This window comes from Triturus cristatus, chromosome 2_1 (assembly GCF_964204655.1).
Source record: "Triturus cristatus chromosome 2_1, aTriCri1.1, whole genome shotgun sequence".
Taxonomy (NCBI): Eukaryota; Metazoa; Chordata; class Amphibia; order Caudata; family Salamandridae; genus Triturus; species Triturus cristatus.
In genome coordinates, this window is record NC_140581.1 from 978,713,311 (window position 1) to 978,785,399 (window position 72,089).

The following is a 72,089-nucleotide window of genomic DNA, read 5'->3' on the forward strand; positions in this document are numbered from 1 at the left end:
TACTTGGCAGGGATTCAACACCAAACTGCAACGTGCCACAAGGTCTCTCAGAAGCTGAAATATTACAACAAAAATTTTAAAACCAGGAGGGGGGCCAGCCCAGCCTCCTCCTGGCTCTGACAGGGGTGGATGGGCCCGCCCTTGGCCCGGGATTTGCTCGGGTGCGACCCGGGCATGCCCGTGCACATCCCACGCCGCGGGAGCACTGAGGAATTTTTATGGCGCCTCCTGGCGCGTCAGAGCACTGAAGCGGGTTCTGCTGTGTGGTTAGATGGGGGATGGAGTACCCATGCCAGCAGGCAAAGTACGTTGATGGTCGGTGATGGGCTCCCATGCCGCGGGAGCCCAGAGCTATTTTTAAAATGTCTTCTGGCACATCAGAGCACTGGCGTGGCTCCTGCTGTGTGGTTAGATGGGGAATGGAGTCCCCGTGTCAGCCGGCAAAGTACGGTGATGGGCGGTGATGGGCTTCCGCGCCGCAGGTGCCATGAGCAATTTTTATGGCACCTCCTGGCGCGTAAGAGCACTGGTGCTGCTCCTGCCACATGGTCAGATGGGGGATGGAGTCCCCGTGTCAGCAGGCAAAGTACGGTGATGGGCTCCCACGCCGCGGGAGCCCTGAGCAATTTTTATGGCGCCTCCTGGCGCTTCAGAGCACTGGCACGTCTCCTGCTGCGTGGTTAGATGGGGGATGGAGACCCCGTGTCAGCAGGCAAGGTACGGTGCTGGACGTAAAGTGAGTTAAAATAGTATTTCATAATCAATAGTCAAATCTATATTAATTAACATATAATATGTCTCAATCTATCTTTTCATCTGCATGCTTTTACGATGCAGTTTCTGAATTACAATTGAATGTCTTTTTCAAAAACGTGAAACTCAACACACGTTTGTCATCATTTGTGTACATATTGTCATAATCATTTAGTTTTGTTAGTAAAATTGTTTGATATAATCTCTTCTCTATCAGAGTTCAAGAACCTTCAGGTTTTGGTCAATCCTGGCAATATTAATGTTTCCTTATGTGCATCTAAGCAATTGTCTTTATGAGATAGTGGTGATGGAAAGATTCATATTTAGGTCGAGCCAAGGCAATGCTTGCACTGTCTGCAAGATATGTCCCATCAGATTTCACTCATTGTTCCCTTTTGGTTGTCCATCGCAATGCCTTCACGGTTCCAGCTGATCGTCCATGTTTTCATGCACTCCATTCCTTTTTCCTCAATTTGTTTTGCTTCTCATTTCACATCGACGAACCAAGTTTGCTTCTACACGCATGCATGTTTGGTGACAATGATCTGTATGTACAGTTGCTTCTGTTGCGAACCATGTTTTAGGCTACAAGACTGCTGGGGAAAGGTTTTCATTTCTGGCTTAACAATACTTTGCATTAATCAGGATCTGCATGGGGGGCGTGACTTGACGGCAGAAGAAGATGGGCGTTCTCCGTTAATGCTCTGCGGCATCTCAGGAGGGTTTTTGACATCCGTTCCAGTTACCTGCATATTTGGCGGCTAGCTTGAACTCCTTCAGTCCGTGAAACTTGCCTGACTACAATGGACTGACTTAATTGATCGGTGAGCAGCTTTATGGCTCCTTTCTTCCCTTCAACATGTGCAGCACGTTTTCTTCACAGGGCTCGCGTCCACCGTTTCGAACTTCCTGACGGAGTCTCGGCTCTCACCCCAACATTGTTATTTTTGTCACAAGCTCCATCAAGGTTGTTAAAAGGAGTATTAATTGAATAGAATATTAATGACACAGTCATTGCTGTGGGAAAAGAATACACCACAAAATACTCCTATAGAATTTGAATGCTGCAAACACCAAATGTGACAGTTATTCACATGGAGATTTGAATTTTGAAAATGGTTACGCGCACTACAAACAATATTTTGAGATACTAAGGAAATATTTGGGTCAGGCACTGGTCATGGTTTTTTAATGAAACTGTTGAATATAACACAAATGTATTGACAACATGCTGCACTGTTTCTGTCAAGAATACCACATGTAATTGCATTTTACCAAAAAAGTGGCAAGACAAAGGAACACTTAACTATGAATATTATTCATTGAGGCATGGCTTGAGGCCAGAAGAGGTTTGGCCATTCTCCGTTGAAACTTTGTGGCATAACAGGAAGTTTTTCAACCTCCTTTCCAACTGCCTGCATATTTATCTGCTGGTTTGGGCTCCCTCAGTCGATAAACCTCGCCGAATTGCAGTAGACTGGTTTTCTTTGATTGGTGAGCAGCTTTGTGATTCCTTTTTTCCCTCAGTGTATATGGTGCGTTTTCTTCATAGGTCTCGCGTCCAACATGTTGAATTTCCCGACGGAGTCTTTGCTCTCACCGCAACATTGCTATTTTTGTTAAATACTCTCCTAAAATAATTTCGTCATTTTCTCTGTCAACATGTCGCTTTGACGGAATATCCATGACAAATTTGTATTGACTTTCAATGGCTTACATTATTTGAAGGAGGTGTCCTTTCAAGTTTTTGACTTTTTTGTATAACGTATATCGTACAAAGTACTTTTCTTTCACAATCAATAATAATCTCTTCCAATAATTCTAAACACCCTTGTTGTGTGTAAGTGCTGTATGTTTTATGGGGAGCACAAAACCAGTGAGGCGTTCCACACAATTGTCTGCTTCGTCATCTCCTCTTGAAGACTATAATCCTTTCACTATTCTTCAGCCCAGCATGGAAGAGGGTTCTTGCAATCACGTACCACTTCCAGTGGTTACTTCTTCATCTTCGTCTAATATTCCACTTCCAACTTCGAAGCCTTTGCTCAAATCATCGGTTTCCTCCACTCTCTCATCTGGCAAACATGTTAAAAAATCCCTGGACTTATTTTTGGAAAAAATTTGTGCTCTTCGTCCTCATATGGAAGAAACTAATAATCGCCTACACGCTTTGGAGGATAAGTGGTCACACATGGAAACCAAAGTTGTGCAAGTGGAACAATGTGTTGATTCTATTCAAGTTGTGGTAGACCTGATTCCCGCAATGCAAACGGAAATTACATCTCTTAAAAAACAGATTGAAAACCTTGAAAACCGCAATATACGTAACAATCTGCGTTTATATGGTCGGGTGGAGGGGCAGGAAGGTTCAGATCCTATAACATTTTTCAAATCTTTTCTTCCAAAAATTCTGGAAATTCACATTTCCCTGATCACTGTGGAGGCCAACATTTTGGCTAAGCTGCTGGCCAACCGTCTGCTACCATATCTCACTGCACTGATCCACCCTGATCAGTCGGGGTTCATGCCAGGCCGCAATACGGCACGCAACCTGCGCCGTGTCCACGGAGCACTGGGTCGCGTGGCAACACTCCAAGAGGAAGCAATTGTGCTCGCGCTTGATGCCAAAATGGCATTCGATACGGTGGCCTGGGAGTATCTCTTTGCAGTCCTGGCTCGCGTGGGGTTGGGGCCTAGGCTGATCGGATGGATCAGACTTTTATATAACCTGCCCACGGCCCACGTCTCAGTTAACAACCATTGTTCAGGCTCCTTCCCCCTAGGCCACGGTACAAGACCGGGCTGCCCGTTGTCACCACTTCTCTTCGCTCTGGCCCTTGAGCCGCTAGCGGTCTGGATCAGGGGTGAGCCTGAGATCAGAGGCTTAAATGGACAGACGATCACGAGGACCGCATTTCCTTATATGCGGACGACATTTTGCTGTATCTAGCATCCCCGGCGTGCTCGCTCTGCCGTGTTCTCCATATTTTCCACATCTTTGGGGCCCACTCCGGTTACCAGATCAACTGGTCCAAATCCCAGATGTACCCCCTCTGAGGTGACCCACCGCGCAGTCCCAGGGGATACACCATACCGGTGGCACTACATGGTTTCCAATACCTCGGCATCTTTATTACATTAGACCCAACCCTATTTTATGATCGAAACTTGTCGGGTCCATTACAGATGTTCAAATCAGACGTAGTCCATTGGAAAACGTTGCCCCTTACACTTTTGAGTCGTGCTTCCTTATTCAAGATACTTGCCCTCCCACGCTTTCTTTCCGCCCTGCAGAATACGCCCATCCCGATTCCCGAATCCTACTTTTTGCAGATCGAGGCAGCAATTAGAGACTAGTTATGGGATAGCGGACCGCCTTGTATCACCATGCATAAACTCACCATGGGATGGTATGATGGAGGTATAGGACTGCCGGACATACGCCTCTACTATCAGGCATCACAATTGATCGCAATCAACCGGTGGGTGTTCGGATCCCAGGATGATCCCAATTTCCATACCGATCGATGGCTAATGGGAAAGGGAGGATATAATAGAGCGCTCAAACCCCAAAAAACTAGGCTTGACTGGCCCTACGGCCCAAACGGTAGAAATATGGCACAGGCTCCAGCGGAGCATGGGTTGGCATGGGCGGCTGACTAAGGCCCCCCCCCACTTTGGGAGCCTGATAGCCTGGGACAACTGAGCACCTGCGCAGGGTTCGATAAATGGGACCTTATCGGTATCTCTACGGTAGGGGATGTATGGATCAAGGGCAAAAAGGCGTCCTTAGCAGAACTCCAGCTCAAATACCAGCTCGCACCGTCAGAACATTTCCGATATCTCCAAATTAGCCATGCCATTGATGGCGCTGTCCCCGCAGATGCCCCCCTCCCAGACTCCTCGCCTTTAGAAGATAGGCGACTGCTGGACCCAATGGACCGCAAGGCTATCTCCTTGACGTACAAGAAATGAATTAACAACCGGACCGATCCAATGCAGAAATTAAGGGCTAGCTGGGAGGCGGACTTGGGGGAAATGACTGACGAGGACTGAGCTGAAGCATTAGCCTCCCCTCAGGAGGTAGCAATGCCAATGCGACTCCGTCTCGTTCAGCTTAAAATTCTACATTGTGTATACTTTGATGCAAAACTGTTGTACAAATTGGGGAGACGACTGGACACGCTCTGCCTACGGCACTGTCACCAGATAGGTACATTTATACATATTCTATGGACATTCCCCCACATACAGCAGTACTGGACAGACGTCACCCGACAGATGGCGAGGTCCATTGGTAAGCCCATTCTCCCCTCTCCCCAGCTTTGCCTCCTTAATGTTTGGGAGGCTACGGACCTCACCCAGGCAGAACAAGCATGGTCTGCCATGGGTTGGACTATTGCCAAAAGGAATATTGCCCAGAAATGGGGAGTGGACACTATACCGCAGCTACAAGTTTGGGCCAATGATATGGATCATGCCATGGTAGCGGAGAAAAATGTATATAAAGGCCGAGGCTGCCCGCAGAAATGGGATCAAAAGTGGTGACGATGGAACAAATACCGGGGGGACATCTGTATTTCTCCCACGGTGGAACTTAGACGGGATAGACTGGCTATATTGGAGAAAGCAGGGGCAGGTGCTGTGACTTGACACCTTCAGACCACCGAACACAGGATGGGCACGGGGGGCTCCCCGATCCTAACATGTATATGTTATCCCCTTTGTACTGCTTCACTAATTGCTCTGATTTAATTCTTGCTGCCCTTAATATATTGTCTGTTATCTCCAACGCCCAAATGTATACTTCTCCTGCGGAGGTTACTAATCAAGTGTCATTACTGCTGCTACATTGTGGTTTTTATTTTCAATAAAAATTGTTTTAAAAAAAAAAAAGAATCTGGAAATTCCTGATTCTCCAATTCTCAATATCCAGAGAGCACACCGCTTGGGACACAACCCACGTTCTCCAACTCCTTCTACAAAACCAAGAGGTGTCATTATGTATTTTTTAGAATACACTGACTTGTTGAGAGTATTACAAGCAGCCAAGCTTAAAGGCCGAATAACCTGGCAGGGTTCTAATCTCTTCTTTTCCCAGGACTATACGAAGGAAACAGCAGACAAAGAAAGACATTCTTAGATATGAGAACAGCATTGTGAAATCTTAATGCTAGATTTGGCCTATTTCACCCATATCTGTTCAAAGTAACTTACAAAAACAAAACAACAAATTTTGAAGATCCGGCTTTGCTGCAACTCTTCATTGACAACTGTACAAAGGAGGACATGGACGTTTCCAGAGTTTCCAACATTTGATGCTATGATGCATAATTTCTTTATTTTGCATTGATGCTTATATTGCTTTTCCTCTGAATTGGTGTTAATTGTTTGAGTTTCAAATAGTTTTTCCATGTTTCCTTGTTCTCTCGATATTAGCTGTGGTATCCTGTTTATTTGACCCTTGTGGTTACTGATTTCGTTTGGATGGAGTGTCCTCCCCCCTGGCCTTGCCCTGAGATGTTTGGTCAATTGTGTCATCTTCCTTATGTGGTTTCACCACCCTCGTTTTTGGTATGTCTTTTTTGATGTTTTTGTTTTGTCTTATGTATATTTAGTGTTTGTTTCCTCTCTTCTCCCTCTCTCCTTTACTTTGCTTCTTTCTCTCTTTCTTTTACTTATTCTTCTCTCGACAATCCTTTCATCTTTTATATCATGGGCCGTATTTCTCTCTTTCTCCTTTACATCTCATGTTACTAATTTTCTCTTTTATAATCACATCTTATCTTATATTTCATATATGTTCCAGCTCCCTGTTTCTTTTTCTGAATCTTTGCATTATGTATCTATTCTATTTTATCTTATTATTACTCAATTTTCTTTCTATTTTTCAACTTAATTTGTTTAAGATGTTTATTCTAATTTAGATGACTTTGCGAATTGTATCGTGGAATGTTAAAGGTTTAGGTTCTCCTATAAAACATCAGAGAGTATTTACCTATCTTTCTAATTCAAAATGTGATATTTATTTGCTTCAGGAAATTCATATTGTGGACAAAGAATTTGCAAAACCTAAACAGGAATGGGTAAGCCATTTTTTTGCTTCCCCGGGTAATGGAAAACGTAATGGTGTAGCTATTATGTGTCACAAATGCTTAGATGATCAGGTGCTTTCACAAGACTCTGATGATCTAGGTAGATGGGTGTCTGTTTCCCTTTTAGTTAACAAAACACCCATTACTCTTTCCAATCTTTATGCTCCTACCTCTCCCAATAATGCCTTCTGGCCCGCAATTTTGTCCAAATTGATGACTTATAAGGATGATTATCTATTGGTGGGTGCTGATTGTAACATGGTTATTGATCCTATACTTGACCGTAATTCTAAAACTAAATTTATTCCCTCTCTTATACACACTCAATTTACTTCTACCATTGCACAACGATCTTTAGTGGATGCATGGAGACTTTGCAACCCCACCCATTTAGAATATACTTTCTTCTCCCCGATACACTTCTCTCAATCCAGATTAGACTATTCATTCCTTTCCCACTCCCTTGCAGAAATTGGTCCTATACTTATTTTGGACCATGCTCCAGTATTTTTAAACATAGACCTCCTTCCTCCAACTCATGGTACTAGATGATGGAGATTTATCAATTTCCTTCTATTAGATCATAATTTTACCCCAAATTTTGACTCTCTTGCTAATACCGTTTTATTGAAAATTAACGTTCACATATTTCTCCACAAATATATGGGATGCTTTTAAAGCTGCTTCGAGAGATTTCATCATTTCATATGTATCCCGCAAAAAGAAATCCTCTCTAGATACTTTGAAATCCCTCACTACACGTATTAAACAATTAGAGATTTCCTATTACCGTACACATTCTAAATCCTCTCTGGAAGATCTCATTAAACTAAAATTCACTTTTAATGAATTGTCCACAAATAACGCAAACTAATTTTTACTTAAAGCATCTGCGAAACACTATGGAGGTCAAAATAAATTGGGAAAACTCTTAGTCAATTATCTTAAAATAAAAAAGGAATGCTCCAAATCAATTTGATTCTTACTTCATCTAATCGTATCCTTTATAAGAATGATGACATTCTAGCTGAATTTACCCATTTTTATTTAAAACTTTATACACCCGATTCTTCTACGTCTCAAGATAGTATCCATAAGTATTTATCTTCAATTGATCCTCCTTCTCACCTTAATGAAGACTTTTCTTCATTAGGTAAAGAAATTCAATCACAGGATATCTTAATGCAATCAGTACTATTAAACATAGGAAGGCGTTGGGCCCTGATGGGTTTACCATTGAGTTTTACTCTCACTTTTCTCAGTTACTTTTTCCTAAATTACATCAGCTTTTCCTTTTCTTCATATCCTCTAAATCTTCCGGTGGCTCTTTCCAGGATGCTTTAATTTGTCTCCTTCCCAAAGAAAAAAAAGAACCCCTATTGTGTAAAAATTATAGACCCATTTCAATTTAGATTATAACATTTTTGCAAAAATATTAGCCTTCCGTCTGGAATCCTTGTTACCTCAATTAATTGGAGGGGAACAATCTGGGTTTATTAAGGGTCCTAGTATTGCAGATAATATGAGATTATTTATCAATGTCCTTAGTAATTTCCAATCTTATAAGCATTCTTTAGTGGCTATTTCCCTAGATGCTGGAAAAGCATTCGATCGAGTGAGTTGGCCTTTTATTTTCTCTACTCTTTCCTGGTTTGGTTTTGGTAAAACTTTTATTGATTATATTTCTCTTTTATGTTCGTCTCCCACGTCATCTATTTTAGTCAATGGCCTTCTCTCTTCTTCATTTTCCTTATATCGGGGTGTTAGACAAGGGTGTCCCCTTTCTCCTTTCCTTTTCATTCTTGCTCTTGAGCCATTTCTGATAAAGATTCGTACGAATTCCCAAATTTCTGGCTTTCAATATGGTGAAAATCATCTAAAGGCCTCTGTCTATGCGGACGATATCTTACTTTTTCTTTCGCTTCCACAGGTTTCTCTCCCTGTCTTCCTATCGGAGGTACAACTTTTTGCTTCGGTTTCAGGGTACAAATTAAATTCTGACAAATGTGAAATCCTTCCCCTAAATAAACTATGTTTTCATGCTGATTAAATCTCCTCGGATTTCTGTTGGAAATCTGACAAAATTAAATATCTTGGCTTATGGTTCATTCCTACTATTAAAGAAAATGTATCCTTGAATCTGAAAGAATTGCAATTAACCTTAAACTTCTCCTTTGTTCTAGTCCTGGTGGGCCATTTGGATGTGATAAAAATGAAGCTTGTTCCTGTAATTCTCTTTTATATATCCAATTTTCCTATAAATATTCCTCATTCTCAATATAAATTAATGTATTCCATCTTATTAAAATTTTTATGGAACAATAAAAAACCATGTATGTCTCTTCAGAAATTTAAAAGACCCAAATCTATGGGGGGTGTTAACTTTCCGGACTTTCACTCTTTTCATACTGCATTTTTCCTCAAACAATCTGCCTTCCTCTAACAGGAGGATGATACCTCAGATTTACCTTTATGGGTCAATATTGAAAAGTCCTTTTTACATCTGTTTTCCTTTAGAGAATTCTTATCCTTTACACGTAGGTCTTTATCTTTGTCCCTTCCTATCTTTAAAAATATTTCAAAAATATTTCAACCTATTTTCATTTGTCACAAATCCCCCAGGGATCAATTCATCCATTCCTCCATTTGGTACAACCAACACATTTGAATTAATAATAAAACTATATTTTGGAAGGATTAGCATGCTAAGGGTCTTCATTGGGTTTCTCTACTTTTTCAAGATACTCTCTGCTTCTTGTTTGCTATTGCCCTCTTCCTGGGAAATTAAATTCAACTCTTTAATAACAAAGTTTCAAGATACGTATAATACTCTCATGCCTTCCCAAGTATCTTCTGCTCCCCTATCTAATTTAATTGCACTTTTGGAATCTACCTCTTCTGCTTCTCAATTGCATAAACATTTTCTGCCTCAGCCTTCCACTAGAGAGAAAACAGAAGTAGAATTACTCTGGGAAGCAGATCTCCAAATGACTTTCCCTATCCACATTTGTAACAAGGTTTGGTTGACAATAAGACAATCTTCCAGAGCAGCCAATACTACTCAAACACTATTTTATATATATAATAGACTCATGTTTACTCCTGTTTCATTACACAAGATAAATCAATCTCTTCCCCCTTCCTGTTTGTCTTGTTCTTTTAACAAAGCAGATTTAAAACACATGTTATTTGACTGCCAATATGTTTATACTTTTTGGACACAGGTTTCGCAACATATATTTCATACACACGTCCCCCTTACATTTATTAACATTTTCCTATGGAGTGTCTCTGAAGATAAGGACTTCCAGATAACCAACTTCTCCGTAATAGACCTTCTCCTTGCAGTTGCTTTACAACAAATCACCAGGGAGTGGAAGAATTCTGCAAAGATATCTTATCGTGACTGGTGGTATGCGGTTTGTTACAACCACAGATTAGATAGGGCATATCTCTCTCCCATTTCACTTGCGATTAATCGGACACCCGTTGACAACCTATAACTACCTTTCTAGATACTTCTGCCAAGAATGCTTGCTCTCATAATCCCCGAATTGAGGAAGTTCCTAAACCTCCATGATTTTTTTTTTCATATATTATAACTACAGTGATATATTAATTAATTTTTTCTTTGTTCTTTTACTCTCAACTTTTATGTTATTCCTTGAAATGTGATTCTAAGCATTTTTAGAACTTGATGATTATCTCTCTCTCCTCTCCCTTGCCCCTTTTTTCTTGCATATTTTCTTAATTTGATAACTTATACCTCATACCCATGGTGGATCGAAGGAGAATATTATATGTATGTTTATTAGCACAACCACCTAATGCTCAATAACTTTATATTGTACAATGTCCTGCTGGTTACGGGTCACCTATGTTATCCATATACTATATACCTCTTTTGTACGTAATGACAATTTTCAAATGCTTGTATACTACCTCATCCTTTTATGTTTTATACTGTATACTGTAAAGCGCTCTGATACCCTTGTGGGTCACGTTCGCGCTATATAAAACTTTATAAACAAATAAATAACATTTTATGTAAGGTTTTATCTTGTTCGTATTATATTGTATTTAATTATTTGCAAATAAAATCTCTTTAAACTAAAAACAAAAATGGATCTGCATGGCAAGCTTCCATCAGTGTGCAATGCAGTCAAACTTTGTAACATTTGCATTAGTTGTTAAAGGAAGTACAATTCAAATTAGAAACTACTACTTGCAGTACCTGCTGATTGCAGCTCGTGCTTCAGTGACCGTTCTTCAAACTGTAACAAACATACCTGAGCACAGCCTTCGAGGTGCTCGCTGCGCCCTGACAGAGAATGACAAACATTCCAAACACAGAAAAAAATCTTCCACCTCCGAACTGGCTTTTGTTAAGAAACTGCCGAATTGTATGCAACAATATGCAATAATAGTACCTTTCATCAACTGGTCTTGAGCGCCCTCGTGTGGTTTTTCTGAGGACTTCTTCAATTTTAAAATTGCTAAAAATCCACTAGTCGGATATATGTATTTTATCAGGTGTTTGCTGCACACTTTTCCCGCACAAATCAGGCCTAACCATACCTGTCTTAAATCTGCACCCTCATCTCTTATCCACCCTCTACTTTTAAGCACCACTCCATTCCGGTCAGTGTGACGTTCAATACTGTTTTTCTTTTCCGTGATTTAGAAGCATGTGATGGGAGCGATTTACAGCATACTCCAAAAGACCATCCGCAAAAGGGACAACTTTACCTTTCCATTTACTGTATTGATTTCTGAGCCCTTTAAAACTTTTGGTCAGGCCTTAAGATTTCCCTTACTGACTGGCTGAAGAACAAGGGACTCTAGGGTGCAAACGCTGCACATCTGACGACTATATTTATGTTTTTTAGGAAACCAGGCTCAACAGATCCGACAAGATAAACTCTTTAGCTGAAAAAAGATGATTACTGTTCTTTGTGGAATTTACATTCCTTAATACAAAATTCAACCCATACTTCACCCCCACCTGACGGCTGTGTACCATCCGCTATATTGTACTACATCATACTGCAGAAAAACAGAGACAGCATAGTAAGGCACTGTGATAACAAGATACTGGATTGCACTATATTAGGTGCACAACCCACAAAATCTATCTATCTATCATTTAGCTATCCGTCTAGTCTGTTATCTGTCTGTTATCTATTTTCCATCTGTTATCTTTCTAACATCTGTCTGTCTGTTACCTATCTGGTTATCCATCTATCGATCTGTTATCTATCTATCTGTTTATCTACTTATCAATCTGTTATCTTCCTGTTATCTATCTATCATCTATCTATCTGTTATCTATCTATATGTTATATGTCTGTTATTTATCTATGCTCCCTCTAAGATTTTTCTTTACCTTACTTGTGCTTTTGCTCTCTCTGTTCAATTGTCATTTCATCCCTTGTCTAACTAACTAGCATTTCCATTTTGTTGTGTTTACCAGAGTCCTTCAAGGTGTAGGTGTTTTCTACATCAATATGATACTTTTTAGCTTAATCTGCAGTTTCAGTGGCAGTGTAAATTAAAAGTTGGCCATTCGACGCCTAAAGCAAGAGACACCACCAACACACCAAATAAAATAGCTGCTTTGTTCTGGATAATATGCTGCGTGCCTAAACACTTACAATGAGTGTAGAGTGTAGGAAAGTAGGATCTGCTTTCATGGTTACCCCCACTTTTTGCTGGTGTAATTCTGTTTTATGACTAGTCTGACTGGGATCCTGCTAATCAGGACTCCAGTCACTATACTTTCTACCTAAATTTGGCAGTGGTAAGTACTTTGGTACCTTCCTAATCAACAACTGGTGTACCCCTGTGAGTCCCTAGTATATAGTTCTAAGGTACCCAGGGCATAGGTACACCACGTGTCTCCCATGGGCTGTAGCATGTATTATGCCACCCATGAGAGACCACTCAATCAATAACTACAGGCCTGCCATTGCAGCATGTGTAAGTTGGTGCTGGCACCACTTATGACAGATACAAGTTTCTTTATATCTGAGGTCACTGCATTTAAAACCTATAAGTCACTCCAAAGGCAGACCTTTCAATACTGAAGGCAGGGTGTTAGGTTACAAGTGTGAGGGTGCCCTGCATTAGCAGGGCACCCTCTACAAACCCTGGAGTTGATTCTCCAGGTTTTGTAAGTGCGCTCAGCCATTTTCATGCATATAGTGGCCATGCGTCATTATGCAATGGCTAACTATATATTGACTGTGCAGAACCTGCGCATGTTTGGTATCAAACATGTTGGAATCATACCAAAACACCATTACCGCTGTTGGAGGTATGATTCCATGCACTGAGGGCCTCCTCCTGGAAGTCCCCAGTACTCCCCGTAACAGCCTTTGGTGCAGTTCGGGTTATTCAATTTCCTCTTACTTCCACGGACAGAATGATTTCTCAGTCACACGCACATGCACACATCATACGCTGGTGGGGCCCATAACACCAACAATCATTCTCTCAAACTATCTGTGCCTACAAAGGGACATCAATTCCGAACGACAACTATTCTCTTTGATAGAGGAAAACCACTTCTTCTGAATCACCCTAACAATTCCTCCATCAGGAGGTCGACTGAATCATTTAGTTGTTTATTAGTTCAATGATACCTTAACACTCTAAATTAATCAATAGACATTTTCAATGAAATAATTACCCGACACAGTAGTTCAAATAATGATTTTCTTTTATCTAATTTAAATGCAGGTTAAATCTTAATAATGCAATATTATCTTTTGTCATATTTACCTATTCTGACTAATTGTCGTTTTCTAAGTCAGAAACTGGTCCTCAGTTAAACATCAGAGTTCTTGGTCTATCATGTAGAGTCACCGTCCTCTCCGTCAGCACAACATCAGGATACTGGAAATGATGTTCAAGAAGTGGAGCTCGTACCTCTCTAGTCTACCAATATTTATACTAAAATTTACATATTATAGTTACATTTTCTCATTTTCCTGGCCAACGATTGGCTGAATTCAAATATATCTCAATACATTAGGAAACATTTTCAAAATCTCTCATGCGGAAAAAGTCTCAAAGCAAACGTATGGGAATGAATGTCCATGGTCCTAAATGTAACAGTTCGTTGAAACAGGTTGGGTTTGATAGTTCATTTTCTTAACTTGCAACATTTGCTTCACGTTCAGGGGCATTGGCACCTCGCCCAGAGTAGTCTTCATGGGCATGATCTGACAGGTCACACAAAGGACACGGATGAAGTCTGTGCAGGCGCCTTCCTCCATTGTTCAAATGATGAAGTAATGTACTTTAGTTAGGTTTCAGTCGGCGGCCATCTTTTGGTAGGCCAGAATAGTCAACTTTAAGCAAAGAAACACAAAATCGTAATTAATACATAGAAATGATTAAAACAGTGTTATTCCCTTGCTAATACCCTTATGTGTATGCATTTATCTAGCCATATGCAACATTCAAAGCCATTAATGCTGGTTTATTTAAGCGCAAATCACAATAACATTACTCAAGCAACGTTTATCATTTTAATATGCATACAGACTTAGTTTACTTAACATTTTAGCCATGCAAATGCATTCCCATGTGTATTCTTCTTGTTAATAAGGTTGGTTTAGTACTTTCACATCTCACTATTAATTATTATAATTATTCATTAGTTATTTTAATATAAACATATAGAAATGGATTGGGTATATAAAAAGAAAACATTTTACCCGCTCCATCAATTCCCCTTTGGTTATTTTAGCACCAGAAAAATCAAAACCCACAAAAATCAATTTATTTTCCCCTTTTATGGAAATTCGAAATGTTTTCTTGCTCAATTATAATTCGGTTTCCCCTTCATCTTCTCTTTTTGTTTTGTCATACATACTCTCCTTCCATCCTACTAATGCTATTTCTTCAAAATCTCTTTCTTGTTTCTTTTCCTTCTTTTTAATAATTTCTCGTCTAATTTTCTTTTTATTTCTTTTATGTTTGCAACACATACATCCTAATCTAAGTATTAATAGTATGAAAATGACACACGTTAATGGAAATAATATTTTCCCTAATATAGTACTACCTAATTTCCCTAGGAAAGTCTTAATAGCAGCCATTTTATTACTAATTTTAGTCCAGATACTTTCAACCTCCAGTGGTTTTATTTCATCATGCAATTCTGTAATATTTTTGATATAGACTTTTAGATCTTTACTTACATCTGGAATGAAAGTGCAACAATGTTGAACTTTCAGCATTCCACAGTTTCCACCCTCTTTTGCCAATAAAATGTCAAGGGCAAGTCGATTTTGCATAATCATAGCACGCATGGCAACCATCTCAGTGTTTACCAACAGAAATCCTCCAGCGGTGCTTGTTGACAAGCGATCCTCTATTGTTGACAATTTCCGAATATTATTTGCATTCAAAGATATTCCCACTGCTGGTATCAAAGCTCCAAAAATATCACCTACAATTTCTAACCAAGTTTCTCTTCTACTACGCATTAGTAGGTTATGTGATCCACTATTTTCTACTCTATCCATGTGAAAGATCTTTGGAAAGACCAGGCCAACATAACATGTGCCATACCAATGGTCGGGCAACCTGTAATAGGCCTTGTTCCCACAAATGTAGTATAATCCAGGAAACACTGGATCTTCTCCGCCTCTAAATCCCCATCCAGATGCAATAAAATATGTATCATGACACTCACTTGTCCCTATATAAATATAATCATATTGGGATCTTTCCCTCATAATGCATAATTTGCCTTTCTGTGGTGAGTCTATAGCTATTGTTGGCCTAACTTCACCCTTTGTCTCCCTTTTCCCATCGATGTTCCAAATATTTTCTCCTACTTCATGTCCTTCTGCCTTTTCGTGCATCTTCAATCTCCTTTCTTCAACCATATCTAGAAATGTTTTCTCTTCTTTCTTCAAACTACAAGTTAAATTGTCTCTAAAAATGTATTCTAATGTTAGTTCCTTAATTTCTATAAAAAGTTCACCTAGAACATTAGCAGTTTTAGCTGGATTCAATTCATTATTCATGGGCAATTGTCCAAGAATGTTATCTATATTAGACAGATTATATTCTAATTTCCCCAATTGATAAAATATACTTGTTAAAACGCTACATGTTATTCCATAAGTTGCTGGGAGATGATGGTAAGTCACCCCTTCTGAAACAGAGGCAGGTAATTGCACACAGACGTAGCAATCCCTTACATCCATGGTTTTTACATATTCATACAATAGTTTTGAAAATACATTGCTAGAAAAATCAGTTATAGACCTATCCTTGTGTATATGTTCAGTGCTTGCTTTAAATGGAACTACCCTTTGTGAATTCTTCACTACGTTAGTCATATTTTCTCTATGCCCTTCTAGTGTATCTAAAGTTACTTTGAAAGAGATCAAAAGAGCGAGTACGCTCCATAGAAGCATTAATAATCCTGTACAACAGCAACACATTTTGCACCATCTTCTCATGAAAGTACATCTACTCTTGTTATTATCTATGTTAGCCATTTTGATAAACTGACCGTGTCTTTTGACTTAGCCTCTTCTACTCCACTCCTTACTCCTTCACCTGAAAGAGCAAAGCACTTATCAGGTTAACCCAGTTCTTCGATTTCTTATTCAATTCTTTATATTTTCTACAATGATCTTCTTGAAATTACTCAGTTTGGCATCTCATCGTTTTTCACTTCCTTTTTGTCATCCACATACAGAAATTCCTGAATTTCCGCTTCTTCTCCAATATCGGATAGGAGAACTCTCAGGATTTCCGCTGTTTCTTCTTCCTCCACCACTTTCAGTAAAGTCTCCTCTGGATTTCCTTGACTATCTACCTCTTCTCCTTGTCCAGGCAGTGCCACGTATGTCCATTCAGGTGACTTATACTTCTGGTTGGGTTTTCTTGTTCTTTTTGTTTCTTCAGACACCTCTGTCTCACCCTCCTTTTCTTTGAGCTGACTTGTCACTTCATTCACTTGTTCAGCTTTTGTGGGTTTGACTCATGTCAATCGGTATCTCAGTCTCTTTATTTTGTTTGGCCAAAGGTCTCCTTTAGCATTTCTTCTTATTTTACCTTCTTTACCGTTTCTTTCCTCAATCCAAGTTCTCTTTCTCAGAACTCGACCCTCTGGTATTTCAGTTTCACTGTCTTCTGATTCTGTCTCGTTTGGCTTTTCCTTTTCAGTAGTTTCTTTTTCCACCTCTTGTGTTTGCCCTACTTCTGTCCCTCCTCGGGTCTCCGACACGCAATCTTCCTGCTGACTACTTGTCCCTTCACCTAACTGGATGTTGCAGTTCCCTACACCTCCTCAGGGATCCTCCGCAATCTGTCCCTCTCTTTCTGTACCTGTCACTCCTTCTCCTTCAAGAATTTTCTCTGGTGGAACTTCTCCTACTCTTTCGTCCGGTGTGAATGTTACTTCTGCTGATACATTCTTTTCTTTTCTTTTCCTCTTTCTGTGCTCACCACTGGCGTTCTGCTCGCCTCCAGAATCTGAACCGTCTGAAATCTGCAATCTCTTTCTCAGGATTTCTTCCCTTGGGGTTGGAACTAATCTTGGCTCCTTCTCCCCCCTTTCAGGATTTTCTTTTGTCTTTGAATTCTCATCAACTGAATCAGCACTTGATTCCGAAGCATCGAAATATTCTTTCCCAATGCTATCTGCTGGATTTGGGACTCTCAATGTGTGACTTGCATGTATCCAATTTTTCAGTCCAGCACACTTCACAGCAGTTGTTGTGATCAGGATAACTTGCCTTGGCCTTCCCCACCTTGGAACCAAGCAATTTCTTCTTCTGTGGACTTTTATTCTCACCCAGTCATCAGGGCTCAGATCATGGGCTGGTTTCCTCTCAAGGGTGGTGGCATCCGCTCCAACCTGGTGAAACACAGAATGGACTGCGTCAGCCAGGCCTTTACAGTAATCCAAAATCATGTCATCAGTTATTGTCATCAATTTGTTGACTGGAACAAATGCGTGTCTCATGGCGCGTCCCATGATAATTTCGTAGGGACTCAAACCTGTAGTTCTGTCTGGAATAGATCTGATTGTCATCAAGACTAGAGGCAAGACATCAGGCCATTTCATTCCTGTGGCTAAACACATTTTCCCTATTCTGTTTTTGATCGTACCATTCATTTGTTCAACCACACCAGAAGCCTCTGGTCGATAGGCACAATGTAGTTTTTGCTGTATACCCAATGCTTCACAAATCAATCCCATGATCTCATTGTAAAAATGTCCTCCTCTGTCTGATTCAATGGTCAATGGGAACCCGAATCTTGGGATGAATTCCCTTAACAATAGTTTGGCCACTGTGAGTCCATCATTTCTTCTTGTTGGGTACGCCTCCACCCACCTGGAGAATAGACAAACTACCACCAGAACATACCTCAACCTGTTATAAGGGGGGATTTCAATGAAATCTATTTGCATTCTGGTGAAAGGTCCTCCCTCTCGACCTATTGTGCCTAGGCTTACCACTGTTTTTCTTCCAGGATTGTACTGCTGACAAATCAGGCATCTTTGACAGAGACTTTCTGCTACCAACCTGAATTTTGCATTGTACCAGGTCTGCTTAAAGGCCCTTATCATGGCATCCCTCCCTAGGTGCCCTTGGCCATGGTACATCCGTGCCATGGTTGACATCATGCTATCAGGCATAACTGGTCTTCCATCTCTATAGACCCACACATGGTCTTTCTCCCTTGGGGCACAACCTGCTTTTACCCATTGTTTCATTTCTCCATCTCCTGCTGCATCCTGCAATTGCCTCACCTCTTCCCATGTTCCCACAACATTAGTGAACATTAAGGAGCAAGAAAACATTTCCTTTTCTTTTCCCCTATTTATTGAGTACTGGTTTCGGGCACAGTACTGAAGCATGTCATTTGCGTCTCGATTCCCAGTAGCGATGTAATCACTACCTTGATCATGAGCAGCACATTTAACAACAGCCAACTCTTTAGGCAACTGTATTGCTTCAAGCAATTTTCCAACCACTTCTGCATTCTTTATGGGAGTTCCACTGGAGGTCAGGAAACCTCTCTGTAGCCAAAGTTGGCCAAAATCGTGGACAACTCCAAAGCCATACTGGCTGTCAGTTATCACAGTCACTCTCACATTCTTCCCAATTTTGCATGCCTTTGTCAGTGCCACTAGTTCTGCTACTTGAGCGGATTTAACTCCTTTCCAGTGTGATGCTTCCACGACTGCTGCAACTGTGCATATTGCATATGCTGCACTCAACAATCCTTCATCCGTTCTTAGACAAGATCCATCCACAAACATCACATAATCACTTTCTGGCAATGGTAAATCTTTTATGTCTGGTCTGGGTTTTGTGCAAAAATCAAGCACATCCAAGCAATCATGATCAACATCATCTCTTACCTCCACTCTCTCCGCATCTGGCAATAGTGTAGCTGGATTCACATTCACACATCTCTCCAGACTTACATTGGTTGCACCTAGAATGACCTTCTCATACTTAGTCAGCCGACTATGTGACATGAACTGTGTTCGGCTCCTTGTTAAAAGGATCGCCACATCATGAGGTACAAATACTCTTACTGGATATCCCATCACAATTCCCTCACTTTGCTCTAGACTTCGACATGTTGCAGCTACTGCTTTCAGACATCCTGGCAGACCCACCGCTACTGGATCTAGCATTGATGAGAAATATGCAACTGGTCTCCTTAGTCTTCCATGTTTCTGTATTAACACTGAGAGTGCACATCTGTTTCTCTCACTGCAGTACAATTCAAACTCTTTCTCATAGTCTGGCATACCCAAAGCTGGGGCTTCACAAAGTTTGTCCTTCAATTGTCTGAATGCTGCCAATTCTTCTTTGTTCAATTCAAGAGGATCTTAACCTCACTTTTTGTCAACTTTACCAATGGTTTGGCAATCAAGGAGAAGTTACTTATCCACTGACGACAGTAGCCAACCATCCCTAGGAACATTCTCACTTCTCTCTGGGTCATTGGAGCTCTCATTCCTCTGATAATTCTGATTCTGTCTATCGTCACTTTTCTCAACCCTTTTTCAATGTTATGTCCTAGGTATTGTACTTCCTTTTTGCAGAATTGCAATTTTGTCGGAGAAACTTTTAGTCCTCCGTCTGCCAAATGATTCAGCAAAGCTATGGTATCTGTTTCACAAGCTTCACGCGTTTTCGATGCCACCAGTAAATCATCGATGTACTGGACCAAAACTGAATTTTCAGGCATCGTAAGACTTTCCAGAGATTTCTTTAGCAACTGATTAAATATTGAGGGGCTCTCTGTGTACCCCTGTGGGATTCGGCACCATGCCAAAATACGCTCTCTAAACCGAAATGCAAATATCGGCTGGCTGTCATGATGCAACGGAATGGAAAAGAAAGCATGACACAAGTCAATTACTGTGTACCATTCTGCATCATGGGGAATCTGGTACAAAACTACTGATGGATTTGGAACAATAGGACAGCATGACACAACAATTTTGTTAATTTTTCTCAAATCCTGCACTATTCTGAACTTTCCATTAGGCTTCTTCAGTCCCATTATAGTCGAGTTACATGGACTGCTCATGATTTCCCTCAACACTCCATGTTGAATCATTTTCTCAATTAAAGGTGTCACTCCTTCAATTATTTCAGGTGTCAGTCTGTATTGTGGAATGTTTGGATAAACTATTCCTTCTTTTAATGTAATTTTTACTGGATCTACATTTCTCATAAGGCCTACATCTTCTCCAGTAAAATCCCAGACTCCTGCTTTCACAGACTGCTTCAATTCTTTGGGTAACTCATCAGGGTTGAATACTGCATAGGTTCCTATAACTTCATGCTCTTGATTAGCTATTGTCATTTTATACAGTACATCCTCATCTGGTGTCTCAAAGGCTATTCCATCTGGGGTACAGAATATAGTGCAATTCATCTTGCACAACAAATCTCTCCCTAACAAATTTACAGGACTGGTATCACACACCACAAATCGGTGCATGTCTGTGAATTTCCCTATTTTAACCTTTACCGGTTCAGTAAGGTAGGTCCTAATCTGGATGTTTGACACACCAACTACTTGGATTGTTTCATCCGAGAGAGGAAGATTCTTTACATCTGCTGACCTGACAGTTGATCGTGTAGCTCCAGTGTCTACTCGGAAAGTAATGTTTTCATCATTAATTTTCCCATCTACAAATGGTCCTGTCTGATCTATTTCTAGAGTTGCGCCAAGCACGCACTCTTCTTCCTCCCTTCGGCACCGTCAATAATTCTCCTCTGAATCACTCTCTTCATTTCGCAGCCAATATTGTGAAACAGTGCTCGCGCGTTGCGGCTTGTTTACCTGTTCTTCATTGTAGAATCCCACTTCTTTATTGTATTTTTGGGTATTTCTGCTTTGCGGTAGTGGCAGTTTTGGCACCTGATTCTGTGGATTAACAGCCTTCTGCTGTTGCTGCGGCTGGCCACCCACCTCACACTGCACCTGTGGATTCAATGATGGATTTTCATTATTAGTACTTGGTGGATATTTACACTCGGATTTCCAATGCCCTAACCTACCGCAATTGTGGCATGGGAACTTCTTTTTGGCTTCTTCTATATTACCCTTCCCTTTTCCTGGGCCATATCTTGGTTTGATTTCTGGGTTATTGGCTTGTTCGACTAGCTGAGCTTCCTGTGTTTCTGCCACTTTTACTTGTGCCCACATTGCCTTTTCCTTCAGTTTTCGCTGCTTTGCCTCAATCTCATCACTAAAGTATTTGGCATGTCTCAAAATCTCATCTATTTTCTTACTCTGCCAGTCTACCGTATGCTGCTTGATCATTTCACTAATTTCTGGGGGTAAACCATACACAAATCTGTATACAAAATGACTTAGATCCTTTTCTCCCAGATTTTCATCTCCACTAAACTGTTTGAAAGCCAGTATTAGTCTTTCATAGTAAGCATGAACTGATTCTTTCACTTCCTGATGCATTCGATCTATTTTAACCCAGTCTGTTTCTTTGGGAGGCACTTTATTTTTCAAAAATACCATAACCTGTTCATATTTCTTCATTACCTCGGGGTCTGGTGCTCCTGTTTTTGGGTCTCTCGGGTATTCTTTAGTTGGCCAATCTATGACTATCTTGCATTCTGCCCATAAGTCTGCTGGCGCTATTATATCAAATAGGCTATTTAGATCAATCCACAGTACTTTTGACAGCTTAACAAATCTGTCCACCTGTCTGTACCACTCGACGGGCTTTTCCCGCAATCGAGGGAAGTCATTTGTAAATGACAAAATGTCCTGTCTTGTCCACGGGACATGCACATATCCCCCTCCTGGAATCTCTCTCATGGGGAACTCTGTCACTACCTTTTCCTTTTCTCTCACAGGAAATGCTGGGAAAGTTCTGTCTGATGTATCATCCCGCTTTCTATACCACCTGCTTTTCCATTTGTCCACATCTCCCCATTTCCTTAACACTGTGATTATATCCTTAATCTGGACTATGCGTCCTGCGGGGCTCAGATTTTCAATATCCTTTTCCGTGAAATCCACTCGGTAAGGCTTCTGTAAAGCTTTTACCTTATCCATGTCAATTCCCATTTCACTTGCTATTTCTTCTAGCCTGTCATGTAAATTCCTCGCTCTCCAAGTGACACTCTTGCACAAAAACAACAGTTCCTCATCCTGGTAATTTTTCAGCTTTTCTGTGGGGATTGTCCCTACTATTAATTCTTCTAACACCATGCGTAATTTTGCCACATCAATAGTTTGAGGTTCTTTCTCTTTTCCTTGCAAGCTCTTCAGCCATTCACTCAATTCATCTGTGGTTATACCTACTGATTTTTCCACATTGCCTGGCTCTGTCATTCTTTGTGGTTCTAATATTGGTCCTCCTACTATTCTGTCTCTTTCTACAGAATCAGGACTATAAAACAGGTTATTCGACACATTTAGTCCACCCTCACTCATTGTATGTCTCCAAGGATTCTCCCTTGCTTTCATTTGGGGCTGTTCTGCTTGTCTACTGCTTACATACGGAACTGTTAAACCATGCTAACTTTCTTTCTGCTTCTCAAAAATGGGCATAACTGGACCTATGTTTACAGGAACTGTAACTGCTTCTAGATTCTTTTTCAATTCTCTTATCTTCTCTGTCAATTCTAACGTGGTTTTTGCTAATTCTTTTGAATTTTCACTTTCAGCCTTGTTTATATCTCTCTTTCCCTAAGGGAATTTCCCCTCTTCCGCTCTGGTGTCGTAGACTCTGTCTTAATAATTCATAAGGTTTCCCTTACTGAAGTATCTGGGGTTGATATTTCTGATTCTTTCCTGTACGGAGGTGGGTTTTTGTAAAACATATCATCTAGGACATCGTCCTCCGATTCATTTGCTCCATACCTTCTAGATTCTACATTATGTCTATTTTCTACACACTTCCTTCCTTCTTTTTCTCCTGCTTCTCTAACAGGAAACAGTCCTTCAGTCATACTTGCGTCTCGCCACCTTCTCATTCGATCACAATGAGTTTCACGATCATTTGGCCGTCCAAACATGTATCTGTACCTACTACCATTTCTCTGTTTTTCTCGCTCATGCATCTCATCTTCCCACTCAGTCAATGCCTCAAACTGTGTAGGTCTCGGACGGGGGTCTAATCCCATCATCCTTTCACGTAGGTTCCTTAAAATTGCCAAATTAAATGAACCATGTTCCGGAAATGCTAAAACTCCGTCATTCCTTGTATTTTTTGCCCAATTGTCTAACCAAATGCAAGTATGGGACCTATATTTCGCAACCATAAAGGATGCGGGTGTCTTTGTTGGAGGAATTAACTGTCCTTCCCTCGTCACAATCTCTTTGTCTTTCACGAACCACCCCTTTATTTTACTAAATAGGGATTTCTTCTTCTTTTCGACTTAATGATAATACATCATCCCCTCTTTCGTGAACCCCTAGGGTTTTCGTCAACTATACGGTCTCTAGTCCAACAGCAGCGCGACTCCCACTTACACACCAATCCTGGGCGTCTACGTCACTGTCACAATCCTCAAATCCCTGCGTGACTCACACTAACGCACCAATCCTGGAGCGTCTACGTCACCCTGTACTTCTCCCAATCCTTTCGCGGCACACACTAACGCACCAATCAGGGCGTTTCTGCTGTTCAGTCCCACTGTCCAATCCCAGCGCGGTCTTTCTGACGTCAGCAGTCGCTGCAGCAGCTCCTACTCCTGTCTACTGTCTCCAGTCCACCCCTCCTTTACAAAACTACTCGGCAGACTTTGTTTCAATTTTACGATACTGTTAGTCACAACATACAAACATCTCCATTGTCTGCTTCGCTAACCACAGAATAGCAATAGACCTTTCCCACGAGAATTCTGCTTTTAACGAGAGCAGTGCTTACCTCTGCCCTACTACAGAATCATTACTTCCGTTGATAAAGTAGCACATCCCTCTACTTCACCCTTCTATCAAGCATCAATTAACTGTTTTCTCCGGAATTAAGACACATAGTTGGAAACGCAATGCTCCTGAGAAATAAAACCAGAGTTCCGCAATTAACCTGAATGCTATTTCATTCAAGCACTTTCACACAAGAAAATGTAGTACATTCGCACAGAATCCTGTCTTTTCCGAGGACAGCGAACAGTCTGTCCTACTACAGAATTATGACATACGTTAACAAAGCAGCGCTTACCTCTACTTTGTCCTTCACTCAAACTCAGAGAACACCTGCTACCTTTTCAGTGATAAGCGTTATCGGTATGCCAATTGGTTTCCTGGTACTTAAAGACCAAAATTTCACAGGTACCCTTCGCTATCATACGCACTTCTCTCACACAGAAATTGTCTCTAATGGCAACACACGGCGATGTCACCGAATCGAACCCAGACAATGTGACGCCCAACTTCAATTGTTACACGTTTTTCCCCGTATACCTACGGGCAACCACAATCCCGTCTTTCCCGAGAGCAGTGCGTACCTCTGCCCTACTACGGGACTGTCACCGACTTCTTACATCCCAGAAGCCGTACAGACTACATAAAACTCAATATGACTTCAACATATAGTGTTAGTATACATATCAATACCTATCAACAATCGATAAGCTATATACAGGCAAATCATCAAACCAAAACAATAAAAACCATCTCTAGCTACCAGAAATACAGGTAGCTATATATATATACACGCAAAATCATTAAACCTAAACAATGAAAACCATCCTCTGCTACCAGAAATACTGGTGCAGTTCGGGTTATTCAATTTCCCCTTACTTCCACGGACAGAATGATTTGTCAGTCACACGCACATACACACATCATACGCTGGTGGGGCCCATAACACCAACAATCATTCTCTCAAACTATCCGTGCCTACAAAGGGACATCAATTCCGAACCACAACTATTCTCTTTGATAGAGGGAAACCACTTCTTCTGAATCACCCTAACAATTCCTCCATCAGGAGGTCGACTGAATCATTTAGTTGTTTATTAGTTCAATGATACCTTAACACTCTAAATTAATCAATAGACATTTTCAATGAAATAATTACCCGACACAGTAGTTCAAATAATGATTTTCTTTTATCTAATTTAAATGCCGGTTAAATCTTAATAATGCCATATTATCTTTTGTCATATTTACCTATTCTGACTAATTGTCGTTTTCTAAGTCAGAAACTGGTCCTCAGTTAAACGTCAGAGTTCTTGGTCTATCATGTAGAGTCACCGTCCTCTCCGTCAGCATAACATCAGGATACTGGAAATGACGTTCAAGAAGTGGCGCTCGTACCTCTCTAGTCTACCAATATTTATACTAAAATTTACATATTATAGTTACATTTTCTCATTTTCCGGGCCAACGATTGGCTGAATTCAAATATATCTCAATACATTAGGAAACATTTTCAAAATCTCTCATGCAGAAAAAGTCTCAAAGCAAACGTATGGGAACGAATGTCCATGGTCCTAAATGTAACAGCTCGTTGAAACAGGTTGGTTCGATAGTTTATTTTCTTAACTTGCAACATTTGCTTCACGTTCAGGGGCATTGGCACCTCGCCCAGAGTAGTCTTCATGGGCATGGTCTGACAGGTCACACAAAGGACACGAATGAAGTCAGTGCAGGCGCCTTCCTCCGTTGTTCAAATGATGAAGTAATGTACTTTCGTTAGGTTTCAGTCGGCGGCCATCTTTTGGTAGGCCAGAATAGTCAACTTTAAGCAAAGAAACACAAAATCGTAATTAATACATGGAAATGATTAAAACAGTGTTATTCCCTTGCTAATACCCTTATGTGTATGCATCTCTCTAGCCATATGCAACATTCAAAGCCATTAATGCTGGTTTATTTAAGCGCAAATCACAATAACATTACTCAAGCAACGTTTATCATTTTAATATGCATACAGACTTAGTTTACTTATTATTTTAGCCATGCAAATGCATTCCCACGTGTATTCTTCTTGTTAATAAGGTTGGTTTAGTACTTTCACATCTCACTATTAATTATTATAATTATTCATTAGTTATTTTAATATAAACATATAGAAATGGATTGGGTATATAAAAAGAAAACATTTTACCCGCTCCATCACCTTCCATGGTCTTCCAGCAAGCTGGTGCTGCTGCCGACCCTAGACATGATTCTGCCCTTCTGCTGTTGAGCTGAGCTCCAGCAGGAGAAGGTAGAACAATAGGTTTCCTGTCACAGGGAGGTGTGGCAACCTCCCAGACAGGACATGGTGTATTGGGCTGGGGTGGGGGAGCTTGCACGCACCACCAGACTGATTTGAAGGTCACATTTGGTGCCCTCCTTGCAAACTCTAGTCTGAGCCAGTTCAGGGAGCCCTTGGCTCCCGCTCTGGCATGAAACAGGACAAAGGACATGGGTGTACCCTTCCCTCTGTACAGCCCCTCCTCCAGGAGGGACCCTTAAATCATTCCAACCCTTTCCCTAGGGTACTTAAGGGCTTTCCTCAGGGTGGCTCTTCAGATTCGTTGTGGGATAAGATTCAAACCTGAAACCACTTCAACCTCGACCATCTGGGCACCTGGACTTCGCCTAGAACCAAGACTGTACCAAGGAAGACTCCTGCTGCTCCTGGTCTTAATGTTCTGTAAGTCTTCTTCATCGTCCGTTCCTGTGCTACTTCCGGGTTCCTCTCCGGGTCTGTGGGCATCAAAGATACCTGAAGGAATTTCCCTTGGAGTGAAAGAGTCACTCCCCTGAATCTACAGGCACCGCAATGAAGCTGACCGGTCTCCTGCTCCTGACGTCTCACTGACCCTGAAAAGCTCAGCAACACAGGTGGTGGTTCTGGAACTCTCTTGAGGCCTGGCCTGTCCTCTCAGCAAGTTGGCTCTGTACTCCAGAGATGTTCAGGCTACAAGAAGCCCCAGCCTTCAGCATCTCTTCCTGCCAAGATCTACGTCCTCACTGCATCCTCTTCACCTTTTTGGCTGCATCTTTGGTGAGCTGCTCAAAGTCCCCTTGCGACTCCTGTGCCTTCGGCTTGTGGGTCCTCTTGAGGATCTTCTTTGGCTTCAGTGGGCTCCCTGTTTGCTCGGTGCCTGCTCTAACTCTCCTGCAATTGTTGAGTCCCCTGGACCTTGCTGGTCCTAACATTGTTCCTTTATCATTTACCATGTCTGTTGCTGCTGCCAAGGCTTGTTGATGGGGCACCAGACTCGACCCCCTTGTTCTCGACTTCCGACATGGGACAGCTCATGAACGGCTCCTGGTCTTCCACAGCATCGCCCGGTCCTCACAACTGCAGTGACAAGCTCACCGACATCACTACTACATCTTCTGTCATCGGTGGTCATTGATGTTCTGTGCATCCTGGTCACCTCTGAGTGACATAGACTCTGTCCTCTCTGCTTGCAGATTCTTCTCTTTAAGAATCCACCCTTGGATTCCACCTGACTCTTTCACCTTCTCCGCCAGCAGCATCTTTCCTGAAGTCCTCCATTGTGGTATACAGCAGTTTCCGACGTCACTTCGCACCTATGCACAAGGCTTCCCTGGTGTAGGTATCCTAGTTCCTGGGGTACCCATGGTTGATGTGACTCTCCAACCTTCTCCCTTCCATTGTGTTTCTAAGTGTCCACTGGGAAGGGTCCTTCTTCTTGAAAACTGCAACTGCGACTTTACCTTTGACTTTCATTGAGTGTGCGGCTGTGTTTCCATTCTGCACACAGCCTCCGTGGGGTCCATGGGTACTTACTTTGTGTGGTTCCTTGTGTCAGTTAAACAACAAAAGAGTGACAAGGGAAAAAGGAGCAAAAGAGCACGGGCAAAAACCAAAAAGATTTGTTAAAATAACCCTCACTCACCAACCTAGTTGGTGACATGCTTCATCATCGGGTTCCCACCAGAGAGGCCGAGTGCCTCTCTGGTGTGCTGCAACGCCTGAATTACAGCGGAGCTGGTTTTTGAATGTGAAAGGAAGTGAAGTTAAAAGGTAAATGATTTTAACCAGCAACAAATTTAATCATGGCAAACCAAAGACCAATAAAAACGTGAGATGGACAAGATCTGGTTTGTTAGGTTAACCAGAGCTGAACCAATTTGCAATAAGGTCGACATGTTTCTGCTTATCTTGCCCAGTTGGCTAAGCTTTGATCTGTCCTCCTCGGCCCGGAGGAGGACAGATCGAGGTTGATCGCGGGAGTGTGCGAGCATGGAAATACTATAGCTTACCCCCCTCTCGGACCCATGATGTTAGTAGCACCAAGTACATAAACATTCTTAGCCCCGGAATAATAGGATGGCTTTACGGTAGAACTGTGAGTTTTACCATTTGATCTCCACAGGTTAGGGTGCGCCTTAGCGTGCGCATACCGCCGTGGAGGCCCTTGTGGTCCTGATGAAAGCTTAGCCAACTGGGCAAGATAAGCAGAAACATGTCGACCTTATTGCAAATTGGTTAAGCTCTGGTTAACCTAACAAACCAGATCTTGTCCAACTCACGTTTTTATTGGTCTTTGGTTTGCCATGATTAAATTTGTTGCTGGTTAAAATCATTTACCTTTTAACTTCACTTCCTTTCACATTCAAAAACCAGCTCCGCTGTAATTCAGGCGTTGCAGCACACCAGAGAGGCACTCGGCCTCTCTGGTGGGAACCCGATGATGAAGCATGTCACCAACTAGGTTGGTGAGTGAGGGTTCTTTTAACAAATCTTTTTGGTTTTTGCCCGTGCTCTTTTGCTCCTTTTTCCCTTGTCACTCTTTTGTTGTTTAACTGATCTAACCAGGGGGAACAAGAGTGATAGTCCCTCACCCTCTTTTTGTTTTTGTGGTTCCTTGTGTCTCCAGGTCTTCTGAGTCTCCTGGTTCAAGTCCTGACTTCGGTCACAGTTTGCCTTCCACTTCTTTAGTATATGGTTTGGTCTCCTCCTGGAGACCACTGTGTATGTGTGCGTATTTACCTGTTTACAACTGATGTCTTGTGCGTATTGTGTTTATATCTCCGTGTAGGTTCTTTTTGGTTTAACCTACACTATTTGATTATTTCTGATAAGACAAGCTGCTTCACACTCCTTCTGGACTAAGCCTGAAGGCTGCTCTCCACAGCTAACACTTAGAGAGATTTCTATGGTTTTCTAAGACCACTAAAATCACCATAAGGGTGGTCTGGATTAGTGCAAGGTGCTTCACTTGAATGAGTGTGCACCATATACTAAGCCAGCCTCCTACATAGAGGATTATGTTTCTACCCTTAGGTTGCTTGCTAGGACTTGTGATTTCAAACATATTACGTATGAGCAGGTTTTAAGAGATCAAATCCTGATGAGAAGTAATAATAAGAAGATACAGGAGAGACTGTGGACGACTTCAGATATGCCACTTAGGTGCCGATCACGATCCGGTAAAAAATATCCCCGTGCGACTCGTATCCGGTCTTTTTACCGTACGAATCGTACAAGTGCCGTACGAACTGGCAATCACGATTCGCATGGTAAAAAGTCCATACGAACCGCATTCGGAATAGTTCCCCACACGTCCTCGGGTCGGAAAATGTGTCCGACACGTCCTCGTACGAATCACCGTACAAACGTGAAAGGTGAAGTCCGACCGGGGAATCACGATCCATCCCGGGCGTCCGAATGCACAACCGTATGGTGAAAAGACCGTCCGCACCGAACTCCCAAAACGACCACGGAGACGTCCAAACAGGTGCCCGGTACGTGCCGTACCCCCCCCCCCAGCCCCCGTAGGTACGCGCCGACCCCCCCCCCAGCCCCTGTAGGTACGCGCCGACCCCCCCCCAGCCCCCGTAGGTATGCGCCGACCCCCCCCCCCAGCCCCCGTAGGTACGCGCCGACCCCCCCCCAGCCCCCGTAGGTACGCGCCGACCCCCCCCCAGCCCCCGTAGGTACGCGCCGACCCCCCCCCAGCCCCCGTAGGTACGCGCCGACCCCCCCTGTGTGTACACCCTTGTACGCGCCGAACCCCCCGTGTATGTACGGTGCGTACCCCCCCGTGTACGTTCGAGTCGAACCCCCCCGTGTACGTTCGAGTCGAACCCCCCCGTGTACGTTCGAGTCGTACCCCCACCCGTGTATGTACGGTGCGTACCCCCCCGTGTACTTTCGAGTCGAACCCCCCCGTGTACTTTCGAGTCGAACCCCCCCGTGTACGTTCGAGTCGAACCCCCCCGTGTACGTTCGAGTCGAACCCCCCCGTGTACGTTCGAGTCGTACCCCCACCCGTGTATGTACGGTGCGTACTGGGGGTACGCACCGTACATACACGGGTGGGGGTACGACTCGAACGTACACGGGGGGGTTCGACTCGAACGTACACGGGGGGTTCGACTCGAACGTACACGGGGGGGTTCGACTCGAAAGTACACGGGGGGGTTCGACTCGAACGTACACGGGGGGGTTCGACTCGAACGTACACGGGGGGGTTCGACTCGAAAGTACACGGGGGGTTCGACTCGAACGTACACGGGGGGGTTCGACTCGAACGTACACGGGGGGGTTCGACTCGAACGTACACAGGGGGGTTCGACTCGAAAGTACACGGGGGGGTTCGACTCGAACGTACACGGGGGGGTTCGACTCGAACGTACACGGGGGGGTTCGACTCGAACGTACACGGGGGGGTTCGACTCGAACGTACACGGGGGGTTCGACTCGAAAGTACACGGGGGGGTTCGACTCGAACGTACACGGGGGGGTTCGACTCGAACGTACATGGGGGGGTTCGACTCGAACGTACACGGGGGGGTTCGACTCGAAAGTACACGGGGGGGTTCGACTCGAACGTACACGGGGGGGTTCGACTCGAACGTACACGGGGGGTTCGACTCGAACGTACACGGGGGGGTTCGACTCGAACGTACACGGGGGGGTTCGACTCGAACGTACACGGGGGGGTTCGACTCGAACGTACACGGGGGGTTCGACTCGAACGTACACGGGGGGGTTCGACTCGAACGTACACGGGGGGGTTCGACTCGAAAGTACACGGGGGGGTTCGACTCGAACGTACACAGGGGGGTTCGACTCGAACGTACACGGGGGGGTTCGACTCGAACGTACACGGGGGGGTTCGACTCGAACGTACACGGGGGGGTTCGACTCGAACGTACACGGGGGGGTTCGACTCGAAAGTACACGGGGGGGTTCGACTCGAACGTACACGGGGGGGTTCGACTCGAACGTACACGGGGGGGTTCGACTCGAACGTACACGGGGGGGTTCGACTCGAAAGTACACGGGGGGGTTCGACTCGAACGTACACGGGGGGGTTCGACTCGAACGTACACGGGGGGTTCGACTCGAACGTACACGGGGGGGTTCGACTCGAACGTACACGGGGGGGTTCGACTCGAACGTACACGGGGGGGTTCGACTCGAACGTACACGGGGGGGTTCGACTCGAAAGTACACGGGGGGGTTCGACTCGAACGTACACGGGGGGGTTCGACTCGAACGTACACGGGGGGGTTCGACTCGAACGTACACGGGGGGTTCGACTCGAACGTACACGGGGGGGTACGCACCGTACATACACGGGGGGTTCGGCGCGTACAAGGGTGTACACACAGGGGGGGTCGGCGCGTACCTACGGGGGCTGGGGGGGGGGTCGGCGCGTACCTACGGGGGCTGGGGGGGGGTCGGCGCGTACCTACGGGGGCTGGGGGGGGTACGGTGCGTACCGGGCAACCTACTCTGGTCGATTCGCGCTGTACTTCGCTTTTGCGGCACTTTTTGGGTGCCGTGAAAATATTGCCGTCCGGACTGCTGTCGGTTCGAATCGTAATTCCTGGGTCGTGAAACGCTGCCTGACAGCGTCCCGACGTCACGTCGCAGCATTCCCGGGTCACATTCGTATGTATATTTTCGTCGGTCGGTGTTTTGTACGAATCGTACGGAAATGGTGTTTCCGTGCGAATCGTAATTCCATGTTTGTAAAGTTTTACGACCGGGTACGAGTCGGACGGGGAAAACGCTCCGACCGACGGTTCGTACCAGGTTTTTACCGGATCGTGATCGGCACCTTAATGTTGCTATTGAGGTGGGTAAGACAATTGAGCATTCTGAAAAGTTTGTACAGGAAATAAGGAGTAATGAGAAGAACGAAGTGCATATTGAATCTAAAGATGGGGAGAAGTCAAAGAAAGTTCTGGTGCAAAAAAGTGAGATGACGCAAAAGCCTGATATGAAGACCAAATGGCAAAACCCTGAGGGGGAAAAAAAGAGTACAGCTTTGTCTTATAGGTACAGCAGTAGTACTCATTTGTGTAATTCTAAAATGTGTCCTGCAGTACAAAAGATTTGTTCTAGGTGCAGCAAGGAGGGAGGGCATTTTGGGAGGGTGTGCAGATCTGTACCCAGGAGAGTTAATGTTGTACAAAATTGTGATTATTATGATTCTGTTTATGACTGTTGTTGAACAGGACATCAACACCGTCTTGAATATTAGTGGGGTAAATGTGTAACTAAACTCCCTTCATGTGACATTGCAGTGGATGGTGTGGGTATACGGGTATTAGTGGACTTGTGTGCTTGGTACACTATTATAGCCATTGATGTAGTCAAAGTGAAATTGCCTAATAAGGTGTTATTGCCTCCACATGTATCTCCTGGGGGGTACACAGGCCATAAAATGTATTTGGTCGGGTATTTCTGGGCTAACATACAGTTTATTGGGCGTCGCACTTAAGGGAAAATTTATGTGGCTAGAAGTGGGCAATCTTTGTTGGGTTGGTCACACCAGGAAGAAATGGGTATCAGGTTGGTCCCGAGAGCGGATCCTCCTGTGTACACCATTGGGTCCTCTCCTAATGCCACATCTGGGTATTCTGTGGGTCCGGGTACAGGAGGTGTTTCTGATTTTGTGCAGGAATTAAAGCAACAATTTCCTAACGTGTTCAGTGACAATTGGGGGAGTACCAGGAGTTTAAGCATCCTATCAGGTTGCATGACAATGTTATTCCTTCTAGCCACTGGGTGAGGAATGTTCCATTGTCATACAGGGGCAAACTTAAGGATTTGTTGCGGGATCTGTGTGAGAGAAATATTATTGAACCAGTGGAATCTTCACCCTGGGTGTTTCTGATTGTGATTTCGGTAAATTCGTCTGGGGAATTGAGGCTCTGTTGTTTTGTGCAGCCTTAACAATGCCAGCTGGGTGGCTGCCCATCCCCTTTCCAATCTTCATGAGATGTTGACCACTCCATCGGGGGCACAGGTGTTCTCATTTCTAGACCTGGCCAGTGTATACCCTCAAGCGTCTTTAGATGAGGAATCCAGAAATCTTACTGCATTTATCACTCCAGAGGGGTTGTTTAGGTTTTGCTGAATGCCGTTTTGCCTGTCTTGTGCGGCCTATGTCTTTCAAAGGCTAATTAGAGAAACACTGGAGGGTTTAAGTGGAACGGTCACTTTTTAAGATGACATGTTAGTGTTTGGTAAGGGTGCAGAGGAGCATGACTGCAATTTGTGGTGCGTTTTGGCGGCCTTATCATCTAAAGGGCTTACTCTACGCTAAGACAAGGCAAATTTAAGAAATGTGAGGTGGAGCACCTTGGACATTGCATCAGTGGCATTGGCATTAAGCCCAAGAGTAACCATGTGGAAAACATCACATTGGCATTAAGCCCAAGAGTAACCATGTGGAAAACATCAGCAAGGCTCCGGTTCCCAAGTGCAAAGAGCAATTAGTTGCTTTCCCTGGGTTAACTGAGTTCCATGCCAAGTTTATCCCCAACTATGCTTCCAAAGTGGATCCCTTCAGATGTTTGTTAAAGGAAACTGCTAAGTTTGAGTGGACTGATAGCATGTCTGCGGCATTTGATGTTTTGAAGGGTTTGATTGTAAATGCACCACGTCTCAAATCTTTCATTGTTGAGAAGCAGTGTGAGGTGATGGTGGTGCCCAGCAGAGGTGGTTTGGGTGGAGTGCTGATGCAAAGAGACAATGGCAAGGAGTGGGTTGTGGCGTATGAATCAAGGGCTTTGCGAGATGCTGAAAAAACAATTCTGTGATTGAGAGGAAGTTGCTGGCTCGATTGCTGAACATTTTAGGACCTTTTTGTCCAAGATGGATCACAAGTCTCTTGTGCACATGATGGCACCAGGTGGGGACACACTATGTCTGCAAGGTTAGCCAGATTAGCCCATAGATTGCAAAGTTTTCAGTATCAGTTAGAGTATGCGCCGGGTAAGGTCAATGTGCATCTCTAAATTACCATTTCTAGTGGGTGATCTCTGTGAGGCAGACAGAGATTAATGCGAAGTAGTGTTCACGGTTCAGGATGTCAACTTAGTTGGTTTAGAGCTACCTACTGTACAGAAAACTAAGTGGGAAGAGGAGATGGTGAGAGATGGTGAACTTAACAGAGTGATACAGTGTATCTTAGGCAAGTGGGCGGAGGAAAGCAAGGTGTCTGGAGTTAATGGGTTATTTCAAAGTACGGGAGGAGTTGGCTGTGGAGAACGGTCTTGTGGTACAAGGGGACAAGTTTGTTCTCCTTTTAATTTGAGGAAGACTATTGTGGATATCGCTCATGATGGTCACCTTCGTATTCAGGTAGGACGTGGCGTATCAAGGAGAATTTTTGTTGGCCAGGGATAGAAACTTTTGTGAAACATCAGGTGAGAATGTGTTGAAAGTGTGCATCTAGTGACTAGTTGGGTATGGCCTTATCCACTGATCCTTAGCCAGTGGATTTTCCAGTAGCGCCATGGTGGAAGTTGGGTCTTGACGTAATTGGTCCGTTTGCAGTATTACTGAGACAGAAGGCTTTTGGCATAGTGTTGGTGGATTGCTACTCAAAATGGCCTGAGATCAAAAGGGTAAAGGAAGTTACTTCTGAGGTTGTGGTGGAGTTTTTTAATGAAGTTTTTTGCAGAGAGGGCATTCCTCAAGAAGTTGTAACTGACAACGACCCCCAATTTGTCAGTAAGTATATGAAGAGTTATTTTGAGAAGTGGGGAGGAACGCATAAGAGAATTGCTGTCTTCCACCCTGAGGCAGATGGCCAAGTTGAGAGATTCAACCGTGTGGTCATAGAAGCTATTCAGGTGGCTGTGAAGGGTGGTTTGAGCTGAAGGAATTCTTTGCAATATATGTTGTTGGCTTATAGGACTTCTCCAAATTCTGTGACTTATTGAGAGAGTGTAAACCCAGCACCAGGTTAGTACCTTGGTGGTTGAAGAACAAAAAGATAATGTAGGATGAGATTGCAGAAGTGGACGTTACATGGATTTGTAGCAGAGTGGAGGATTACAAAGCGAAAATGAAAGAGGATTTAAGGAGAAGGAAAGGAGCTGTAAAGCAGGCAGTTGGTGAAGGTGGGTGACATGGTTTGACTCAAGAAAGGAAGTATAGCTGGTAAGGGGTTCGCCAGTTAGTCAGATCCGGTCCATGTTATTGAAGTCATCAGGAATGCAGCATGTTGATGGCAGGGGTGTCTGGAATCTCAGAAGGGTGTCCCTGTTCAAGGGTGGTGGTTTGTGTTCAGACAGTTATAAAAGTGATGTGTTTTTAGGAGTGCTTCGGAAGGTGTGTCAAGAACACAGGGATGGGGTACCTACCAATGTTAAACGAACCGAGATGGTTAAGGTTGCTTCCGGAAGTGTGAGGCCATGATGGCCACCTTTGAAATTCCAGGATTTTGTGTTAACTTAAAATTAAAACTTAAAAGTAAGGGGGAAGGTGGGCTGTATGCACGAGCATGCCATGGGCTATGTTGCGTTTGCGCTTTATTGTTAATTACATGTTGCTTGTTATTGTATGAAGTAGACACAAGTGGTATACATTGTGTAACACTTGTGTACAGTTCATAAGTCCATTTCTTGAATGAATGAATGAATGAATGAAACACATTTATAGAGTGCACGGCTACTCAGCAAGAGTGTCCCGGCGTTAATGGTCTCAAACTAACAGACCTAACACAAACACCTAGCACTGAAAGAGCCGGGTTTTGAGAAGCTTCTTATGAAACCTTCAAGTCAGCCGTAGATCTGAGAGAAGCCAGGAGTTGGTTCCATGCTTGAGCTCCCAGAAGCCTAAAAGATCTGCCCCCAGCCCGGGCAAGGCAAATTCTGGGGACTCAGGCCAGGCCCATGGAGGATGACCTCAGGGATCTGGCAGGAACGTAGTGGCTGACTCTTGCCCAGAGGTAGCCGGTGCCCTTACCATGAAGGGCTTTGGAGAACATTACCAGAGCCTTAAACTTGATCCTTTTACTCATAGGAAGCCAGGGTAATGCCTTAAGATGCAGGGTCATGAGGGTCCTGGGCTTCAGCCTGAGGACCAGTCTGGCTGCGGCATTTTGAACAACTTGAAGGCGCAGGAGGAGATAGCCTGGAAGGCCCAGGTACAGGATGTTAGCGTATTCCAGTCTGGAAGTAACCAGAGGCTAGACCATGGTTTTCCTGGTGTCGAGTGAGAGAAGAGGAAAAAAATTCTCAACATACGTAGCATGCCTAAGCAAAGGCCCACTACAGACTGGACTTGGGGTCTCATAGAGAAAGCTCTGTCAATGTAGATGCCGAGATTCTTTACCGTGGATTGGGCTGAAAGGGGTGGAGACATCTCATCTGCTCACCATTGTCTCCAGTCCACAATCGATTGAGAGCCAAAAAGGACAATATCCGATTTCTCAGAAGCTTGTTGCATGGGGTTTGGCTTGAGACTGGGAGCATATTTCAGACCTTGGTGGGGGATGTACATATGGATGTGGGTTGGCGGTTAGATTCATTCAAGGACTGGACTTGCTTCTATGGACACATCGTTCGACAATAAATGTGAAGTTTTCACCTTACCCTGGTGGAGTCTCTTCTCTACGTGTGTGTGTGTGCCTTCTCACCGAAACTTTCTGCACTAAACATCCCTCACCTTCATGCAGCAAAACCTTCATCCAAGCTGATAATAATTTTGTCCCTGCTTTCCTTCCTCTCATCAAGTCAAATGGTACTTGTCCAGTTACACCACTCTTGGTATTGTAAGCCCAAACAAGATCCGTCACTGATAACTTGACATTTTTCCTACCAGCTACCACTATCTGGATGGCACCCTTCATCATACAGTTAGCCCTTTCAACAATGCCATTGGTCTGTGGATTGTACAAACTGGTGCATGAATGTTTGATCCCACACAATCTCAAAAATGTCTTCATTTCATCTGATACTAACTGAGTACCATTATCTGTGATCAATGTAAAAGGAAAGCCTTGTTCTCTAAAGACATCTTCCAAGCCTCAATGGTATGGTACATGCGAAGAGTCAGTTACAGATCCCAAATGTAGGTCCTGAAATATTCTATCCCCCAAGCTGCAGCTAATGCCTCCCTCAATCACTGAGTATTTCCTCTCAGTGTTAGTAAAAGATCTAGAGCCAAAGGCTACCGTTCTTTCACCACAGATATGAACTTGCAACAATACTGCCCCAATACCAATAGCACTGACATCTACTACAACTATAGTCTTCAACCCCACATCAAATGGAGCTAACACTCCAGCTTCACAGAAATCACATTTTATGATCTCAAAGGCGTGTTGAGCATTCTCCCACACAAAATGGCACTCCTTTCTCATGAGCTTCCTCAAACATTCAATTTTTTCAGCAACATTTGTAATCAATTGTATGTAATGTTCTATCAGTTCTCTAAAAGACCTCAACTGATCTTCATCATGAGGAAAAGGTGCTTCTCATATTGCTTTCAATAAATCTTTTTTAGGTCTCACACCTTCCTTGGTAAGAGTATACCCGATGTACTCCACCTCCTTCATGAGAAATTCACATTTCTCTTTTTTGAGAGTTAACTCAGCAAGCCGGTCCAACACTTGTTTGAGGGTAACATCATCAATCAATCAATTAATAGATCTGTAGAGATCTATTAATTGGCAGGGTCTCTTGACGAATAACCAGGTGTTCGAGGACTTTGGGGATTCTGAAAGAGATGGGGAGGGCTTTAGATGAAAGAGTAGCTCGTTCCATGACTTTGCTGCTAAGCAGGATTAGGAACAACCTCTGCATCTGCTATGTCAGATGCGAGGGGTAAGGGATAAAGAAAGGGAGGTGGAGCAGATGTGCCTTGAAGGCTGATGAAAGTTCAAGTGTAGGTTCAAGAAGGAGGATCCACAATTGTGTAGGGCCCTGTATGCATGGGTCAGGAGTTTCAACTGGCTCTTTTCTGTACAGGGAGCCAGTGGAGTTCCTTGATGTAGGCGGTGATGTGGGTTCGTCTAGTGAACTCCAGGTCGAGTCTGCGTGCAGCATTCTGTATGGTCTGTAGTTCGTAGTCGTCGGAGGAAGTGAGCTGCAATCCCTGCATAGAGAGTGTTGCCATAGTCCATTTAGCTGGAGATAAGGGCCTGGGTGATGGTCTGTCTTGAGCTTTTGGGTAGCCATTTGAATATCTTACAAAGCATGAGGAGGATGAACCCACAGGAGGAGGAAACCAAGTTGACCTGTGTTGTCATGGTTAGCTTGTTGTCCAGAATGATGCCTAGATTCCTAGCACGGTCAGTGGGGGTAGGAGTAGGTCCGAGTTCTGAGGGCCACTAGAATGCATCCCATGGGGAGCTTGTTTCTGAACATCATTACCTCTGTCTAGTCCAAGGTGAGGTGTAGACCGCTGTCGTTCAACCAGTTGGCAACATCTGTCATGCGGTTGTGGAAGTTGGTCTTGGTGGTGGTGTCTTCAGAGAGGGAGAGGATGAGTTGTGTGTCGTCGGTTTAGGATATGATGTTGACTCCATTGGTTTTGGCGATGATGGCCAGAGATGTCATATGTGTTGAAGAGGGTGGGCCTAGCGAGGTTCCTTGGGGTACTCCACAGATGATATCCTTGGGTTCAGAGGTGAAGGGAGGAAGGCATACTTCCAGTGAGTAAAGAGGCAATCCATCTGAGAGTGGCTTCTTGGATGCCTATGTTGTGCAGCCTTGTGATGAGTATGTGGTGGTAGACCATATCGAAGGCTGCCGAAAGGTATTGGAGGATAAGAGCCGCAGTCTCTCCTCGGTCAAGTAGGGCTTGGATGTTGTCAGTAGCCACGAGGAAAGCTGTCTCAGTGCTGTCTCTGTGCTGTGGTTGCTGCAGAATCTGGAATGGGAGGAGTTGAGTAGGAGGTTCTGTTCCAGATGTGAGGAGAGCTGTTGGTTGATGGCTTTTTCTAACAATTTGGCTGGAAACGGGAGCAGGGAGATGGGTCGGTGGTTGCTGAGTTAGCTGGGATCTGCCGATGGTTTCTTCAATAGGACGCTGACTTCTGCATGTCTCCAGTCCCTGTGGAAGGTGACCATGGCTACTTAGATGTTGAACAAGGTGGTGACAAAGTAGTTGTTTCTGGCTTTGCCTAGTTTGAAGATGTGGTGAGGGTATGGGTCATTTGGGGCCCTGAGTGGACGAGTTCATGATGGAAGCGGTGTCCTGTGGGGCGAGCTTGCTCCATTCAGTTAGTCGAATGTCTGTTGTGGTAGCGGGTCGTTGTGTTACTTGAAGAAGTCAGTGGCCTTGGGCTGGGGGGTCTGAAGTTTCTGTAGATGTTGAGGATCTTGACATGGAAGAAGTTTGCAAGGTTCTTGCAAAGTTTTCATGAGGTGGTAATGTTGTTTGCTGTAGCTGAGGGGTTGGAGAATTCTTTAACGATGTTGAAGAGTTCTTTGCTGTTACTGGAGTTGATGATCCAAGTGCTGAAGTTTCTGATGTTCTGGTCTAGGTTTTTGGAGGAGATTGGGTGAGTGGTGTGGCGGGTGTTGACCAATGTGTCCTGTGAGACTTTGCTCCAGCTGCGGTGGGAGCAGACTGGGGGCTGAGGTCCATGAGCTAGTGATGTTGAAGTGGACGAAAGAGTGGTCAGTCCAGGTGAGTTCCGTGTTGTGGCTGTACCTGATGGGTTGCTGGAGGTGAAGATGCAGTCTAGCTTATGGCCTGCGGTATGCATGGGGTCATGGACAAGTTGGATGAGTTTGATGTTGATGTTGTTCATGCTGTTGGGGAGGTTGGTAGTTGTCATTGTGGTTGAGGTCGTCGTGGAAAATGTAGTTGTAGGAGTCGATCACGAGGGGGCGATAAAGCCAGCAAGGAAGTTGCAGAAGGCTGAATGTGGTCCGGAGGATGGTAGGCGAGGGTGCCCCTGATGGTGGTTTTGCTGTATGTTTGGAGTCGGAAATTGAGGTGTTCCATGGCTAGGGTGAAGTTGTCATTTGTGGTGGTGGACTGGGCGGATTCATTCTTTATGATGGCAATCCCTCTGTCAGGCTTGTTGATGTGGTCGTGGTGGGTGATCTTGTATACTTCGGGTATTGTAGTGGTGATGCCGGGCGCAGAAGTGGGGTTGAGCCAGGTCTCAGTGAGGAAGCGGACGTCGGGTGTGAGGGTGGAGATGAGGTCCCAAATCTTGGTGGTGAATGTTTGTGGTGAGAAGGGTGCATGAGAGTTGGTGTTTTTGTTCAGATTGTGTCTGTGGTGTGTTCGGGAAGCGGTTGGTTTGGTAGGCTGGTATGTGTGCTGTGGCAGGTGTAGAGGCAGTGGGTGCAGGTGAAAGGTCCTAAAATGGAGCATGGGTTGGTGCGGTAACATTGATTATTGCGGCATCCTGGGTCAAGGGTGTAGAGCTCAGCAATGGTGTATCTGCGGGCAGGGGAAGAGCCAGGGGTCGTGGTGCTTGGCGCAGCCCATGCACAGACAGGTGCAGACGGCTTGCCTTTGGATCACCTTCCATGCATCCACTGCGCGGTCACGCTGTGGACTGCATGTGAGAAAGTGCCCTCTTTCTGCATGGTAGCCCACACTTTTTGCTGAACTGCTGATGTGCTTTGAGTGAGCACTGGGCTCCTGCCAATCAGGTGCCCAGGCCCTATGTTCTTTCCCTAAACCTGCATTAAAAACAAAACCCAATTGGCATCTCTTGCCACAGGTCAGCCCTTAGTAAATGGTACCACAGGTACCCAGGGCACTGTGACCGGGGAAGACCTCTGAGGGCTGTAGCACTTATTGTGCCACCCTTAGAGGCCCTGTATCATTATACTCACACACTGCCTTTCAACGCTGCGTGTCTTGGTGCAAAACAAAGTGAAGAGTCGAAATAGCACACATCCCTGTGTGCCATTCCTACAACCCACTACCCTGGCATAGATGAGTTATTCCTCTGGCTGGGTGCACTATACCAGTGGTGAAGGTACAGGTGCATGAGCCCTGTACCCCTACAGTGTCTAAGTCCATTCTTAGACATTGTAAGTGCAGTGCTGCCATTAAGAGTATATGGTGCTGGGAGTTTGGCATTACGAACTCAACAGCCCATTATGGCAGCACTGAAAACTGAGAAGTTTGGTATCAAACTTCTCAGCACATTAAACCCACACTGATGCCAGTGTGGGATTTAACGAAAAATGCAAAGAGAGGGCATCTTAGGGACGCCCCCTTAAAAATGATCTACCACTAGTGTCCAGGCTGAGTGGCTGCCTTCAGCTGCCACCACCAGATATGTTTCTGGACCCCTGGGTCGAGAGCCTGCAGCTCTTGGGGTCCGGAAACAATGCACATCCTGGGGCGAGGTGCCAAGCCTCCTCCCCCAGAATGGGTGGGGTCCACGAAGGGGAAGCTTCAAAGGCTTCCACCTTTGTGAGATTCCCCAGGCCACTTGCTGTTTTCAGCAACTGGTCCCCACTGGTTCTGACCCCCACTTTGGGCAGGAGAACTGGCGGGAAAAACAAGTGAGGAAGAGAGGTGTGCCAACCTCTGCCAACTCCACCCCTCAGGTGAGGGAGGCGAGGTGAAGCCCAACTCCCAGTCTCCACCATCTTGCAGATGGGGGACTCAGCCAACCAGGGAAAGGTTTATGCCCCCCTCCCACTGGAGGGTGGAATCATAGGGGGTGTACCCACCCCAGGGAATGGACCCATTGGTCCCAACCTTTTACCTATCTGTAATGCCCCTAAATCTAGTATTTAGGGGCACCCCTGAACCTTGCTTCCTCAGACAAGAACCTACAAGAAGAAAAGAAGAAGAAGGACCGAACAGACATTCAGAAGCTAACAAGAGGAGGACGCTCACTGACTTGGCCCAAGCCCTACCTGCCTGTCCCCACCTCGAACCTGCTCCAGCGAAATCCCATGTGTCCTGCAGCCAGTAACCTAGAGAAACCCGAAGGACCTGCCTGCCTTCAAGCCCAAAGACTCTGTCTCCCATGAACACCGGATTTGTTTAAACACCAGACTTCAGCTCTGCAAGGATCCACGAGTTTACACCATTCTGCACCCGACGCCCACCACCTGAGTTCGAGTTGCCCAACACCAAGAGGAGGTCCCCCCGCGATCCTGACCCAAGATCTGGTGACCCCTGACCTGCCTCAAGCTTCCAGCCGACATCTGCAGCCTCAAACTGGAAGGTCCCCCCAACCGCGACCAGGAGCTGGTAAGAAGATCAGACCTTAAAAGGTACACCTGCACCCGACACACCAGGGCCTTGGATGGCCCAACTGGCGGTGCCTAACCAACCCCCAACATCACAACTTACCTCTCCAAGTGGTGGTTGCGCGCAGAAGACCTTCGTCCCCGAGCCTGCAGTGATTTTGCAAACCAGAAACTCCCCACTGAAAGCTACAGGGCTTCCGATGCCAAAACAGCACTCTGCACTCGGCCGCCCCAGTGCCGCTGAGGGTGCAACTTTTGTGCTGGCCTAAACCCCCATTTGCCCTCAGCTGAATTCCAGGAACTTTGCTCCAACAACCCAGTGGCCTGCTCCTCAGCAGCCACCAACCGGAGACCCCCTAACCTCCATTGGATAACATTGGGCCTCAGCACTCTGCATCCAACCGCCCTAGTGCTGCTGAAGGTGTAACAAGAGTGCATCCTTGACCCTGGGGGACCCCTGAGTCTAACCCCAGAACACCAACTCCCACAACAACGTAATTACCTTAAAATCAATAACACTCATTTCCTCCATAGGATAACATTGACTGTTTTTCTAAGAAACGTTTTTACGTGCTGAGTTGGAAAACCTAAAGAAATTCTTTAAAAATATAACCACAGGGTCCCATCCCACCAAACAAAAGCTCCGGGAGCTGTTGGCTGGGTATGCTAAGGACCACCCATCTGAAAATGGTGAAGACCAATCAGATGAGGAAGAATAGGAAGGGGATGACCAGGTAGATCAACCCCCTCCACTTCATAGGGAGAAAAGGGCCCAAGTGCCCTTGACTCCAAGAGTAAACCTCTCATTACCTAGATCCCATACAGGTGGATCAGGTACCACTGAGGACATTGAGGACAGCTTCAATGAGAAGGACAGCCTTTTAGCACGGTTGACCAAAAGACTGGATCTAGAGACCAGGTTGCTGGCTCTAGAAAGAGAGAGAGCAGAGATGGGCCGAGCACCCATCAATGGTGGCAGCAATTTACTTAATGAGGATAAAGATCGTAAAATCCCCAAAGGGATTGCCCCTAAATATGAAGAGAGTGATTATATCACAAAATGGTTCTCAGCCATTGAGAGGGCTTGTGAAATGAGAAAAGTGAAGAAGTCACACTGGGGGGCAGTCCTTTGGGAACAGTTCTCTGGTAACTGCAGAGACAGACTCCTGACCCTTTCTGGGGTAGGTGCTGGGTCTCATGACCTCATGAAGAGAACTCTGATTGAGGGATTTGGACTCACAACTGAGGAATATAGAATTAGATTCAGGGGGGCTCACAAACCCCAAAACCAATCCTGGATTGACTTCGTAGACTACTCAGTTAAAATACTAGATGGTTGGTTAACTAGACACAATGTGCATGATTTCAATGGACTTTACGATTTGTTTATGAAAGAACATATTTTAAGTAATTGCACTAATGAAAAGTTACATCAGCATTTGGTAGACCCAGGTCTAATTTCTCCCCAAGAATTGAGAAAGAAGGCAGATCATTGGGTCAAGACATGGGTGACAAAAACAACCACTGGGGGTGACCAAAAGAAAGGGGTTACAAAACCTCCCCAGGGGAAAGGTGGTGAGAATCCCCAAGATAAAAAGTCTGAGTCTTCAAAAGGGCCCCCAAAACCTGCACAGGGGGTGAGTCCCAAATCTCTTTCCAATCTACTAACAAGTACAGGGGAAAGAACTTTGATCTTTTAAAGGCCTGGTGTAACAACTATAGAAAGTTGGGACACTTAACTGGAGATGCTACTTGTCCTAACATGAGGCTCCCTAGTCCTAGTAGAGCTACTCCTGGTGTAGCAAGTCTCCAGATGGGATCAATAGTGTGCCAAGAGCAAATTGGGTTGCACACTGAAGCAGTTCTAGTTTCAGAAGGGGAAGCTGAGTTTGCCACTGTAGCTGTGTGGCCACCCAACTTAAAGAAGTATTTACAATACCCTTGGATTCATGGAACTAGGATAGAAGCTCTGAGGGATACAGGTGCCAGTGTCACTATGGTGAGAGATACACTGGTTTCCTCTGAGCAATACTTGATTGGGAGGACTTACCCAGTCACCAATGCCGACAGTGTTACCACTACCCATGCAATGACTATGGTGACATTAGACTTGGGGGGTTACTGGCCTGAAACTGGTAGCGGTCTCTCCAAAGCTACCAGCTGCATGTCTGCTTGGCAATGACCTGGAAACCTTAGCATGGGCTGAGGTTGAACTGAAAACCCATGCAGCAATACTGGATATTCCTGAGATGGTGTGTGTACAAACCAGAGCACAGAGCAGAAAACAGGGTGAAAAAGAAGTGTGGAGCCTGCAAGTATAGCCAAACCTTCCAAGAGGAAAGGCAAGAAGACTGGGAAACCAGCTTCTGTACAGCAAAGCATCAGGACCCCTCTTCTCAGGGAGTGGACTTGGACACCCCAGAGGGAACGGAGCCCATGGAGCTTGACCCTTACCAGGTTGAACTCTTGGGTCCAGGGGGACCCTCTATGGAAGAGTTGTGCCTTCAACAGCAGGACTGTTCAACTCTTGAAAGCCTGAGACAGCAAGCTGCTGCACAAGAAAAGGGAGATGTGAGTGGTACCCATAGAGTTAATTGGGAAGAAGGACTACTATGCACTGAGGCCAAAGACCCCAACCCTGGAGCCACTAGGACAGTGGTAGTGCTGTAGAAGTACAAGGAGTTCCTACTAACTTTAGCTCATGACACCTCCCTAGCTGGGCATCTGGGCCACACCAACACCTGGGAAATGCTAGTTAGCCACTTTTACTTGCCTCAGATGTCTCAGAAGGTGAAGGAGTTTGTCAGCTCCTGTGTCACCTGTCAAACCAGTGGCAAGACAGGTAACCACCCAAAAGCCCAGTGGCGGCTCGCCAAGGGAGTGCTGCGGGGCGGTGCGGCGGGGGAGGGGGAGGATGGGGGGTAGTGGAGCCCGACATACGACGGACAGGAGTAAGGTAAGTAATTAAATAAATAAAACTATTTACCTTACGCATGCTGCTTTGCCAACTCTGCGATGCAGCGAGCGCAAGGTAAAACGTTTTATTTATTTAATTACTTCCCTTAGTCCTGTCCGTCGTATGTTGGATTCCACTACCACCCCCACCCTGCCCCTGCCCCGCCTCACCGCCCCGCAGCACTCCCTCAGCGAGCCGCCACTGCAAAAGCCCCCTTGATTCCACTACCAGTGGTTGGGGTTCCCTTTGAAAGTGGGTCCACTTGAACCTCCAACAGCATCAGGAAACAAATTCATTCTAGTGATAGTGGGTCATGCCACTAGGTATCCGTAGGCAAATCCCCTTAGGACTACTACAGCTCCTGCAGTAGCCAAGGCCCTCATTGGTGTCTTCAACAGGGCAGGGTTTCCTAAGGAGATGGTTTCAGACAGAGGTATAAACATCATGTCTGCTTACCTCAAACACATGTGGAAAGAGTGTGGAGTGCAGTACATGTTTACTACACCCTATCACCCACAAACCAATGGCCTTGTTGAGAGATTCAACAAGATATTGAAAGGCGTGATTATGGGGCTCCCTGAAAAACCTAAAAGGAAATGGGATGACCTCTTACCATGATTGCTCTTCACTAACATAAAGGTGACACAGAAGGGAGTAGGGTTTTCCCCCCTTTGAACTTCTGTTTGGCCATCCTGTCTTGTAAAAGAGGGTTGGGAGAAGCCTCTCCAAGAATCCAAACAAGATATTGTGGGCTACGTGCTTAGCCTAAGGTCCAGAATGGCTGAGTACATGAAAAAAGCATCCAAACATCTTGAGGGCAGCCAGGAGCTTCAGAAGCACTGGTATGACCAAAAAGCTGCACTGGTAGAATTTCAACCTGGGCATAAGGTGTGGGTTTTGGAGCCAGTGGCATCAAGGGCTCTCCGGACAGAGGGAGTGGCCCTTACCCTATCCTAAAAAAGAAGAGTGAGGTCACCTACTTGGTTGACCTGGGCACAAGCAGGATACCCAAAAGGGTTATCCATGTGAACAGCCTTAAGCTCTTCCAAGACAGAGCTGACATCACCATGCTGATGGTGACAGATGAGGATCAGGAGTCAGAGAGTGGACTGTAGGAGAGTAGGATCTGCTTCACATGTTTACCCCCACTTTTGGCTGGTGTTTCACTGTTTTTCGACTTTAGTCTGGCTGGGACCCTGCTAATCAGGGCCCCAGCCTAGCTGCTTCCTCTCTAAAATGATTCAATGTACTCTAGGTACATCACAGATTGGAACTGAGGTGCCCTTGTAAGCCCCTAGTATATGGTATACTATGTACTCAAGGCATAGGTACCCCAGAGGCCTACCAGGGGCTGAAGCATGTATTATGCCACCCCTGGAAAGCCACCCAAAATGACACCACAGGTCTGCTACTGCAGCCTGGGTAAGGTGGTGCCAGCACCCCTTACTGTGATATAGGTTACCTATATCACTATATATACACACATATAAACCTATAAGTCACTCCTATGACAGACCTTATCAATCCTGAAGGCAGAGTGCTTGGTTCTTATGTGAGAGGGTGCCCCTGCATGAGCAGAGCCCCTCTGCAGTGTTCTGAGACCCTTCTCTGATGCTGTTTGTAGTGCAGCCTGACCATATACTCTTAAGTGCATTATAACCAAACAGTAAATGCTAAATTTGGACTGGCTGCACGGAAACATGTCGAGTTTGGTGTCAAACACCTTGGAATCATACCCCCACACCAGTAACTGGTGTGGGAGTATGATCCCACCCTTCTAGAGGGAGAGACATGACAGCACTGGTATACCTGGTGGAAACTTAATAGAACCCTGGCATCACAAAATGGATGCTGCAGCCACAGACAAGGGTCTGGCCTCCTGCTGCTGACCGAAACTCCAGCAGGGGAGGCCTGGACAATAGGTTTCCTGTCACAGGGAGGTGTAACCACCTCCCAGACAGGCTTATGTGTATTGGGCCTGGGTGGGAGCACTCTCTGAGTGCTTTGAAGTCCTGCACTGGGGGCACATTTGGTGTCCCTGTGCATAGTCCAGCTCAGTCCAGTTCAGGGGCTTCCAGCCCCTACTCTGGCATGAAACTGGACAAAGGAAATGGGTGTAGCCACCCCTCTTTCCAAACCCTCCCATAGGTGGGTCCCCAGAGTATGTCCAACCCCTTACCTTAGTATAAGTATGGGACCCCTATCCTTAGGACTTGGGATTATCCTGAAGCTGAATCCTGGACCTTCGATGCTCTGCTCAAGACCAGAGGACTGAAGAAATCTCCCTTGGGGTCAAGGAGTGAGTCCCCTGCTTAGCAGGCACCAACGAAGCAATTTGCCAGTCTGCATCATCGAAGCTCCCGCTGGACTCTGAAGTATTTGCAGCCCAGGAAGAGGATTTCCAGACATCTCAGAGGCCGACCCGAGTCCCCAGCAAAACTGAGACCTGCAGTTCTCATGAGTAGCGTGGAACCGGAACTCTTGGTTACTGTGCATTTCTGCAAGTGCATTGACTTCTTGACGTTTCTTGAAGTTGTGCTTGGGTTGACTTGTAGCTCCCACCTCGAGCACTGAATCCACTGAAGATTGTCAGCCTGGTCATTCCGAGTGACCCGTGGGCCACGATTTTGTGTTTCGTCTTGAGGTCCCTTCGCAATCCCTGGTCCGTTGACTGGTGGGTCCCTGAGGGGGTAACTTTGCATTTCCTTGGGCTTTCCTGGTTGCTCCAGATGTGCCCTGACTCCCATCCAAGTGGTGAGTCCCACAGATCTTGCTGGTCTGCACCGAAGCATCTTTCTCATTTCTGCATGGGTTGCTGTTGCCAAGGCTTGTTGTGTCCAATCCGGGCACCGACACTGCAGCACTCGACATCCTTAGAGGGACAGCTCGAATCCAGCTCCTGGTCATCCTCGACACCTTCTGGTCCTCGTGGCTGAAGAGTCAAGCTTTACCTCCTTCACCTGAAATCACCCGACATCGGTGGGCATCTGCTCATCGCCTTCCTGGTCACTGGCAAGTGACCGAGACTCTGGACCCTCTGCTTTCAGGTTCTTCTCATCTTCGATCCAGGCTTGGATCTCTTCGGACACTTCGCATCTTCACGGCAGCAGCACTTCTTCGCCAGCTCCCATTGAAACCGACAACGAGACCCGACACCAAAAGACACCTGGGCACCCGACTTCCCTGGGTGAGGTAACACGAGTACTCCAGTGCTCTCATGGGTGCTAGCCCTAGAACTTCCTAAGTCCACAAGGGTTTGGTCCTGACTCATTTCTAAGTGTCCCTAATCTTTAATAATCTAACCGCGACTTTCCCCATAGAAGCTAACGGAAGCTCGCGGCTGTGTTCACACACTGCACACAGCCCCCGTGGGTCCCCTGTATCACTACCTTGGGTGGTTCCTTGGGGTCCCAGCGATTCTACAGGCTCTAGGCCTTGTGTCTATTTAAGTCGTGGTTCTTATACCACTATTTTAGTATATGGTTTGGCTGATGTGTATTTGTGCTATTTTACTGTGATTATTGAAGTGTAACTTATGTGTTTTGACCTCTAATCTCATAAAGAGACTAGGAGGGTGTGTTTAGTAATAAATACATATATTTTATATATATACCTGGTGTGGATATCTTTCATTTAGTGACTCAAGAGATTATAGACTGGTAAAACAAGCTGCTTTACATTCCTTCAAGACTTAGCCTGAAGGCTGCGCTCCATAGCTACCACTAGGATAGCTTTCAATAAAGGTTGACTTTAACCTATAACCAATAATGGGTTGTTTGGACTGATACAAGGTGCCCACTATAACTAGTGGACAGCATATATCAGGCCAACTTATCACATTGGTGTGCAGCGTGTGGGATTCCAGCCTGCCATTGTTTTACCAGATAATCTCAATTGAGTAACTAACTGAAAACCACTAAAGGTACCCTAGGTACATATAATACAAGCTTTAGAATACAGTAAGTTCTACTGAACTTAGAGTTGTGTGTTAAGTGATAGCACAACCCTTTCTATAACTCAAGAGAGTTTAGTAGGCCACACTAGAGTAGGTAGTGCAATACACCACACTACAATAGTAATATCTTCAAGGCCAGGAACCAGTAGGTCCTTGCCAGAAGCCAATGGGCTTCAAGATTCTCAGTATGATAAACTCCCATTCATGGAATTGAGAGCATTATGTACAACTAGGAAACTGAAGACAGGCAAAAGTCCAACCACCCAGCATCACATAGAGGTACTCAAGCTGGATGACCTTAGCAGATCTTTAGGATCTGGTGGGTTAGGCAGAGTGGGTGGGACAGTCACAGCACCTGAGGAAAGGCCTAGGGGTGAAATTCCCCATGATCTGACCTCTGAGGCTGGCCAGGCAGATGACAATGATCTGGACCTGGAAAATCCAGCTCCCCTAGACAGTGATGGAGAGGACCAAAATGGACCCCTCTTTGTCCCACCTGGGAGAGTTGGTGGTGGGCCAAGAAGGTCACGATCTCCCTCAGTGGAGTCTAACCATTCTAACTCATCTATAGGGACCTCAATCTCCTCTCATAGGAGGGAAACCTCTCAGGAGAAAAGGGAGAGACTGCTTAAGTATGAGGAAGCTCAGCTTGAGATCAGAAGAAAGCAGGTAGCCCTAGATAAGGAGGCCCTAGAGCTCTACAGAGCTAGAAAAAAGTTGGGACTAGAGTCCCATGGTGGCATCAACATCCCTAGAGATAGGAAAGGTCTCATGACCATAGAAACCTGAATACGATTGTCCCTCCCTACCAGAGTGGGGATGACATCCACAAATGGATAACTGCACTGGAAAGGGCCTGTAAAGAGCAAAGGGTCCCCCAGGACCAGTGGGCAGCAATATTATGGCTCTCCTTTGCAGACAAAGGAAGAGATTAGCTCTTCACTGTTAGAGAGGAGGAGGCAGATGATTACAACAGTCTGAAGAGTGCCTTAATGGATGGGTTTGGCCTAACCACTGAGTAATACAGGTTAACGTTCAGGGATACCCAAAAGGCACAGACTCAGGACTGGGTAGACATTGTAGATTGTGCTACTAAGGCTCTGGCAGGTTGATTACTTGGCAGTAAAGTGCATGACTATCAAGGATTTTACAATTTGATTATGAGAAGCAGATCCTTAATAATTGTCAGAATCAGCTGTTGCACCAGTACTTGGTAGACTCAGATCTGACCTCTCCCCAAGAATTGGGAAAGAAGGCAGACAAGTGGGTGATAACCAGGGTGAAGCAGAAGGTACAGAACCAAAGTGGTGAACCCAAGAAGCAAGATCCTAAAAACTCTGATAAGGGTGGGGAGAAGAGTAAAGACCAAAAGTCTTTACAAGGCCCCCAAAATCTTCTTCAGGTGGGGATTCACAGTCTAACAAGGGAAAGGCCAAAAGAAACTTTGGTGCACAATCTGTAAACAGAAAACTCACTGGACCAGTGACTGCACCAAGTCCAAAGAATCTACTCCAGCCACCATTGCCCCTAAGGCAACTGTCCCCCCTAGTACAGCTACAAAAGGTAGTGGCAATGTTCAGAATAAGGGTGTAGTAGGGTTCACTCTGGGTTCTGAGATGGACTCTGGCCTAGTCAGAGTTCCAACTCAGGCTGTGCTTGTCTGTGATGGGGGCATGGATATGTCCCCCTTTGTGAGTCCCAGTAATCTGGGCAAATCAGACAACAGCCTTTAATAAATGAAGTATAGGCTTTGGCATTCAGGGACACAGGAGCAAGTGTCACAATGGTGACAAAAGATCTTGTAGATCCTGGGCAGATTATACTTGGTGAAATGTACCAAGTGACCAATGCTAGCAATGTCAGAACAGACCATTCTCTGGCAGTTGTTAACTTCTCCTGGGAAGGGGTAACTGGCCTTAAGAAGGTTGTGGTAAGTGCAGACCTACCAGTACAGTGCTTGCTTGGCAATGATCTAGAGACTTCAGCTTGGGCTGAGGTGGAGCTCAGGACACATGCAGAAATGTTAGGGATCCCTGCTCAAGTCTTTGCTGTGACTAGGTCACAGGCCAAAATGTCTAATGCTGGACAGGCCCTGGATTCTGGAAAAATGGACCAGGTGTGTCCCAAGAGGAAGAGACGTAGGGTTAAGGCAGTGCCTTCCCACCTGACTCAGAATGCTGATCAGTCTCCTCAGGGAGATGATCTTGAGCCTGAAGAAGGAACAGTCCCAGAGGAGTTTGAACCTGACCAGGTTGAGTTTTTGGAGACAGGGGGCCCTTCCAGGTCTGATCTGAGCCAGGAGCAGAAAACCTGCCCCTCTCTTGAACCCCTCAGAAAGCAAACTGCTAAGGAGGCTGCTGGGAATGCTAGTGTTACCCATAAAGTTTATTGGGATGATGGATGTTGTATATATGTGCTTGCTTTGCTATGGCTACTTGGGGTCAGTAGTCCATTCTTTGTGTTTATGTCTCCTCAACCTCCCTCACTACCTATGAGTGTTCTATCTGGTATGTGAATGTTCTAGTCTTGGCAGTTGATGGTCTGGTCAGCTAGCGAAGTGCTTTATCTCTGCTGTGCTATCTTAATAAATCTATCTTACAACCTGAAGACGTGTCCTGATGCCTACATAAACTACTTACAACATTTTGGCGACGTTTTTGGCTGACCAGACCAAGGCAGAAGCACAGCGCAGCACAAGAAACACTTCGCACCAAGAACCCAAGACACCTTGTCATTAAACTTGGGCTGAAAGTAACTGGAATAAGAAACTGCCCACCTCTGGAATTCCGGAAAACTCAAAATAACCTGGTGTATGAAAAAGTATTCAACCACAAGAAACCGACTGAAACACCACGAAAAGAAGATATCAGCCGCAAGTTATTTAAAGGATTAACGAAAGAAAACCTTGGAAGTAACCAGTAAATGAAACAAGATACCTATGGTATGCCGGAAAACTTTAAGAAACCTGCTGTATGGATGAAGCATTTCAATCAAAAATATGAAGAAACTTACAGAATCAACAAAAGAAGAACTGTCGCTAGTTATCTAAACAAACAACGTTGAAAGCAAGAAGATATCTACCGCAAGTTATTTGAATATAGAACTGGTAACCTGTGTAACGTGAAGAAAACAAGGAAAAGGAACCAGTTTGAAGTGCTTGAGCTAAGGACTGTGTGAGATGAAGTGAAGTACTTTTAAAATTGCTCGCCTCAGTTACCTCAAAATCAACAGAATCATATGTAAAAAGCGGTGAAAGAAAGCTGAAGAAAGCTAGAAGCGAGGTGTGTCATTAAGCAAGCTGCTGCCACGAAGGAATGAAACTTCAATAAATCAGTCCAGAAAATTGCCTGAAACAAGTATTAGCGGTGAAAGAAAGCCGAAGAAAGCTAATGCCTGTTAGAAGCGAGGTGTGTCATTAAGCAAGCTGCTGCCACGAAGGAATGAAACTTCAATAAATCAGTCCAGAAAATTGCCTGAAACAAGTATTTCATCACAGTTAGCCAGCTGATGCCATCCCGATGTCATGTTCTGAAGAAAATCGGTAATTAGGACGGACTCACTCTTGGAACTCTTCAATTCATTGTGTTTAACTTTGCTCGGTTGCCTGTACTTGTGTGCGTGGAGTCTCACTCACCGTTTGCCACCAGAGCGATCCTTCTTGGACGCGGTCATCGTGACTCTGATGACGTCGTCGAATGTCCAGGTGTCCCAGCGGAGAACCAACGCGTCATCGACTTCCAGCGTCTTTGTGTTCTTCAGCCTTCGACTCCGGAAAGACTTTGTGGACGTCATTACGCGAGGTCACAAAACGTCAAGCAGCCATTTTAGTGTTGTGTTCCCATGGTAACGGGAACACCGATCGCATGAAGATGAAGATCTCAGTCTGAGTTTCGAGGAACAGTGGCATAATTGAAGCGGCAGATAGAATTGTGGGAATATTTTCAGTGTCATCTTTTGGAAAGAAACGGTTACTTCCACGCTGATATGAGGTGAGAGCAGTATTGCTATATTCATTTCTCACACGCCGTAGTTTCTGATCCCCATCTCGCGTCATGCTCTTGTGTTTTCTTCAAAGGTAGACTTTGTGAAGATATATTAGTTTAACAGAGCATGCAATTTACACCGCTCCAGATGCGTGTCACATGTTTAATGTGTAAATCTGTGAGAACGCTGCCACCTTGTGGACTTCTGGAATATTTACGGTGTGGCTCATCTTTAATAAAGCAACAATATGGCAATGTTCTATGGCACATATATATATATTGTAAAGTCACAGAGGAAACGCAAAGGAATACTTTATTGGTTCTGTTTGGTTCTCGTAAATTGAGTTGGAAAAACTTATTAAGCTACCTTCATCAACTAATGGAAAGTGTGATTCATGTAATTCCGGCATTGACTGTGAGCAGTTCAAAAAGCAGGTGTGGCAGATGGAAAAAAAAAAAAAAAAAAGGAAAATTAGTAAAAATCATAAGAAAAGTTGCCATCTTAAGTGTTGCTAGCGTTAAAAGTTTTGAAAGACTGTAATTTCAAGATGAAATGCAAATGGAAAATATGACAACTCTTACCCTGTTTCCGGTAAAAAAAAAAAAAGTAAGGACTGGGGAACTGAGTCTTGGACCACGATTGGGTTAGGACAATGGTAGTCCCAGGACCGGCGAAACCAGAAACCGCGAGAGGACAAGAGATGTCCCAGCACCCTAAGGAGACGAAGACAAAGGAAAAGGGTAAAAATGAGAGAACTAAAGTTCCAACCTATCTAGCGGGAGACAACAGATGATATAAAATCAGTACCGGGATAGGAAAAGAAAGGAAAATGTGTCCTTTGTCCAGGAGTGTTCACGATCTTGAGTTGTGACGACAAGAGTTCCAGTACCACGAGACAAAATCGTGACATGGAGGTTCTTTCTACCGGTACAAATGTTCCGCGATTAGAGCCGGGCTTTTTAGCCCTTAGTACTGAGACAGTTTGTCAACAAAGAAATTTAATTTTAAGTTTTATGTAGAGGCCCGAACTACATCGTGAGGCCTTTAACCCAAGAAAAGAACCAGAACGTCATTTTTGGACTGTAAGAACTCTGGCTAAAAATTTTCTTAGGGAGCATTCTTCCAGAACTGTTGAGCATTAGAGGCGTTTGTTGAACTTTTATATCTTCAACTGTGTGCAGTAAGCCGCGACAGACGAAAAACTGATTGGAGTGCGTAAGCTGTCTCTTCCCGTTTTTGATGGCCACAAGGACGGATTGTAGAGAGTAGACTGTTTCTTTTTGTTTTTCGTCAATCGAAGGGAAGAAGGTGGTCATGTCATCGTGATTTTGTCATGATTCGAATTGTGATCCTCTTCTTATCCTGCCCTGTGCTTTCGTTATCTGGAAGTCCAAGAGGTCGTTGACCTCCTACATGTTTTATGTTTTCTAGCTTTTCCTTTTTCATGCTTTAAGCTTTTGTTGGGTGTTTGAAGCGTTTTTTGTGTTTTCTGTAAAGGAAGAAGATATGTTGTATATATGTGCTTGCTTTGTTATGGCTACTTGGGGTCAGTAGTCCATTCTTTGTGTTTATGTCTCCTCAACCTCCCTCACTACCTATGAGTGTTCTATCTGGTATGTGAATGTTCTAGTCTTGGCAGTTGATGGTCTGGTCAGCTAGCGAAGTGCTTTATCTCTGCTGTGCTATCTTAATAAATCTATCTTACAACCTGAAGACGTGTCCTGATGCCTACATAATCTACTTACAACAATGGACTCCTTTACTCAGAGAGGAGAGACCCCAAGCCTGGTGCATCCAGGAGGTTGGTTATACCTCTGAAGTTTAGGGGCTTCCTATTGACACTAGCCCATGATATTCCCCTAGCAGGACACCTGGGCCAGAACAAGACTTGGGACAGAATTGTCCCTCACTTTCACTGGCCCCACATGTCTGAAGACACTAAGGAGTTTTGTCGCTCCTGTGTGACCTGCCAAGCCAGTGGCAAGGCAGTTGGAACCACAAAGGCCCCCGATACCACTACCTGTGGTGGGGTTCCCTTTAAGGGGGTTGGGATTGATATTGTTGGTCCCATGGATCCTCAAACAGCATCTGGGCACATATTTATACTGGTGGTGGTGGATCATGCCACCGGGTACCCAGAAGCAATTCCCCTAGGACCACTACAGCACCAGTGGTGGCAAGAGTTCTCTTGGGTGTATTCTCAAGAGTAGGCTTTCCTAAGGAGGTAGTTCTGACAGGGATGCAAACTTCATGTCTAGTTACTTGACTGCTATGTGGAAGGAGTGTGGAGTGAACAACAAGTTCACCACACCCTATCACCCACAATGCAATGGTTTAGTTGAAAGGTTCAACAAAACCTTAAAGGGCATGATTAAAGGACTCCCAGAAAAGCTTAGGGGAAGATGGGACATACTATTGCCCTGCCTTTTATTTGCACACAGGGAGGTGCCTCAAAAGGGGGTTGGTTACAGGCCTTTTGAACTTTTGTTTGGTCACCCTGTCAGGGGTCCATTGTGTCTTATTAAGGAAGGATGGGAGTTACCTCTCAAGCCCCCCACACAGGACATAGTGGACTATGTACTTGGTCTCCGCTCCAGGATGGCTGAGTATTAGAAAAAGGCAACCAAAAACCTTGAGGCTAGCCAGGAATTACAAAAAGCCTGGCATGACCAAACGGCTGTACTGACTGTCTACCAGCCAGGACAGAAAGTGTGTGTGTTGGAGCCTGTGGCACCATCAGCCCTCCAGGACAATTGGAGTGGCCCCCATATAATTGTTGAGCAGAAAGGGGTGGTTACCTACTTGGTACACCTTGGCACCCCTAGGAGTCCCCACCGGGTACTTCATGGCAACTGTTACAGTCTGTTGTAACAACCATGCTCGAACCCATCTGGAAGAATCACCTTGTAATTATGTACAGAAATAGTAATGTTAGTTTGTTTTCCTTTGTACGTTTTGCCAATGCTTGTTGTTAAACTGTGCATCAGTCTTGAATGACAAAAACTCGATGGCAATGATGGTAAAGTATTTTCATTGGTCTCGTGTGCTAAAACTCCTCACAGGTGCACGTTTTGGTAGCAATGAAATCATTAGGCTTTTGTCTTTTGCTCCTGCTGCTGTAAACGTGGGGCACGTGGAATAATTCTTATTTGCACAGTTTAGAGGCGCACGTTACAGAACATGCTGTATTTCTGACAGTTGAGCTCACGTTCCCTTCTGACAGTTGAGCTCACGTTCCCTACTCACGTTCCCTGCAGGCAAACCAGCATGAAACCAAACACGTGGAACACTGGTTCCTCCGCATGCTAACCCCACCCTCCAGCTACTTTATTTAAAGCCTGAAAACCCCTACAAAAGCGCTTACGCTCGTTTTTCTACCAACGCTTACCTGAAGGCAGAAAACTCTCCTCTGTGATCCTGCATCGGCTCCCGAGTCCTGCGAGGCATCCGGTCCGGTTCCAAAGTTCTTCCCTCGTTGCCACGGAGACGCCTCAAGCTTCCCTTCTGCAAATCTGGAGTCACATTAAAAAGATTCCTACGGAGAAAAGGAAACAAAAGAGAAAGCATTCAGCAATCAGTGAGTAACCGGCTGGCTACTACAAAATAACTGTAAGTTTCTCGGACATCGTTTCATTATTCTAGTTTAACTAATACTTGGCCAAGTGTTAGAGTTAGTGATTAAACAAGCACAGAACAATGCAAATATAAAAGACAATACTTATCTAAAGTGTATTTTCACTCTGGCGCAGCGCATTCTCCTAATCCAAGGTGCAAAAAACAACCCTACAGAACAGAAAAAAGAGACATTTGGATTGATAACTTTTGGCATTTCTTAGACTATTACTTGTGAGTATTTACAAAGCAACTTTGAGCATCATTCAACAGCACCTTGGCATAATCAGGTTAACCATTCAACAATAATTAAGAGTTTTACTTTTATCTTTGCAGATGTATATTCCACATTGTGTTCAGGTGTAGATCAGAATATTGGGCCAACAAGGTACTAAATATATGTAGATATATGTATATCTAATTCTTGCAAATCTTATGTGCTATGTGCTAAAATCATGTTGTTCTTTATTTATTACTAGAACTGTGTTTTCATGAGAAGCCTGACAGGAGAGCACAGAGCACACTGAAAGTCGGAGTGTCTTTTTGTTTATTATTTTGTCCCAATTCCCCCTTCCCTTAGGAACTTAACTTGGTCCAACTGTGTTAAATATTCAGTTGAGTCCAGAGAAAGTTCTTGGGGGAAGTCGAGAGCTATCCACGCATCTCTCAAGTTGAACAGCCTGCATTTCAGGTGAGTGAAGGTTAACAGCAACAGACTAAAACCATATGTTGACAGGGCAGACATGGGCTTGCTCATGGCTACTGATGAAGGACAGGCGGAACAGAGTGACCCACTCCCTGACCTGCTTTCTCAGAACCCCTGATGATGGGTCAGTTGATGGTGTAGCCTTGGCAGGCAGCCTCACTGCCCAGCAGCAAACTGACTGCAGAAAACTTCTCAGCCAGTTCATACAAATGTTTTCTGTGACTCCAAGTCAGACCTCCTAGTGCACTCATGAAATGGATACTGGGGACAGCCTGCCTGTGAAGAATAAGATCTACAGGCAACCTGACCATGGCAGGGACTGTATACGGACAGAAGTCCAAAACATGTTGGATTTGGGAGTGATTGAAACCTCAGTTAGCCCTTGGGCTAGTCTAGTAGTCCTGGTACCTAAACCTCACACCACAGATGGCAAGAGAGAGATGAGGTTTTGTGTAGACTATAGGGGTCTCAATGCAGTCACTAGGACTGATGCCCATCCCATCCCCAGGGCAGATGAGCTAATAGATACTTTGGCCTCAGCCAAGTTTCTAAGCACATTTGACCGGACAGCTGGCTACTGGCAGATCAGACTAGCTGATGATGCAAAGCCAAAGACAGCATTTTCTACCCGTAGTGGGCACTATCAATTTGTGGTAATGCCCTTTGGTTTGAAGAATTCACCTGCCACTTTCCAAAGGTTGGTGAATCAAGTCCTTACAGGCCGGGAAGACTATAGTGCAGCATATCTAGATGATATTGCTGTCTTTAGCTCCACCTGGGAGGATCACCTGGTCCACCTGAGGAATGTTTTGGAGGCCCTGCAAAAACCAGGCCTAACTATCAAGGCTACTAAGTGCCAGATAGGGCAGAGTCAGGTTGTGTACCTGGGCCACCTTGTAGGTGGAGGCCAGATTCAACCATTGCAGAGAAACATCCAGACCATAATGGACTAGATTGCTCCAACTACCCAGACTCAGGTGAGAGCCTTCTTAGGCTTGACTGGGTACTATAGAAGATTTGTCAAGGAGTATGGATCAATAGTGACACCCCTGAATGACTTAACCTCTATGAAAATGCCCAAAAAGGTTCAGTGGACAGCTAGCTGTCAAAAGGCATTTGATGACCTGAAGCAGGCCATGTGCATTGCTCCCATTCTGCAAAGTCCTGACTACTCCAAAAAGTTCAATGTGAAAACAGATGCATCTGAGTTGGGGGTAGGGGCTGTACTGTCACAGTTGAATGATGAAGGTCAGGATCAAGCAGTAGCTTTCATAAGCAGAAGGTTGACCCCCAGAGAGAAACGTTGGTCAGCCTTTGAGAGGGAGGCCTTTGCTGTGGTTTGGGCTCTGAAGAAGTTAAGGCCATACTTATTTGGTGCTCACTTCATTGTTCAGACATACCATAAGCCCCTCTTATAGCTAAAACAGATGAAGGGTGAAAATCCCAAATTGCTCAGGTGGTCCATTTCCCTACAGGGGATGGACTATACAGTTGAACATATACCTGGGAGTAACCATGCCAATGCAGATGGACTCTCCAGATATTTCCACTTAGAACATGAAGACTCAACTGGTCAAGGTTAGTTTAATGTCCTTGCATTTGGGGGAGGGCTGTGTAGGAGAGTAGGATCTGCTTCACATGTTTACCCCCACTTTTGGCTGGTGTTTCACTGTTTTTCAACTTTAGTCTGGCTGGGACCCTGCTAATCAGGGCCCCAGCCTAGCTGCTTCCTCTCAAAAATGATTCCATGTACTCTAGGTACATCACAAATTGGAAATGAGGTGCCCTTGTAAGCCCCTAATATATGGTATACTATGTACCCAGGGCACAGGTACCCCAGAGGCCTACCAGGGGCTGAAGCATGTATTATGCCACCCCTGGAAAGCCACACAAAATGACACCACAGGTCTGCTACTGCAGTCTGGGTAAGGTGGAGCCAGCACCCCTCACTGTGATATAGGTTACCTATATCACTATATATATACACACATATAAACCTATAAGTCAGTCCTATAGAAGGCCTTATCAATCCTGAAGGCAGAGTGATTGGTTCTTATGTGAGAGGGTGCCCCTACATGAGCAGAGCCCCTCTGCAGCGTTCGGAGACCCTTCTCTGATGTTGTTTGTAGTGCAGCTTGACCATATACTCTTAAGTGCATTATAACCTAACGGTAAATGCTAACATTGGACTGGCTGCACGGAAACATGTCGTGTTTGGTGTCAATACCTTGGAATCCTACCCCCACACCAGTAACAGGTGTGGGAGTATGATCCCACCCTTCTAGAGGGAGATACATGACAGCACTGGTATACCCGGTAGAAACTTAATAGAGCCCTGGCATCACAAAATGGATGCTGCAGCCACAGACACGGGTCTGGCCTCCTGCTGCTGACCGAAACTCTGGCATGGGAGGCCTGGACAATAGGGTTCCTGTCACAGGGAGGTGTACAACAACAATGTAGGTGGTATCAGTTCCTAGGAACTGATACCCCCTACATTGTTGTTGTATTAACTTTTGGAGCATTGGTTCAGGACCTCTTTATAACTAGCTCCTCGTCCCCCCTCTCATTGTTTGGTCTTTACAGGGAGGTGTAACCACCTCCCAGACAGGCTTATGTGTATTGGGGCTGGGTGGGAGCACTCTCTGAGTGCTTTGAAGTCCTGCACTGGGGGCACATTTGGTGTCCCTGTGCATAGTCCAGCTCAAACCAGTTCAGGGGCTTCCAGCCCCTGCTCTGGCACGAAACTGGACAAAGGAAAGGGGTGTAGCCACCCCTCTTTCCAAACCCTCCCATAGGTGGGTCCCCAGAGTATGTCCAACCCCCTACATTTGTATAAGTATGGGACCCCTGTCCTTAGGACTTGGGATTACCCTGGACGAAACTCTGAAGCTAAATACTGGACCTTCGACGCTCTGCTCAAGACCAGAGGACTGAAGAAATTTCCATTGGGGTCAAGCAGTGACTCCCCTGCTTGGCAGGCACCAAAGAAGCAATTTGCCAGTCTGACTCCCGTCGGACTCCGAAATATTTGCAGCCCAGGAAGAGGATTTCCAGACATCTCAGAGGCCGACCCGAGTCTCCAGCAAAGCTGAGACCCGCAGCCCTCGTGAGTAGCGTGGAACCGGAACTCCTGGTCACCGTGCATTTCTGCAAGTGCATTGACATCTCAACATCTCCTGATGTCGTACTTGGGCTGACTAGTAGCTCCCACCTCAAGCACTGAATCCACTGAAGAGTGTCAGCCTGGTCATTCCGAGTGACCCGTGGGCCGCCATTTTGTATTTCGTCTCGCGGTCCCTTCGCGATCCCTGGTCTGTTGACAGTGTGTCCCTGAGGATTTTGCATTTCCATGGGCTTTCCTGGTTGCTTCAGATGTGCCCTGACTCCCATCCAAGTGGTGAGTCCCACAGACCTTGCTGGTCTGCACCGAAGCATCTTTCTCGTTTCTGCGTGGGTTGCTGTTGCCAAGGCTTGTTGTGTCCAATCCGGGCACCGACTCTACAGCACTCGACATCCTTCGTGGGACACCTCAAATCCAGCTCCTAGTCATCCTTGACACCTCCTGGTCCTCGTAGCTGTCGAGTCAAGCTTCACCTCCTTCACCTGAAATCACCCAACATCGGTGGGCATCTGCTCATCGCCTTCCTGGTCACTGGCAAGTGAACCAGACTTTGTCCCCTCTGCTTTCAGGTTCTTCTCATCTTCGATCCAGGCTTGGATCTCTTCGGACACTTTGCATCTTCACGGCAGCAGCACTTCTTCGCCAGCTCCCATTGAAATCGACAACGCGACCCGACACCAAAAGAAACCTAGGCACCCAGCTTCCCTGGGTGAGGTAACACGAGTACTCCGGTGCTACCACTAGGGCCTGACGTGTATTTGTGCTATTTTACTGTGATTATTGAAGTGTAACTTATGTGTTTTGACCTCTAGTCTCATAAAGAGACTAGGAGGGTGTGTTTAGTAATAAATACATATATTTTATATATATACCTGGTGTAGATATCTTTCATTTAGTGACTCAAGTGATTATAGACGGGAAAAACAAGCTGCTTTACATTCCTTCAAGACTTAGCCTGGAGGCTGCGCTCCATAAGTACCACTAAGATAGCTTGCAATAAAGGTTGTCTTTAACCTATAACCAATAAGGGGTTGTTTGGACTGATACAAGGTGCCCACTATAACTAGTGGACAGCATATATCAGGCCAACTTCTCACATGAACCTCTTCCTGACCTCCTCTCATACAGCCCAAAAGATGGTCAGTGGATGGAGTTGTCTTTTCAGACACCCTCTCTGCCCAACCGCAGACTGATTGCAAGCAGGTCTTGCAGCAGTATGCTAAGCTCTTTTCCTTGACCCCATGTCAGACAAACTGGAGTACCCATGATGTGGACACTGGTGACAGTTCACCTCTCAAAAACAAAATCTATTGCCAGTCTGACCAAGTCAAGGAAAGCCTCAGAGCTAAAGTTAGGGGTTATTGAACGCTCTGAGAGCCCCTGGGCCAGCCCAGAGTTTCTAGTCCCCAAACCTCATCCATAGGGTGGAAAGAGAGACATGAGGTTCTGTGTGGACTATAGAAGGCTCAACTCTGTCACCAAGACAGATGCTCACCCTATCCCAAGAGCAGATGAACTGATAGATAAACGGGGTGCAGCCATATTTCTAAGTACCTTTGACTTAACTGCAGGGTACTGGCAAATTGGCATGGCCCCAGGAGCATAAGAAAAGACAGCATTCTCCACACCTGATGGGCATTATCAGTTTACTGTTATGTCCTTTGGTTTAAAGAATGCCCCTGCCACCTTCTAGAGGTTGGTGAAACAAGTCCTTGCTGGATTGGAGTCCTTTAGTGCAGCTTATCTAGATGATATTGCTGTCTTTAGCTCCACCTTGCAGGATCACCTGATCCACCTTGGGAAGGTTTTAAAAGCTCTGCAAACTGCAGGCCTAACTATCAAGACATCCAAATGCCAGATAGGGCAGGGAACTGTGATGTACTTGGGCCACCTTGTTGGTGGAGGCCAGGTACAACCCTTACAGCCCAAGATCCAGGCCATCCTGGACTGGTTAGCTCCGACAACCCAGACCCAAGTCAGGGCATTCCTTGGCTTGACTGGGTACCACAGGGGGTTTGTGAAGGGATATGGGTCCATTGTGGCTCCCCTCACAGAACTCATCTCCAAGAAGATGCCCAAAAAAGTAAACTGCAAAAAGAACAATTGATGGACAGAATGCAGAACAATGTCATAAATTCACCCCAGTACAAAGATCTGGCCCTAATTTCATCGTTGTTTTGCTCACAATGCCATTGCAGTTTGGACTCAGCCATATGCAAATCAGTCTTGACCCTGCACCCAATGGGAACAGTCCATCCCAAACTGCCAGGCCAGGTCATCTCTGGACTGGAAACAAGCATCCTAGGACCAGTTTCGGGCTCTCAGCCCTCATCAGCCAGGATAGCTTGACTCCAGTGGCATGAAGAGCACGGGACCCACGTCTGGACATACCGTCCCACTCCGGGTGACAAATGCAAAAAGAACAATTGATGGACAGAATGCAGAACAATGTCATACATTCACCCCAGTACAGAGATCTGGGCCTAAATCCATCGTTTTTTTTGCTCAACTTGCCATTCCAGTTTGGAGCCAGCCATATGCAAATCAGTCTTGACCCTGCGCCCAATGGGAACAGTCCAGCCCGAACTGCCAGGCCAGGTCATCCCTGGACTGAAACCAAGCATCTTAGGACCGGTTTCAGGCTCTCAGCCCTCATTATCCAGGATAGCTTGACTCCAGTGGCATGGAGAGCACAGGATGGCTGGGTCTAAACTGGGGTGGCATGGTGAACAAAAGAATAATGGATTTAACCCAGATCTCTTGACTGGGAGTGAATGTATGATTTATTCAGCATTCCGTCCATCATTTGTTTACGTAGCACTTTTCACCCTAAGTGGGATGGGTATGCCCAGATGTGGGTCCCTTGCTCACTGTGCCACTGGATTCAAGCTAGCCTGGCTGATGAAGGGTAATACCCAGAAACCAGTCCCAGGATGCTTGTTTCCGGTCCAGGGAGGACCTGTCTTGGCAGTTAGGTCTGGACTGTTCTCATGAGGCACATGGTCAAGACTGATTTGCATATGGCTGGGTCCAAACTGGGGTGGCATGGTGAGCCAAAGAACAATGGATTTAACCCAGATCTCTTGACTGGGGGTGAATGTATGATTTATTCAGCATTCCGTCAATCATTTGTTTGCGTAGCACTTTTTACCCTATGTGGGATGGGTATGCCCAGACGTGGGTCCCTTGCTCACTGTGTCGCTAGATTCAAGCTAGCCTGGCTGATGAAGGGTAATACCCAGAAACCGGTCCCAGGATGCTTGTTTCCGGTCCAGGGAGGACCTGGCTTGGCAGTTCGGTCAAAACTGTTCCCATGAGGCACATGGTCAAGACTAATTTGCATACGGCTGGGTCTAAACTGGGGTGGCATGGTGAGCAAAAGAACGATGTATTTAACCCAGATCTCTTGACTGGGGGTGAATGTATGATGTATTCAGCATTCCGTCCATCATTTGTTTGCGTAGCACTTTTCACCCTAAGTGGGATGGGTATGCCCAGGCGTGGGTCCCTTGCTAACTGTGCCACTGGATTCATGCGAGCCTGGCTGATGAACGGTAATATCCAGAAACCGGTCCCGGGATGCTTGTTTCCGGTCCAGGGAGGACCTGGCTTGGCAGTTTGGTCTGGACTGTTCCCATGAGGCACAGGGTTAAGTCTGATTTGCATACGACTGGGTCTAAATCTGGGTAGCATGGTGAGCAAAAGAACGATGGATTTAACCCAGATCTCTTGACTGGGGTTGAATGTATGTTTTATTCAGCATTCCGTCCATCATTTGTTTGCGTACCACCTTTCACCCTAAGTGGGATGGGTATGCCCAGACGTGGGTCCCTTGCTCACTGTGCCACCTGATTCATGCTAGCCTGGCTGATGAAGGGGAATACCCAGTAACCGGTACTAGGATGCTTGTTTCCGGTCAGGGAGGACCTAGCTTGGCAGTTCGGTCTGGACTGTTCCCATGAGGCACAGGGTCAAGACTGATCTGCATATGGCTGGGTCTAAACTGGGGTGGCATGGTGAGCAAAAGAACAATGGATTTAACCCAGATCTCTTGACTGGAGGTGAATGTATGATTTATTCAACATTCCATCCATCATTTGTTTGCATAGCACAAAAAGGTAAGCTGGACAGTTAGATGTCAAAAGGCTTTGGCACCCTGAAAGAGGCAATGTGCTCAGCACCAATTCTCAAAGCCCCAGACTATGCCAAGCAGTTCATTGTGCAGACTGATGCCTCTGAGCTAGCGATAGGAGCGGTCCTCTCCCAGACCAATGATGAAGGCCAAGACCAACCCGTTGCTTTAATAAGCAGAAGGCTTCTCCCCAGGGAGCAGCGTTGGAGTGCCATTGAGAGGGAGGCCTTTGCTGTGGTTTGGTCCCTGAAGAAGCTGGGACCATACCTGTTTGGTAGTCACATCCTAGTTTAAACTGATCACACACCTTTCAGATGCCTCATGCAGATGAAAGATGAAAATCCCAATCTGTTGAGGTGGTCCATCTCCCTACAGGGAATGGACTTTGCAGTGGAACACAGACCTGGGACTGCCCTTGCCAATCCAGATGGACTTTCCAGGTTCTTCCACTTAGAAAATGAAGACTCTCTAGGGAAAGGTGAGTCTCATCCTCTTTCTTTGGGGGCGAGGGTGTTGTGTGAGAAAGTGCCCTCTTTCTGCATGGTAGCCCCCACTTTTTGCTGAACTGGTGATGTGCTTTTACTGAGTGTGCCCTGGGCTCCTGCCAATCAGGTGCCCAGGGCCTATGTTCTTTCCCTAAACCTGCATTAAAAACAATTCCCAATTGGCATCTCTGGCCACAGGTCAGCCCCTAGTAAATGGTACCACGGGTAACCAGGGCACTGTGACCAGGGAAGATCTCTAAGGGCTGCAGAACTTATTGTGCCACCCTTAGAGGCCCTGTACCATTACACTCACACACTGCCTTTGCAGGGTGCGTGCCTTGGTGCAGAACAAAGTGAAGAGTCGACACGGCACACATCTTTGTGTGCCATGCCTACAACCCACTGCCCTGGCATAGATCAGTCACCCCTCTGGCTGGGTGCACTATACCAGTGGTGAGGGTACAGGTGGATGAGCCCTGTACCCCTACAGTGTCTAAGTCCATTCTTAGAGGAGGCGCTAGGTGGCGCACAGCGGAATGGCTGCCTTCGGGTGAAGCTCCCGCAGCCCAGCGAAGAAATCCTTAATAATCCTTCCTGAAAGTCGCATTGGATAGCCCGCGCGGGCCGGTGTGGGTGGGCCGACACCCCCGCCGCGGTTGGAGCGTTGTCTCATCCCTGGCGACCCGGTGATATCGGACTGCGACGCCGCTGCAAGTTGTGCCGGCTGTGGTGGACGTCCCGCTGGAGCTGTGTCCGGGAGGCTGCTGCGACGCGAGTCCGGTGCGTCCCACGTGGGTGACAGGCCTCGCCTCTGGATCCGCGGCTGCGGGTGGCGGCCCTGCGGCGTGTCAGCTGGGGTTCGCTGGGGCCCACGTTGGATTCCCCCGGCCGGGGGCAAGAGGACGGACTGGACTGCGGCGTGGTGCACGACAGGCGCGGGCGTTGGTGAGTGGCGCGCCCGGCTGAATCCCCGGCTGGGTCGCCGCCTTCCCTGCCCCGCGCCGGATCCTTGTTGCGGCGCGGTGCCGGCCCGCTCGTACCGGCCTGCGCGGATCCCCCCCCCGGCTACCCTACTGCTAGCCCACTGGGAGCGATTACGCGTCCGACGGAGGGACAGATCGGAGGAGGTGCGAGAACCGGAGAGACTGTTGCCTGATGCGCTGACCGCTGACCCTCCTGCGCTGAGGCCTTCGAGGTGGTGCCTACGCTGGGGAGAGACGACACAGAGGAGGTAGCCATCGAACAGAGGGGGCTAGACGGCGGAGTGTGCCTGGCGTGCTCACGATCGCGAGGCCGGCGTGTGAGGCCCCGACTGAGATCCTCTTTGGCCCCATCTACCGGACTCTCTTCCGCTGGAGCTCATCCCGTTCACTCACAGAGAGTCGCTACGGGCCGTGGAGGTGAGCGGTGTGCTTGTGGGGTTGCGGTTGGCCCCGGGGGGAGCTACTGGTCCCCGGCGAGATCCTGCGTGATAGGTGGAAGGGGTTGCACGAGGTGCTGGTGGTTGAGCCAGTGGCCTGCTGCACGATCTGGCCGATCTTCCTCCTCCCTAGGCTGCTGCTCCCCCCCCTCCTTGGCCGCTTGCCCCCGGGGCCCACCCGGGCGTCCCCCCTGATCCCGCCGAAGGCGGCCTGGTGGCGCCGCCATGGGGAAGCCGGACAGCCGACAGCCTCGCCTTACTTTTGAGTCCAAAAAGCAGACCAGGCCGCAGCCGGAGGCGGCTGCGGCGGGGTCGGTGCCGGTGGAGGCCCCGCCGGGAGATGATGTCAAGTCCATTTTGCTGGACATGCGGCAAAGTCTTGCGACCATAGTCGACAAAATGGATTCCATGCAATCCCGCATGGACTCGATTGTACATAAGGTTGACAGCCATGGCGAACGCATCACAGAAACGGAGAGACGCATCTCAGACAACGAAGATCGCACAACGGAACTGTCCGCCGCCATGGCGCGCATGGACAAAGTCCTCCATGTAATAGCAGCCAAAAACGAAGACTTGGAAGCGCGCAGTCGGAGGAACAATATCCGTATAATTGGCATACCGGAATCGACCCACACGGGCAAGATGGAGGACTATGTGGAGGGTCTCCTGCGCGAGGTAGTGGGCACGGACTCCCTATCCCCCCAGTTCATAGTGGAAAGGGCGCACAGATCTCTGGCCCTGAGGCCACCGCCGGGGGCTCCCCCTCGCCCTATTATAGCACGCCTGTTGAACTTCCGTGACCGAGATGTCGCGCTTAGGACGGCGAGGGAGAAGAAGAGCCTATCCTATGGCGGCAATGCCTTCACTATTTTTCCGGACTTCACCCCGGTGGTTCAGGAGGAGCGAAAGAAATTTGTCCAGGTCAAGCATAAACTACGCGCTGCACAAGTTGATTATGCGCTTCTTTACCCTGCCCGCCTGCGCATCACGCATCAAGGGAAACAAATCTTTTGCACTAAACCCCAACAGGCGGAGGAGTTTTTGAAACGACTCAAGAAACGTGATCAGGACTGCTCCTCACCGCCGGCATCGGACTGATGGGTCTGGAGTGTTGACCTGTCGATTTGGAGACTGCGGCCTTTCGGTTGGTAAGGTGGTGCGAGTAGTTGCTAGTATGGGACTTGATATAGTGACTCATGGGCCCGGCTTTATCCACTGTGAGGAACTGATAGCGGGGTGTGGAATCTCTTTTTCTTGCACTAGACTCTCAGGAAATCATCGCCTCGCTGGGCACCCTCTTTGACCATGGGGAGAGCCCGGCCCAAGGGCGGGAAACTCTATCGTGGCTCGAGGGGTTTACTGTGTATTCACCTAGACTGTCCTCCCAAGGGTATTACCCAATTGACTTTACGTTCTTATGTTGCTCCACTGTGGCCTTTGCTATGGACGGAGTTCGTTAGGGGGGGGGGGGAGGGGGGCCGTCCAGATAGCATGTTTGGGATGCTGCTGTGGGAGGGGGGAGGGAGGGGGGCGTTGGGGACTTGTAATGTTTGTTAAGTTTGTATGGGATGTGGCGATGTTGGCATGTTCTTCTACATACGGGTCGGGGGGTGGCGTTTGCACTATATTGCTAGGTGTGAGTCTCTTGGTCTTCCATGAGTGATCCGCAAACACATAGGGATTCTACTGGGCAGCTTAACTTTCTATCCTGGAATGTGAGGGGCTTGGGAGACCACAGGAAGCGCAGGCACGTCCTAGCATACCTGGACAGGCATCACGTAGGAGTGGCCTTCCTTCAGGAGACGCACCTAGATCCCTCCAGGCCGGTGCTATTTGCCTCGCGCTGGGCGGTGCACCGAACCTTCTCCTCCTACTCCACCTACTCACGTGGGGTGGCCATCCTCATTAGGAAACATACCCCGTTTGTGCACATGGGCGAGCGTATAGACCGGGAGGGCAGATATTGTCTTGTCTGGGGGCGCATGGGCACGGATACGCTCACTCTAGCGTGCTATTATGGTCCTAACACTGATGATCCGTCTTGTCTTCAAGCGCTGTGGGGAGAGATTCTGCGGGTCGGTTCCACCCACCTAGTGTGGGGGGGTGATTTTAACATAACTGTTAACCCCGGGAGTGATAGGTCGAAGCCGCACCCACACCATTACTCCCGCTCGCAGGCATATGTGCATGACCTTCTTACTGAGCGTCATCTACTAGACACGTGGCGTTCCAGGCACCCGGTGACAAGGGAGGGCACGCACTGGACTGCCGCGCACTCCACATGGGCGAGACTGGATTATATCCTGGTTTCACCGGGGCTTGCCCCCGCGATAGGCTGGGTAAAACACCTCGCTCGCACGTACTCCGATCACGCCCCGGTCCTGCTGAACTTTGTCATGACTGACCTCGCCGGGTCTCCAATGTCGTGGAGATTGCAGCCCACTACCCTGCTGGATGACGTATTCAGATCCGAAATAGCGCAGGAAATTGAGAGCTTCTTCCAGCGCAACGGTGGCACGGTGGATAGTGTTGCCGTAGTGTGGGAGGCCTTTAAAGTCACGATTAGAGGGCTATGCATCTCAAAGGGGGTGGGGGTCCTCAAGGTCTTACGTAGCACCCTTTGTAAACTCGAGACTGACTTGAAGGACCTGGAGAAGGCCCCCACGTTTCATACTGATGCTGGGGCTCAGGCCCGCTTTCGGGAACTGCTGACAGAATATAAAGACACAGCGGACAGAGAGGTCCGGTTCAGGGGGAAACACTTTCAGGCTCGTAGATACGGGGAGGGGGAGCGCCCGGGTAAATACCTGGCTTGGGCAATCCGACCGCTCCGCTTTAACAACCAAATCCTCGAGATTCAGGATGGGTCGGGGGAGCTCCACAGAGACACCCACTCTATCATGCAAACATTCGTTACTCATTATACTGACCTGTACTCATCCGCTCACACGGCACCGCCGGAGCTGGCTCCCTATTTGGGGGAGACCACATTGGGATGGCTATCTGATAGGCAGAGGAAGTTCCTCATGGCACCGCTCGGGATTGACGAAATTCGGGAGGCCATCATGCAAATGGCCTCGGGGAAAGCCCCTGGCCTCGACGGGCTCCCGATCGAGTTTTATAAGTCATACATAGATATCCTTGCCCCGATCTTGAAGGAGGTGTTTGAGGAGGCCCACACGCTGGGAAAGCTCCCCCCTACCATGAGAGAGGCATTGATTACTTCCCTTTTGAAGCCGGGTAAACCAGCGGCCTCCCCTGACTCCTATCGGCCTCTGTCCCTCCTTAACTGTGACGTAAAGATCCTCTCTAAAACTCTGGCTAACCGGCTGTCGCTCCTTATGCAGGGACTAGTGCTCCCGGATCAGTCGGGTTTCATACCGGGCAGGGCGACGTCGCACAACCTGCGCACGCTATTCGCCACTCTGCAGAACGTTGACCCCAGCCTCCAGATGGCGGCCGTCTTTTTGGACGCGACGAAGGCGTTCGACTCCCTGGAGTGGGATTACCTTGTGGCTGTGCTGACTAGTATGGGCTTCCCTCTAGTGTTCCTGGGCTGGATAGCTATCCTTTACGGTGGCCCCCGTGCCAGGGTATTGATCAACGGTAGGACGTCGGAGCCCTTTGGAATCGCCCGGGGGACCAGGCAGGGGTGCCCCTTATCCCCTCTCTTGTTCGCACTGGCGGTAGAGCCCCTTGCTTCGCGGTTGCGACAGCGTCATCAACATCGGGCGCTTATCTGCGAGCAGAGGCAGCTTCTGCTGTCGCTCTATGCAGATGACATAACTTTGTATGTGCGAGACCCCCAAAACAACCTGAACCCGCTACTTAGGGAATTCATCACATACGGGGAAATGTCAGGCGTGCGAATCAATTGGGCCAAGTCTCAGATCCTCCATTTGACGGATGGATGTCAGAGGTTCTCACTTGACTATCCCATAGAGTGGTGTGAGTCTGACGTCAAATATCTAGGCATCAGAATATCTCGTGACAGGGAAGAACTGATGCGCTCCAACTATGGTACGGCGCTGACACAGGTCTCCTCCTGCGTTGACCGCTGGATAGCGCTCCCCCTCTCGATGGCAGGACGTGCTGCCTTGATTAAGATGGTGGTGCTCCCCCGCCTTTTGTATCTGTTCATGAACATTCCCTTCCCACCGGGCCGGCATTTTTTCACTCGACTGCGCTCGGAACTGATTCGGCTAGTTTGGGGAGGGAAGAGGCCTCGGCTGAAGTGGGAGGTGATGACCTCCCCCTACTCCCGGGGGGGTTTGGACATACCGGACCTGGAGTTGTACTACTATTGCGCTCAAGCACACTATGCATATTATTGGTTCCACCCCATTGCATTTATGCCCCAACTCGCTGCGGAGGACTGGCTTGCGGCTCCTCTGCCACTGCAAGGTCTGCTGCATAGTACTCTCCCTCATAATACCTCGGACTATAATGCATTGCAAGGAACGGTACGGGCATGGCTGGAGATAGCTAAGCGAGTTGCGAGCTCGTTCTTGTACTCGCCCCTCCTTCCCATTGCCTACCACCCGCAGCTGCCTCTTCTACAGGAAAGACTGTTTCAAGACTTGATCCACAAATTGGGGATTCAAAGGTGGGGTGATCTATTTTCGGCTGGGCGCTTCCGAGATCGGGAACACTTCTTTGATGGGTACGCGCCTAACCCCTTGGAGCTATTTACCTACATGAGACTGAGGCACGGCATGCGGTCCATATTACAGACCTTCCCGGAGGAACCCGAAATCACTGACCCATTGCACAGAGTCTTACAGGCGTCCTCGCCCTCCCACCTGGTCTCCATACTATACCACACAATTCGATCTGACACTGCACTTGACGCCTCGCGGGCTCGTGGGGAGTGGGAGCGGGAGTTGGGGCTAGAGCTGGGAGATGACAGGTGGTCATACTGTTGCATACAGACAGAGCAAATTTCTGCAAGCAGCAGACATCGTAT

At 46.3% G+C, this 72,089-nt stretch overlaps 1 long non-coding RNA gene across 2 annotated transcripts; it reads right to left on the minus strand.

Annotated features, from left to right (window-relative positions):
* Positions 1–13,554: 13,554 nt before the first annotated feature.
* LOC146866152 (uncharacterized) lies at positions 13,555–53,633 on the minus strand. Of its 2 annotated transcripts, XR_014970585.1 has the most exons (4): positions 53,292–53,448; positions 25,509–26,079; positions 21,204–21,344; positions 13,555–14,203 (listed from the first exon to the last, which is right to left on the minus strand). It is a non-coding gene; the product is annotated as an uncharacterized LOC146866152 (long non-coding RNA). The 2 variants fall into 2 exon arrangements; XR_014970584.1 differs by lacking the exons at positions 13,555–14,203; positions 21,204–21,344 and having other exon boundaries at positions 25,429–26,079; positions 53,292–53,633.
* Positions 53,634–72,089: the final 18,456 nt, after the last annotated feature.